The 72,089-nt window shown below is 36.7% G+C and overlaps 1 long non-coding RNA gene across 6 annotated transcripts; it reads left to right on the forward strand.

Annotated features, from left to right (window-relative positions):
- The first annotated feature begins 25,785 nt into the window (after window positions 1–25,785).
- On the forward strand, window positions 25,786–50,860 carry LOC116225882 (uncharacterized). 6 transcript variants are annotated; one of them, XR_016466183.1, is made up of 7 exons: window positions 25,786–25,881; window positions 35,378–35,503; window positions 38,899–39,036; window positions 39,976–40,066; window positions 41,894–41,984; window positions 45,796–45,922; window positions 50,732–50,860. It is a non-coding gene; the product is annotated as an uncharacterized LOC116225882 (long non-coding RNA). The 6 variants fall into 6 exon arrangements; XR_004166172.2 differs by lacking the exon at window positions 50,732–50,860 and having other exon boundaries at window positions 45,796–45,965; XR_016466186.1 differs by lacking the exon at window positions 50,732–50,860 and having other exon boundaries at window positions 45,809–45,965.
- Window positions 50,861–72,089: the final 21,229 nt, after the last annotated feature.

Genomic DNA, 72,089 nt, shown 5'->3' on the forward strand with positions numbered 1-72,089 from the left:
AAGTGTCTATATGTGTATATATATTTTTCAAATTTTTTACAAACTTAAAAGAAACTTAATAGTTATGTATATAATAAATCACAAAAAAGTTTAATTTCCATTTTTTTATTTCACTGTGCACAACTGATAAATATGCATTTTTAAAATAAAACTAAACAGATTCCTTTTAATTCTTTTCTGCTCAGCATTTGATGTGCACCCAATTTGGGTTGATAAACGAGCATTTTCACGTTCATATGGTTCTCAACCTTTCAATTTAGTCACTTGATGAATGGTAATTAATAGTATGGGGTGAATAGTGCGTCTAAACTGTTCTGATCACAGCACTAAGGATCTACCATGTGAGAACCACGCTCGATCACTAAAAATAATATTCTACTGTTTAAAAAAAAAAAAAAAAAAAAAAAAAAAAGCAACTATGTGTAAGTGAATAGGGTTAGGACACAAAATGATCTTTGCAAAAAAAACTTGAGAGGCCCCGGCTAGAATTGAACCCTTTGAAAAGGGTATGCAGATTAGAAAAGTCAATGTAAGAAGAAAACAAAGGAGGCATTTTTAGTTAAGAAAGATTGAAAGAGGAACAGAAAGCTCTTTCTTTATAGAAGAGCTTTTGTAAGGATAATATTGAACACTTTTATTAAGTTGTTTAGTGGTAAGACAACTGATCAGATTGACTATACAAAATAAATGCTAGGGTTGGATTTAGGAGAAATTTTTTTTCAGTAGGAATGATACTTAGGTCCCAGACCTCCTCCCAAACTCTGCAGTAATATTATGGTGTGCCCTTTATTGGACAAGAATGCTGAAAAGGAATGATAAATATCTGTCGGACTTGAGCAAGGAGTATTTGTCCTTGCCAATAGATAAGATGCATGCATGTATAAAGAAGTGATTCTACAAATTAAGCACGTAACAATATCCTATAAACTCAAGGCATTTGAACTTAAAACTGTCAACTTCTTTTCTCCTTCATTAATCTCAAAATATAACTGTTTCCTGCATGAAATTACACACTGTAGATTCAAGTAATGACTACTGTCTAGTTAAAGAGAGATGTAACATATTTCCTGCTCATCAGGCATAGACAGAAAACAAAGCAGATATATTCAAAAACTGAATCTATTCTTTATGATTGATCAAATTCAGTGTATGTTTTCAAACACTGAGGCTAATTCAGAATTTATTAAAACTTGAGTTCGCTTGTTCTCTAGAGTTTTGCAATATCACTGAAAACATGTTCTGCAAGGTTGGCTTGTATGTAAATCATCTAGCCACTGAATAAAACAGCAAAAAGTAGGTATAAAATTAGTACTATATTGGCCAATTTTGGTTTGTCAATCAGGTTAAAAATGAAATATGGTCTCAGTGCCAAAGAGGAACAGAGGAGCTCTGTAGAGATGTGTTTTGAGGTTTGTGTTGATGAATGTATTAACAGAAAATATTGTTGGAAAAAGAAATTAATTGCAGAAGCCACAGAGTTTGTAGGCAATGCAGAAATCATTAGAGTAGTGAAGAACTGAAAGTTTTGAGAAGTATCACATATGTTTTCAAAAGATTGTAATATTAGGCAAAAAAGAGGAGGAAAAAAAAAGCAAAAAACTGGCAGACTGGAAATGGCTAAATGTGAAGAAAAATAGCAGACAATGCCTTATCAATTTTCAACAGCAATGCACCAAGGAAATAAACTGTGAAATATACTAGTGAAAGAACTGAAAATAAGTCTTTCCAGTACTAACTCACAGAATAAACCTGTTTACCTACAGCCTTTGTGCTTTCATTGTTTGTTATTTCATCTGAAAATTAACAAAGAACTAAAAAATGGCTGGAGAAAGGTTTCAAAGACGACCAGAGGTATACAGCAACTTCTGTACCAGGAGAGAAAAATTTGGTTAGAACACTTCCACTTGGAAAAAAAGATATTTAAAAGGTGATGGATGTTAGAGGAAAAAAAACTGTCCTCTCATAGTTTCTCATTACGAAAGGACTAAGAGCACCCAATGAAATTATCACACTGTGTAATTAAATTAAGTAACTTATTGCTACAGAATGTTGCAGAGGCCAGAGTATAAATGTTCTCTGAAAGTAAATTTTGAAGCAAATTCAAGAGGAAACATCTATAAGAAACTGTTATGCATGCTTGTTCAGATGCAGTCTCCAGCTCTAGAAGTCCCTGAACTGTGGATTGCTGATATAGGCAAAATTGCACATTAGGGCAAGTGCCATTGTACAACTGACCTGTTTATGTTCTTTTTTTTTTTTTTTTTTTTGCCAAACCTCAGATTCTGAGCAAGGCATTCTTGTGTTTATAACAGGAATCTGATCTTTGATTCCTAAATACATGTAGTGATATATCATTTTTGAAAGGCTTTTGTTCAAAATAGTTTAGCAGACTGAAGCAAGTGGGTGTATGTGGTTATTAATGCATATTTTTAGTTTGGAAAGAGAAAAATTCCTAACAACCTTTGCCAGAGGTTCCATATCACCTTGCAAAAGAAATAGGACAGCCAGGAAACCTAACCAGGTAATGTGATTATATGGTCTATGCATTCCAGTTCTATAATCCAACTAAATTGTGAGGGGGTTGGCTTGAATTCAAAGAATGTGAAGGGAAAAACTTAAAATTGTGGAAAAGCATCACTTAACTGTTTTTCTTTTTTGACTTTTGTCCCAACAGAGAGTATTTATTTTTCTGAGACTTTGAAAAAGCTTTATTAAAAAAAAATACTTTTCCTAGCACTTCTATTGCTGGGCATGAAGCCAGAGCTTCCCCAAAACGTAGCTCATGTATGTGCCAAGGGCTCCCTTCTGGCAGATGAGCAGGGGCAGAGATTGTAATGTCAGAGCTAAAGGATGATAGCTGGGAGCACTTGAAATGGACTGCATTACATTTGAGGAAAGTAGCATATAGCAATCAATATCACACAGAATTAAACACAAACATTACCTTTTGTACGGTAATCTGCTTTTGGAAATGTAGTTCATTGCACAAATAACTTGTGTAAACAATTCTACTACATATATTGTTGCGTAAATTAGAATTCTTGAAAAGATTTCTTAGGGTCTCCTTAATTCTTTATTAAGAGCAAAACAAGAAAATACACCAGAATAAATAATGGCTGGTGGTTGGCTCTTTGCCTTTAAAAAGAATAATAATACAATTTTTAAATTTAGATGTTTGCTTTTGGGATGCGAACAATTTGGTTTCAAACTCACTTCTTTGGGTTCTGATGATTCTGACTTGAAGAAAACTGCCAGTTTGTGTGGAGAAGCAATTTGTGGGAATGAAGCTTTAGCCATCTCAGAATGGTTTTGCATTTTTGTTAATGGAGGAAGTTATCTGAAGTCACTGTACAATTTGTTTTCCTGAGCCATCTTCTGTGGATGCACTTTATGAAATTAAAACTGTTTAATTACCTGGACTAAATAGTTCTAATATAATGAATTTCAGTTTTTTTGGAGTAAATTAATGTAGTATATAATTTTACCAACGGAAGGATACTTTGGACTGTTAAGAAATGGCTTAGAGAGAAATAAAGAAGACAATAAAAGAATTTAAGTATTCTGCTCTGAATTAAAATGATGCTAAATCATCCATTAAAAATTACATTAAATCTTCATGTGCCTTCAGTTTTCAAACAAAGTTTCAGTTGTAATGTCTAAGCAGAGGTAGTCCAGGAATGTTCCCTTCCTGCTAGCTCTGGAGGTTCACTCTAGAAGACGATACTGTTGAGCATCGTACCTCATCTGGTTCTTGGGAGTCCTTCTGGGCTCACAGGGAAGAAGTGACCTGAAGTCTCTGAACTTGACGATAAAGGATCACAGCTGGGAGGACATTACAGTGAATAAACAAATGATGGGAATTAAGTGAGTATATTCAAGGAAGTCTCAGACTGGAGAATGGCAAGAGCTTTTTCCTGTTTGTCTTCAAGAATGTTACTTTGTCTTTTAATTCAGACTGTCTTCTCCTAACCCAGCTTCCTGAAATATTCAGTCTTTGCTTATGTTTTATTTTTCCACAAGAACTTGAGTTCTATTCCTTTTATTAAACACTGTTTTTCATTATGTTCTGTCTTTATTGCAGTCTCCATTTGCAGGCAAAGCACTTAAAATACCTGCTATTTGAACATAAAAATATCTTAAATCATGTAAAAATCAGTAAAACCAACTAGGCTAGAAGATTAATATTCATTGGGAAAATAAAAGAAAAATTGGAGAGCAAAAAAAAAGCTTAGTAAAACCAAACACCTAACATTTCATTAGGTATCACAGCTTAATAGAAAATCAATAAAGTCAGAGTGCAATCTGCAACTTAGTATATAACACATATATATATCAAGTCTATGTCTACAGGGAACATAATTTTTTTAGTACTCTGGATATATGATCCTAAGGCAGATAAACACAGGATAAGAGTGAAGCTGCATGTACTGGCTGCAGCTGAGGGATGCATTTTGGCCACACAAGAACACATTAAGAAAACTTTCTTTGTATTGAAAAGTAGTTCGGGGCAAAAAGATGAAATTGCTCAAGCTTTAAAATCTTCAGAGTAGATGAAAAGAGAAGCGAAAACTGCTATCTCTACATCATCAGTTGTTAATGTTATTAGCAAGCATTAATGGACATGGTGGTATAGCACTACATATGAAAGGTTTAATCATTGTTCAAAGGACATACTCATATAAATAAGTATTATGACTTTTCTCCAAAGGTGTCTCAAACAAACCAGAGATTTGCCATAATCTGGGTGTTTGGGTTTTTTAGCTTTTATCTCTGCTAATCTACCCTGAGCAGAGTGCTTATGATTTTTATCAATTTATGGTTTGGTTTTTTTTCCTCTATTAACATATGATGATTCATCAGCTAGATATTGTTGAGTTAAATTACAGACAATTGCTAACAGCTGGAGGGACTGAATGATCAGGTGCATTGTCTCTTCCCACATTACAGGCAAGGGTCAGGGTAAGTTGTTATATAGTGGGTTTCAGATTCAAGCTTTTGACTTACAAATGAAACAGACGGGAGAGGGATGTCAAGATTAATGTTGCATAAAGTTCAGGTAGACTCCCTCAAGCAAATAGCATCTTCATCCATGTATCAAATAGCAAGGTGTCTGTTTTCTATAGTTTTTAAGCCCATGCTGAAGGTTTCTATATATTCCCCTGGAGTGGGATCTCCATGCAGTTATGCACTGTATGCTTTCTGGTAATATTGCTTTATGGAGACATCAATTGGCCACTGTTTTCCTATGGAGAATAAACCTCCAGAGGAAAAATACCACAGCTGCAGTCCAGCCAATTTGCCTGTTCAGGTGTCACAGTATTCCCATCATGGGCAGGTGCCTCTGAGAAGAGAGCAATCTTCTTCACAAGTCATGTGTGGAGGTAGAGACAGACTGTAATGGAAGAAAAAATGAGTGGCTAAAGGAGAAGTCAAGTCCAAACGCGATGATAATTTGGTACCAAATTTTCAGGGGAGTTATTTTAAAATCCAAAATATGCCACAGCCAGCCACATGAAGAAACATGTAGAAAAAGGAACATATGCTTACATTCTTCATTAAATTACTCTGATTATAATTGTATTAGTTTATTAGGAACAGAAGTGGTACAATTTCAGAGTTTACTTCCATAAGTTCCATTTTAAAATTCTTATTTCAGTTACTGTCTGTGGTATGGAAGTAAAACTGCAGGAATTTACAAGTGCTATAAATTCTCTCAGCATGTGGTGCTGAGCCCTCAGTAGCTCACCCTTTCATCTGGTATCATGCTAGAAAGTGCAGAAGTGTTTCCAGGAGACAGCTTAACCCTGAAGCAGTCCTCGCCTCCCTCATGGAATTTAGACATAACTCCTTAATTGTTAGATAATATAAATACGGCAGAGCAGAGACTTTTCCTGTCAGACTGGCATACAGCAGAATTACAGTAGTAGAGTATTCAGCATTAGGGAAATAGCATTTTGGCTTGGAAAGGTGGTTCGATGAGTAGGAGTGTATGCATGGGTGTGGAAGTTGAAGACTGTTCTGCTGAAATTAACTTCAGTAGCAGTGGTTTGTTTGAGTTCTTGGTAAATCATGTGATCCAGGACCCTTACAGCTAGAAGTAATTTCCATGATTTACTTATGGAAATCAGTGCAAACAGTTTAAGGTTTGCAAAACGGGTTATAACCAAACAAAACTGTAGAGCACTAAGGGGGTATCCTATGTGTGCTGTACTCAGCAGGTTACCCAAGTAACAGGAGACAATTAAAATTCACTTTCTGTTGGTCAAACAGCTGCTGAGAGCACTTCTCTGAGCATTTCTCCAAGTTGCAGTGCTCAACTACTGTATTCAGGTCTTATAATCCAATGTGTGAAGACTGATGACCACTGAGATCTGATCTGATACATTTCAATTCATTCTCATGTAATCCTAGACACTTTTTTAGAAAAACAAATATTCTTTCTTTCCTGAAAGAAATTCAGCTTCTTTTTAGTGCTCAATTGCTTATCTCCCTCTCAGAGGTACCCTTACTTGAAACACAGTTCTCTTTGCAGTGAGACACATGGTTAAGAATTCTATGGCAACCCTGCTGTCACCACTTTACCTCTTTGTTTTCTTTTGAGCATTTTGATCCCATTGGCTTCTAAATGCATGTAAACATGTAGCACTGTAACAACGTGTGATTGAAAGGCCAAAGAGAAAAAAGAACTGATTTACATGGGGAATATTGGCATATTTGTAAAATTTGCCCCAAAGCATAATTTCTTAAATTGTTTAGAAATTCAAGTAGCATTCAATAAAATGAGAAAAAAATAGAATAATAATAACTGAAAAGATCAAAGCATACTCTCTATATTGTTTTACAGAATATGTTTTACCTTTACCTTTCATTTTCTAATCAGATTTTTCCTTCCTAACTTGTAAGAACAAAAATGGGATTACACAGTCAAATACTCTAAGAAAACATTAGTTTCTTGTAGAACTAAACATTACAGGTTGACTCCTGTAAAGTACAACAACATTTCTGTTTGGTCCAAGCTGAATCCTTTTTTATTTTTTATTTTTGAGTTACTAAACCCAAATCCTATAATTTAACATATGTAAGTAAAGCTCCTCTTTCTTCTCTGCTTGAGGTACATTGATTAATGAAAGCTTTCCTTAGCTGTCTTGCTGCCAGTTTAGAATGGGTCTGAAATCAATTAAGCAAATAGTCTTCACTTAAATTAATGTCAACAAGATCTTTAATCCATATATCATCATCTTTAATTCATATATTTTCTTCTAGACATTCTAGGAATTTTACAAATAAGTGACTTTTACAGGGAAAAATTGAGTTTTAATTATAAAATTGTTTTTTATCCTCTACTATTTCTTTAATTACTAGATTTTTATTAAAGATATGAATCAATAGCATGTTTTTAAAAGCAAACACAGCAATCTTACAATTGTCAAAAATTGATGGAAACAATTCCACAGTATATGACACACACTTTAATGTAAAGTAATTATTGTCTAGGCTATGTTCGATTTTAAATGGTAAACTAGTTACAATTTGTTTAATGATAGCAAATAACTAATAGCCTGTACTCTGTCCTTCTAACATTCATATTTCCTCTGATTTGGGTAAAAGCCTGTTTAATACTGAAGTATTTGTTCACGAATTCCAAGAAATACGCATAATTTTTTTTGTACCAAGTAATCAGACGTTTTCTAAAGTGAAGATGTCATTATTCTTGTTCAACAGAAAGCTAAACAACAGAAAGCTTTTCTTAGAGTAGCCTAGTACAGAGAGACATGACATGGGAAGACTAAGTTACTTTTGGCCAGAGATGCCACATGGGCAAAAAAAAAAAAAGCTGTACATCTTTCTGCAGCTGGCTGGTGAGAGAAAACTTTATGCTCTGGTGAAAGAGAACTTGGGGCAGAAACTCTGCAGACTGAATCTGTTGAAACGTCTGTTACAAGAGAGAGATTCCCATGTTCACCTGACTTCTATCTGCTGGAGTCCTTTCAGATCTGCTTTATACCCCAAGGGTGTTTGCTGCAGGAAATTTTTATCAGGCTTTCAGGCCAACAAAGCAGAATAACGCGCATCTTCCACAAACATAATAGTCTGAAGGGAAAAGGTTCACACAAAGTACATATTCCCTTAAGCAAGGGGAAAGTGAGACAGCTGCAAAAGTAGTGCCTTTTGCAGCTGATATGTGTGATAACCTTTGTGAGATCATTTAAAATCTTCCTTTTAAAACAGGAGTAAATTTCACAAGTATCCCAAAACATACTGAGAATTCTCTTGTTGTGAATTACTAAAAACTGTGGTAATGATAGTCACAGATTTAATAGGAGGGGAGGGACAGGGAAATAAGATATAAAGGGAACTATGGCTTTCCCCTAATGCTGCCTGATTTGGCACACCCTGCCAATGGCCTGACACCATACAGCTGTGCAGCCTGCGATGCCTCCCTGAGTGAACATCACATATAGCAATCTAATGATGTTCAGAGATGGCATTAGATTCTACACTCACACTGATTTTATTATAGTATTATAAGAAAGTTTCAAAGCTCAATTAAGATGCGAGGGGAAAAATCTATATAATGCAATTAATATGCGTAGCATTAAAGCCTAATAGGAAGTTATACTTATCTGCATTTTATGCAGAAACAATATAATTGCAAAGTGACTGATCATTTCTAGCTTCCACTGAGACTGAGCAAAATATGAGTCTATTAAAAGATTGAACTGGCTTGGCAGCAAAAGTGTGCTGTCAAGACCTTTCACACTTCTATTTGGGATTCACAGCTGTACATCTCAGTAACAAGTATCTTCATTTTGTTATCCACAGTCAGAGAAATACCAAATACGTGAAAGGCATTTGTGACCTGATAATCCTCAGGCATTCTGCTAAGTGACATCCACTTTCTTGGGGGCATCTGCCTATAGTCCATCATAATAATTTTTGTCAGCTTCAGTTGGCTTGTGGAATATTTCTTCCCTCAGAGACACCAGATCTATTTAAATTAAATTGTCAGGAATAAATTGGGAAAGGAAGGCTACAGGAGATCATTTCTTCACCCCTTTAAAAGTTTTTAAAGCAAACTAGACTGTTCTAAAAAGCAGATGACAGCCCACAGACAACTCTCTTCCTGTAAAATAGAGACAGCTAAGTGATGCTACATGTGCACTTTCTGTAAATCATGTGGCATCTGATCCTGCACTTAAACGCAGAGTTATCTTTCATCCCCATTCCTTATACACAAATTCATTTGTGAACATAGGCATTGCGAAAATTCTGGGACACTTCCCAGAAGGAAAAGTCACATTCTAGCGTGGCATACTCTAACATAATCCCAAATTCACCTGTACACAGCCTGGATAGATCTGGTATGAACCAAGAAAAGCCAAAAGCCAAATCTTATTCACCAATACACATCTCCTCTCCCTTTCTCCTTTCCTCAACTAAGCTATTAAGCTTGAATTACAGCTTATCCAACAACAGTGAGAATCAAAGCATTAATTCTGCCCATTTTTGGCATACTGCCTCTTTGCAGTCACCAAAACCACCTCTTTTTCTTCACCTAGAAAGCAGCACAGAGAATCCCAATGGCTACAGTATACTTAGAAAAAAACCAAACCAGTAGCAGGCTGTGCACAAATCTGAAGCAAGTTTTTGCCAGTTAGGTACAGCACACAAATTCTCCAGGGTTTCTCTTGCTTGTCATTCGGGTATTTCAGTGACGTTTTATTGCTGCTTCTCCCAAAAAACAGAAGGACAGTCCATGCTCCAAAGTTGGCAGTTCAGAAAGCTTTGCTGTCACACTCGTTTAGGCTATTGTGTTCCAGCTCCCCTTCCAGCAGGCCACAGATGTTCTCTGTGTATTTATTCCTGCCTGAGTATCACCCACTGTTCCTATTTCCAATCTATTAAAAATCCTTGAAGGAGATGACTTGGAAGCCATCTGCAGTATATTATGACAGTAATTAAGAGAGTGCCAAGTGCAGCACTAAGCACTGGAATCTAAGTCATAGCTTGACCCTTTCCTAGCTGTATGTGTTCAAATGGCATTCAAAGGGACTAACACATTAAATATGTGTACTCTTGAGTGTATCACAGATGTTGAACCATTCTTCAACAAGCAAAGACATTTACTGATCTGTTTCCTATGACAGCGTTGCCACCAATACCATATCCTGCACTGTCACACTATAAATTAAGAACTACTGCATCTGATTGAGATCGTCAATGGCTAATTTGTTGAAAAAAAATATGTTAGGTACAGAATTCATGAGAGCATTTTCCTTCTGGACCATGAAGCTCCTTGTCTCACTATTTGGCATCTCTTATAGTTTGGTGAAGCATCTCATTCGTCCTGCACACAGTAAGGCACTCTGAGACTCGGAGTAAGGAGGAACAAAAAGTAAAACTATTCCGAGTCTCACAGTAGCTTTGATTTTCTATGTAATTTTGGTATTTTATACAACTTACAGCCAAGAGTGTAGAAACGCAGGCTTTCTCACACTATCTGATATCCCGGTCAAAGTTAAGGAACCTTATTATGTGAATGTGGTAAGGGTAAAGTTAAAGAATTCAACGAGTTTCTTGGTACAGGAGTTCAGGGGATTAGCATTCACTCTGTCCCAGATTTTGCATTCCCACAGATCCCAGTTTCATTCCACAGTGTACTCACCAGTTAATTTTAACTACCTCAAACTGAGAAAACCCATCTAGTCTGTGAGTTCACAACCTCAGCTGCAACTATGCCATAACGTTTCCTTCTTCATTGTATTTCCAAAGTTAAAGTAGATTTGTTGTTTAATCACTAAAATTCCTTCCTCAGGCCATGGCTATCTCCCTCCCAGGGTACTGCAGTTCTGTCTCATTTGGCTAACACACACCTTACTTCTCCACTGAGTTTTACAGACACAAGGTCATCCCTGTCACTTCTGCTCCGTCCATCACTTAACATTCACTGTGCTGTCTCCTCTTCACCATTCAGACAAAAAATTAGCTTTTAAAGCTCACAGTTTGAAAAATCATAGCTTCTCATTCCTACCAGGAATCCAGTGAGAGACAGGGACTTACCTGTGAGGATCATCTCATCACTATTTGTAATAAAAGTTTGCACAAAACTACAATGTAAACAACAGTTGCTCATGAATTTTTAAGGGAGCCATGATAGAGAAAAAAACTGAAAGAAACAGAAAGCAAGTTAATAGGGCCTAAAAAAAGTACAGCTCTGTAATTCCAAGACCACCAGCTTGTTTAAAATCTGGTTATAACACACAGCACAAACAACTCCCATAGCTTCTATTTACAAGGTATCTGAAACTTCCTTGATTACCTGTCTCTCTTGTTTTTATTGAGGGTTTGGAAGGTAAAATGAATGATTTCAGTAATAAAAATGATAAAAACAGATTAAGCTAGGGGATGACAGGAAAATCTCTCTTTCTGGTGTTTAGCAATCACAGGTGCATGACCTCAGATGGGCCTTCCCAACACAATCGTGTTCCTTCAGCCAATTGCAAATCTTCATGAAAGAAACTTCCTGCTTGTTCCTGATTCCACTTGCCTTGATGAATCACAAACAGCTCACACTGACACATCTTCTATCTGAGCAGCTCACCCAAATGCCATTTGTTACACTTCCATGGTTGCAGTTAGGAGTCTGAGAGATTGCAGTCCACAGAGGCAGGAACAGGTGCTTCCACACTTAGTGGCAATAAGAAAGGGAGCTGTAAAGCAAGTGAGACAGAATGTAGCCTCCTATGGTAAAAATAATCATTATTGCTTTCATCACAAAGAAAAGAGGAATGTAGGCTAGCAGAGGTAGAATTTAGGGGGTTACCAAAACTATGACAGGAATGTATGTAAGAGATAAGAATTTGAAAAATAAAATAAAAAATAAGAGAAAGAAAGAAAAGAGAAGTCTGTGCTGTCACCTAAAAAAAAATTCTTCATCAGAAACAAAATATTAAATCAACTTCACATCTCCTAGAGGGATAAATACTTAAAAACCAAAACTAGAAGGGAGATAAGATTGCAGGAAACTCATTCAGCTACTTCATTTAAGTCTTTTCTGTGACATTAAGTGCACAACCTTGCCTTGTCCTCTCCCAAATTCCAAATTTACTGTCCTTTCCCTAAGCAAGCATAGAAGTGAAAGGCAACTGGAGGTGAAAATAATCCCTTTTCTACTGCAGTATCTTTTCTACTGCAAGTAATATCTTTGTATCCTGCCATTACTTCACCCAGTCTTTCTAATTCTCACACATAAGCAGTAATATGCACAACGCCAAAGTGCCATCTGTGAGCATGGCTATGTCACCGGCTGCCAATTGTTTCATGTAAGACAAATTGAGACTGCCACATGTTCTTAAATGAAAAAACTTAAATGAGAAAATAACATTTTTTATACTCATCGCTGTTGTCTTTATCTGCTGACATACAACTGTTCCTATTTTCTTAGCTTTCGCTAACCAGAGCTTATATCTGTAATTCTGGAGATGGTTTCCCTCAAATGTTTTATGCTGTTTTGTGCTATTTTTCTATCAACAGCCTCTTTTCTTTCACAATCCTTTTTACAAATATGGAACAATCTTAGGATTTTAGAGGCAACAATTCCATGCCTATCATGCACATTTTAGCTTGTAGAGTAATTTGGGGGAGCTGCAAGTAGTACTTATTTTGAAGAATAACTGTTCTTTCTTTGCTAGCAAAAGATATCTAGCATATTGGTTTGTTTTTATGGTTACACAAAGCAAATATAAAATTTAAAATTGCTATTCTAAATGGCTCATATAGAAGTATCCTGCTTTTACAATGCATGAAATCATTAACACCTTATTTATATCAAACTTTTTATTGCATTGTTTATGGGTAGCAAAGTAACAAAATGGAGAAATTCTTTTTTTTTTTTTTTTTCCCCTAGCAGAAAGGTTATCCTTTCAAAGATAACAAAAATATATTTGGAATAAATAATATCCCTAGTAAAAAGACAGAGTGCATTTTGAATCTTAAGCAATTTCTTCAAATTTTAGCAAATTAGGTACCAGCAGGTAATCCTGTCATTGTCCATATTAGCTGGGGGCATTCTACTGACGTATTCCTTTTCCTTGTAATATATTCTCATCCTCTGTGCCTCCATGAATTTTATGCCTTTGTCTTTTGTCATCCAAACCCAGATGGTCATCTCAGTTTTCAAAAAGAAATTGATTATTCTGTGTGGTGGTGTTATTATTTCCACTTCATTTCCCTTTTTCTTCTGTTCATGTCAAAAGAAAAAAAAATAGAAGAGGAAACTATTATTTATTTTCATATGTTTCTGAGCAGATTGTTATAATTTAAAACCAATTATAATTTAACTCTTCTCACTCTGCTTCTCTCAGTTAAACCAAACATATTTTGTACAACAAATAAGAAATGTAACATGCTAAAATAGCCAAGGATCCTTGCAAGATCTATGTTATTTTCAGAGAGGAAATACATATCTTTCTTATCATCAGCTTCAGCATGAAGAACACAAGCTTTATCTGTATTTTCTGTATTTGTAGGCATTTCATTTTGGCGGGGAAAAGCTAGACAGTGTTTATTGTGTTTCAGTTTTTTTTCTTTTGATAGGATTACCAATTTAAAATTTATTACTAACATACCTGTAAATACATTAGGTGGCTAGTGATCTAGCTATCATGTTGGTGGGATACAATCCAGAACTCTCTTCTGTCTAAATCAAGAAATTGTGGTTCAAGTAATGCTTGGAAAGATTAACTGTTCTCCATTTTGCATATTAGCAAGAATTTGTAAAACAAAACCAAGAATCAAAGACAAACTAAGAAGCAAACTGGTGACCTCACTCCATCCTAGAAAGATTTTAAAACTTCCAGAATTGCCAACAACAGAAGTAACTTCTGTTTGCACACTCACTTCGCTTCAAAGTGTTCACATCACCTCTTGAAAGGCAAATATTTGGCTAAAAGACAAATCTTATGCTCACCACTGATGGTGTAGCAGCATGGTATACCCTATAAATCAAAGGTTAGTAGACAGGTATTCAGGAACTGTTGAGTCACAGCCTGAGCCACTGATTGAGCAGCTGGGGAAAGGATCAGGTCAGTCCTGGGAGCACAGGTGAAGGCAATTTGACCGGGTGATCAGAAGGAGTGGAGTCTGGCTTCTTGGTGGAGTTTTCCCCTGCAAACCTGGAATCTTCTGATACTGGTAAGCAATCTTCCCTTCCTTTATAACACATTTTTATCATGCTAGTCCTTCTGTCATTACACCTCTGGTGAAACACCTTTTCCCATCACATAGATCTGTCCAATTGCTACAACAGGCTTTTGGCTGATGATTCTCTGTCTTCTGTCCCATAACACAAGAGGTATAAAAGCTATGCAAGATAGTTTGTGCTCTTCAAAATATTTTCCAGGCTTAAAAGAGATTCCAAATATGCACTCTTGATCCTTTGAAATCTGAAAACAGACCTTAAAAAGACCTTAATTACTTTTTGAAATAGTCATGGCTGTTCAGTAAGTCTCTTGGGTCATGGCACTTGATCTCAAAGCACTTGTTGTACTTTCATTCTAGCAAAAGGAAAGTGTAAGAATACTCAGCAATATTCCTGGAGTGGGGGGAAGGAAGGGAGAGAGGGAGAGATCTTGTGTTTCAATATCTGTGTAACTGGTGTCAACAGGAGGAACATGGATTTTACAACTGTAAAGTGATTTGGGAGGACAGTGCCATCTGATAGAGTCAGGATTCATTTAACCAAGTAGGACAAAAACATCCTTGCTAACAAGCTAGACAAACTAGTGAGAAGAACTTTAAACTAGGAATGCTGCAGAAGGGAGACAAGAATCCACTGCCAGGTGTGATAATAGTGAAGCTGTCTGGCAAGCAACCATTCTTTATATGCCTCAAGACTGGCAATCGGTTGTGAAATTCATAGTAGCTATTTTCTCTAAAGTGACCAAAAAAAAAAAAAAAACACCTAAGCTGTCTAATTTCTACTAAATTCTGATTACATTACTTCAGGTTAGCCTGCTATAAAACATCATGCCTGCAACTCAGTCTTGGAAACACTCAGAATTACTTCATGATCATGAGGTAATTCTCAAAGAAGTCTGTTGGATTTAAGATATATCTACTGCACCCCCCCAAAAATGCTCTTTTGCAATCTGTAGTTCTTTTTACTTCGGCTGTAAGACAGTATCCTATTTAAGTGATGACTTTGTTGGCAGAAAAATAACTTTCTGCAGAAAGACTGCCAAGAAGCCCAAACCAAATTGTTTCTGCAACTCTACAAAAGCGCTGCACATGCAGTCCTGGGGTTTCCATGGGAGCACTGTGCATATGGCTATAACCTAGGCAGAATGGCAAAGCACTTCTTAAGTGCTGTATCTGAAGACCTAGGACTGCTGGAGTGTCACAGAAAGATAATTGAAAGTGGTGATGCAAAGGGATGCTGCAGTCCACTAGTGAACTCAATATGTGCAACAAACACTGAAGTTATTTAATGCAGCAGCAAGTTATTTAGGTTACTCTCAGGGACAGCTAACTTTCAAAGATAAACCTAATGCTGCCAGTGAGTCTCAGAAATACTTCTGCAGGACACACAGTAGAAGTCTAAATTTCTCAGCTGAAATTTAACAGGGAGTTATGTTCATAAATTCACAGTTTTGCTATAATAATATTGAGTGTAAATCTCAAATTTACACACAAATTGCCTGTTTGGACCTAAGAAAATTTTCAGTGAACAGACACAGATACTTTCATGTGTATAGTTTTTGTAAGTATTTCTTCTAGTTAGTCAAAAATCTGAGATTTTTTCATGTTAGATATCAACAATCCCACCAAATCACTCAAAGACTGCCTGGATGCTGGCCTGGTTCTGAGATGTTGCAATTCTTGTTATTGAAGTCAAATCAAGAAAGAAAAGGGAAAGTAGTGTGACAAGATGTTTGTGGAAGAGTAGACTTTTCAGCCTCAGCAAGAGTCATATGAATGGACAGCTTACCCCCTGTCTCACCTACAAGGACACTTCTGAAGACTTAGTATGGCTTTGCAGGCTCCACAGATATCTAAGTTAGTTCTTCGTATTTAAACCAAGGCTGGACAAGGAATACACACAGTCATTTTTTTCTGGTTATTTGGTCACTTGCAATGATGTGAGTGTTTCCAGTAACTAAATGTTTACGCAATATTTCTATTTCACAGTAAACTGTGATTTGGCTTTTCCAGTTTGTTATTTTTTTATCTCTCCTAAAAGGCCTTTAATTAAACTATAGTTGTTTGTGCCTTTTTTGTTTGTTTGTTTGCTTTTCAATCTATGTAAAGACCTTCAGTTTCGTAATATCTCAAAAATTAATTAAAATAGTTAATTACATAAACCTCCCACTAATTATGTTTCCAGTAGATTGAGAATTTTGGATTTTGGAAATTTTAAAGCCTCTACATAGCTGTACAGCTATGCTTGAGAAGTAAATAAGGCAGCATATCCTAATTCCTAAAATTGAGACTAATCTTTAAGGCAGAAAAAATCTTCAGTAAGAAAATGTTAATTAATTACTCTGTTCCTAAGAATAAATTTAATACTGAGACTCAGAAAGTACCTAGGATACTTGTTAGCAAACCAGTATATGTCATCAGGGAAACCTTTCTAGCAGGGAAACCATGGCAAGACTGTTAGGAGCACTGTCAGTGTTAGGAAGAATATTGTTACAAGTTAAAATTTGAATGTTAGACCATTTGGGCTCCACCTGTTTCCCTTTTCTTTTTCCATCTGTGCATAAACACGTATGAATCTGATCCACCTAGTGCCATCCAGAAAACATGTATTCTCATAGTGTCACTTCTCTGCTTACAAAGGCTCAGTGATAAATTCACTACTTTTGCAAACAGTAACTTATGCAATGTAAATAAAGACAAAGCACCTGAATTGGGCTGAAGTTTTGCTGTCCCTTTCAGTTTCAGCTGAAGACTGCAGATGAGGAAAAATTAGGGTGGCTTGCTTGTCTACTTAGTGCCAAAGTGTAATCCTCATGAAAAACAAAGTGAAGGTGTTTGTATGAAGAAGAAAACAATGGAGGCAACATAAACGTTTATGTACAGTTCCAAAACGTCCATTTTACATTGCTGACATCTTCACAGTGACTAGAATGATCCAGAAGGGCATAACCACAAAAGTACTCTCAGCATCCAACATGGGGCACAAATTGTTGAGATGATGTAATATCTCACCAGAGCATGTTAAAAGAATCACTGATAAAAGGAACTGTTGTCCCAGTTGTTCAACTGGGTTGAAAAAATGTAAAAACTCATTGTTGAGGTAAAGAATAGGACAGAGAGGAAGGGAAAATTAATAGTAATAAAAAAAAAAAAAAAGAGAATCAATGATGTAGAACGCAATTGCTCACCACCTGCTGACAAATACCTAGCAAGTGCCAGAGTAGAGGTAGCTCCTCAGACAAGTCCCCCGGTTGTATTATTCAGCATGGTGCCACATAGTAGAGGATATCCCTTTGGCCAGTTGGGGTCAATTGTTCTGGTTCTTTTCCTTCCCAACTCCCTGTGCACTTCAGCCCCTTGCTGGCAGGGGGGCTGATACATCTATGTGTTATCAACATTATTTTCATTCTAACTCCCAAACAAGGCATTATGCCATTTGCTAGAAAGAAAGTTAATTCTATCCTAGCCAAAGTCATGATGGTGGCCAAAAGGTTAAGTTTTTGTTTAACACAAGGTTTTCTTTTGTTACGTATAATTTTAAAATAACTTTAATATAGTTGCATTTTAACATGCTGTGTTACAGGCAAAAGGTATGCAGCTTTGGGAAATTTTGCTTTTGTATTCCAGTACATGTCATGCTTCATAGGATGATGATCTTCTCTGTGGGAAACAGACTGTGTGTAGTAGGACAGACTGATATTGTTTTCCTGCAGATTTTCAGTGGGAAATTTAGTGGGGGAAAAATAAAAAAAAATAATAAAAAAAAAGAACAGAATTTAAGAAGTATTGTTTTGTGGCAAGGGCACCAGAATATTGCCTGAGGGAACTAGAGTTGTTGGACAAGTTACTACAGCTAAACACTTTGCATGTGCACTTTATTTTTCAGATGCTTGACTTGCAGTATTTGGCTAATCTACCCCCTGACAGTGTTTGAAGTCTAGCTCATGTCACCTTGTCATTTCTGTAAGATTACCTCCCATTTTAAGCAACATGTGTGTCATCCATGGGGATTAGTAGGATCACAGCAGAGATCAATTCCCTGTTGATAGGTGTTACATGAAAATCCAGATTTACAGTTGCAGCCCTGAGCATGCCTAATTGCTCTGTGAGATAGCAGATGTACAATCCAGCCATATGCAGAAATCTTGTCAGCCATAGGAGGTTTGAATTCCTTGAGTTTTGTTTGTGAAACCTGATTTGTTGTTGTTGTTGCTATTTTAGTTGTTAAACTATATAAACAGCTATAATCTGCAGTTGATAGAAGCTAAAAATATTTTACATTTGATTTACACTGTGGTACAGAAGCCAATCTGAAATGGGAGTGGCTGTGTTAAACCATTAAAGTATATTAGTCTCCAAATAGGGCAGAAGTGCAAAATGCCTTGGATGTGGTTCCTGTTGTGTTTTACTTGACACAAGCCAAAATCACAACAAACACTGTTCTGTGTTTAATGATTGACTTTCAGTACTTCAGAAGTCCCCAGAACTATTTCATTTATTGTGATAAAAGTAGCCCTGCTGCCCAGATTTGGACCAATAATTTTTCAACAATAGATGATAAATATAGCTCTACTTCTCCTCCCATATCAATCCTTATCCAAGATTATAAAAACTTTACCTAAAAATGGGAAGCCCAAACTGTCTAAATCAAAATTTAAGTGTTATTTGTAAAGTTATGTATTTAATTCTTTTTTTTTCAGAAAGAAGGAATGATTTTTCCATGAGTACCACAGCCTCAACAAATGCCATTGAAGCAATCTCAAATAAAACCTACAGTACACAAAATTACAGCACAAATATTTTAACTTGTCAAGAGTTTCTTTTCAATTGAAAAGAAAGGTTTATACTAGATAGGGACAAGCAAAATTAATAATGAACAATGTTACAGTCTTGCAAATTACATTATCCATCATAAGTAAATTATTTCTGATGATTATTTTTCTTAACAATTTTCTTGGGCTGCTAAAATTACAAAGATAGGGTGTAACTACATATGTCAATAATGCTGTCACTTTATCACAAAGATGAGATCTAAATTGTTTAAAAATCCTTTGACTTCTATTTACTCACCAATGATAAACAGGCTTCAACACCAGCATCTGGAATTCACCATTCCCTTGTGGTCTTTTTAGTCAGATAAATTGATTAACCTTGATGGAACCCTGCAAGCATTGTCTGCACATGAAATAATAAATTAATGAGTTTAATTTATTCAATTAATTTTGGTTATTGCTTCAGCAGTGTCCTTAGATGCAGCTTTGACTTTTTTGTCTTTTATTACTGACACCTTGTGAAATGTATATAGTGAGCATGTAAAAAAGCAAACCATGAAGTGCTACCTCACCTTACCTCCTTAAAAATCTCTTTAGGTTCAACAGGAGCTCTGTGTCACATCCATTTCATGTTTATATTTTCAAGTGTGTCAAAGTAAAAAACATACATTGTATTTTTTTCTTTTATGGTTGAGTAATTGTACTTCCACTGTGCCCTTTTTGCTTTCATACTGATTTGCTTACATTGCAAAATTATGAACAGAGCACATCAAAGGAAGTCAGGAAAATTTACTTTCAGTAGCTTTCCTGAAGTCATATTGGATTTCTCCTGTTTCAATTTCAAGTTTAGGTAGAATGAAATCATTTCATTTACATGTGTTTTGACAAATGCCATCCTGTATGTTGTCCCAAAGCATGTGAAAAAATCGACTCAGGAGACTCAAATATATTATTGACACAAATTATTCTTCAGAATAAAGTCAAACTGTGAGAAATGTATGTTTTAGTAACAACACTGCCAGGGAAAGGAAACAGGAAAAGAAACTACTAACTGAAAAGTAACAAGCACAATGTTTGTTTCAGAGTGCAACGTAACTTCTAGTTTGCACTTTTATAGATCCCACAATTTTTGGTAAGTGCTTGCCTGGAAGGAAGTTTTTCATAAGTTGTTAAGTGCTATTTTTTTCCACAATTTCAGCTGCAACAGTGAAGGTTTAGTACTTAGTAGGTTTTGTTTGTTTGTTTGTTTTTTTAAATAAAAGAATATTTGAATGTTGTCACATAAGCAACATACTTATTAATGTGACTTTACAGATGTGCTGAGGGACACGTGAATAGCTGTAATAACTATAATAGGACAATGCTTGATACACTATTTTCAGTAAACTACAGCTGAGTTTCTACACACACATATGACTGTATGAATGTAATTTTCTGTTCAAATGAGTAAACGCTTCACTGTGGACTTGCACATGCCTCTTCCATGCTTAACCTACTATTGCTTTTCAAACTGCAACCACCATTGTCACATCTTTTTCAGTGCACCAAATCATAAGTTTCATAAAGTCTTATTTTACTTTGTTAAACTCAGCAAAAAGGAAGAGGCAGCATTTTTAGACTCTGCCATTTCTTACTGAACAGAATATTGGCAGATTGTTTTTCTTTACAGTTCTCAAAGAATGGTAAATTGAGTATGGGGGTTATCCCGAGAACCAACAAATGAAGAGTTATGGAAGAGAAAAACTAAGATATATTTCTGACTTTATTGCAATGACTGGAGATTATGCCTCCACTCACTGGAACTTGTCCAGCATCTGTATTCTCTTCTTGTCTGTCACACCCCCTGGAATGAGTGGAAAAAGAGACATTCATTAAATAAAAACAGTGCTTTGTAAAGTAGTCTTATTAAAAAAGTTAAATAAAAAGAGTATTAGCAGAGACTGGGAGAATGGCCCAAAACAGTATAGTCAGTGTAGGGACAGCATTCCTTTAAGGTCTAGAAGGGGATATGGGAGCTCAGCTTTGAGATTTGCCAGACAAAGCAAGACTGAAAATCTGAATCTGATTACTGACAGAACTGACTGGAACCTGACCAAAAATCTCAGTTTAGATTTGAGAATTTTTCCTAATAAAGTGAATTAGTTTTTGCTGATAAGGAAATAAACATTCAAAAAATTAAAGTAAAATATGAATTTCCAGTGGAATGTATTTTAAAACTTCACATTTGTTATCTGATTTAAACAAAGTCACCCATGTTTGCAAAGAGTTGTGAGTGAAAAGTTCTACAGGAGCTATAATCAAGGAGGGAAGAAGGTGCAATTTTGCAATGACTTAATAATAGCTTTTTTTCCTTTTTGGAATACACAGCTGTGGTGAAATTTTTCATTTTGAGACTCAAAATAAAAAAGAAATACATTGAAGCATGTGGTAGTTTCGTCGAGAATTGTATTGGTTTTTGTTGTGAATAGAGATGGAAATAATCTGCTGAATAACAGAACAAGGCAGCAGACAGGATCTGTTTTAGTTAAATTTTCTGACACCCCCATCTGTGGACAGGTCTGTGATTCAAAATTTCTTAAAGCTTGCATGAATCTTCATATTGATCTGCATCTTTTGTTGAGATTTTACATTTCCTTTATACATTGTTTACACTGATTATAACTCATTATATATTCAGTAAAGTGTAGGTGAATACTGAATGGGAGAATTATCAAACCGTCTGATTGCTTCCATCTGCATTCTGTCAAATTTGCTTGGTAAGAAGAGTTTGCTGCCACTTGACTGTGCAAATCTTTATTGAAAAATTAAAAATCACTTACAGAATGTAAGTAATAACAAATTAAGCATAATCTCAGACAACGCAAAAAAACCTTTTTTCACCTTCTCGTCTGAAAATCAATTTTATTTTGAAAAAAAACATTGACTATGACTTTTAACATCAAGATGGTCTATCAACACAAATTTGAAATATTAAAAATAGTAAACTTTTTTCACATTGTTAGGGCCTTGCTTTCTATATCTGAACTTACTGAGCAAGCCTACTCAAATTTAGTCAATTTTATTGGCAGCAAGCCAATTATCTTGAAAGACACAAACTTTTAATTTGCATGTGACTTTCCTTATCTTTCCAGCTTAAACCTATGCCAGAGCCTGAGTTTTGCTCTCTGAAACTGAGGAATATTCAGCAGCATAATCTGTTTATCACAACTTGTATATAATACAAACAGGGAGATCATAGACCAAGAGGGAAGGCATGCTGCTGAGTGTCAGATAAGAAAAAATCAGTTGTTTCAGAGCAGCAGCTCATTCCCTTAGGAGATTACTTCATCAGCAGAAGGTAGTTATCTCCCTAGTCACTATGGGATGCAGAAGTAAATATGCTAGTTTAGCTTCTGACTTTGTTCATTACTAAGTATCATTCTTTAACCAGCGAGATGATTACTTCTTTTCATCCCCAGTATGGTCACAGTTATCATCGTGCAAATATTGGTGTGTTTTCAGTTTGTCTACAACAGCAGTTCTATGTTAGGCTACCTGTAAATGCCATTCACATAAATAAATTTTAAACAATGAAGTGCTAGAATAAAAATTCCTTTAAGGTGAAATTTTAAATATTTGTTAAGAGCTTATTACAATTGGAAAGGGGAAAAAAAAGGAGAAAAGACGCAGGGTGATTAGCCATAGTATATTCTCTTGGTAGTATAGAATACTTAATTATCTAATTAGTTATATTTTCCATATAATTCCAATTTAAATGGATGGCCCTTGCTCAGGATATTTCTGCAAAATCTTGATTGGTAGGAGTTGCTTCTTTTTACTAGTAACCTGACCTTTATAATTTTCTTGATACAGAGATACTATACAATACAGTGCAGTAGTATTTTGTGTATTTCATCAGTCATTCTCTTTCACTAATTGGCCAAATATATTGAAGAAAACTGAGTACTGAAACACTATTCCAATCTCATCTGTGTGGGTTCAGGAACCAGACAATTTAATCTGATTCAGTTTTTTATGGGAAAATCTTCCATGAGAAATATCTTGACTTTTAATTTCTCCATCCTTACTTTTCTGAGAAGTAGAAGACCATAAAATGAAGCAAAGGGCATTTCTATAGTGAGCTTGGGCTTTCAAGTTCAATAACACAGAACTTCACAACTTCTTTGTGCAGGTTGTTCCAGTGCTCTGCTACCCTCAGTTCTTCCAAATGTTCGTATGAAACTTCCTATGCTCCAGTTTTTGTCCATTACCCTTAGTTCTGTCACTGTGCACCACTGAAAAGAACCTGGCCCCATCCACTTGCCTCCCCCTCCCTCCACTCCTGCACTCTCCCTTAGACATATATATATACATAAATATATAAGTGTTGATAAGATCCCCTCTCAGCCTTCTCCAAGTTGAACAGTCCCAGGTCTCTCAGCCATTCCTCATACAGGAGATGCTCTAGGTCCCTCATCATCTTGGTGGCCCTCTGCTGGACTCCCTCCAGAAGTTCCTCATCATTCTTGAACAAGAGAACCCAGAGTATATGAAACATAGGCTGTGGAATAATGATAGGAAACTATCCATAGACATAAGTAAACATAGAGAGTTATCTTTAAAGTTTGCCATTAACAACAGAAGGCAATGTTCCTGAAGAGCTGAGGACTTAGAGCAGCTGCCTTCAGGCCACTAGTTACCATTAAAAGGACTGGGGATGTACTTTATGTTATGAATAACCAGAGGAAAAGGAGAATTAAGACTCCAAGCCCAGGAGAACTATCCCGATTAAAAATTTTAAGTTCCCATGGAAATGAGCCAATAGATATGGGCTGAGGATTTCCACAGGTGAAAAGACACAGGCTATTGAACTTTGTACGCTGGTAAAAAGCCACCCTCTGCTTTCCCCTTAGCAATTTTCTATAAACAGCAATATGCCTTTGTAGCTTTGCTGCTGTTTTTATTCTCTTGAAAGTAAACACAACAAACTAAGTGAATGCCTGCTGAGTGCTGTGAAGATAAACTGACCCACTTCAAAGCTCAGCACTTTTCTTTCTCAGCAACACTTGTGCAACAAGAAACTCTCCTTTTAGCTATTTACATCAAACAGTATACAAAATACAGTAGTCACATATGACAGCTATTTGTGTTTCCTGCTTTTTTCGTCGTAACCACAAAAGAATAAAAATATTTTAAAATAAGAGCCCAAGAAAGCTGGAGCCCAATGAATTATATATGTTAGCCAACTAATGTTTATTTATTTAACTCAGCAATGAAATATGCTCATGTGGAGTTAATGGTGAATAAAAGCTCAAGAATTTAACATTTCAACACTATTCTGTTCCATTCTGGTTGAAGTTTTTTTTGTGTTTGATTTTTTTTCTCTGCCTCTGTTACCATGGTGAATTTTGTGAAGAAAAACCAAGGGTTTTGAAAGACTTGTGAAGCAGCCTGTTATTACGTATTTTTATACCTGAAATCTCAATCTTCAAAATCCAAAACAATGTATCTTGAAAAAGGATTCTGCAAATGTTGTCAGGGTGCATTTTAATAGGAAATATTAATAAATGACACACTGAGAAAATGTTGATGGAGCAGCCTGGAAAACCACAAAGATGAGTTTGTATGATAATTGCATCCTGTTATAGCTATAGTACTGCTTGTACAAGGAAAAACTGTTTCCATTAAATACTCTCCAGCTTCACTGTTTCTGGGGTATACTATTCTTATAAGTGTAAACTATCTTATTCTCTTTGCGACTTCTTTCTACCTGTGGCAGTAGGTAGTAAGTCAAATGCCATTTAAATACCTTTTTAAGAATCTGCCTCTGTCAGTAACCTGGGGAAAGACAGTGTATAAATTGTGGGAAAAAGATGAAATATAACATCCTGGAAGCCCCAGACACAAGGAAAATTTATACAAATGCTCTTTCACAGTTAATGATTATCTTTCATGATTTGCTACAGAACAATACAGTGTTAATCCATGTGGCATTACACACATGTAGTTTTAGAAATAAACTTCAATTTGTTATGTCTTTTGACCCTTCCTCTGCCCTGCAGTCATGTTCAATATTCTGCATTCACCTTCATTACTATCCTCAACAGTAATAGCTAAAAAAAAATTTCATGTGTTTTGGTTGTAGTATTGGGCAGACCAGAGTAACCAGTCTTTCAAATCTGGTAAAGTAACTCAGAGATTAAAGGTGTCACAGATCAGTGTTTAAAACCTGACTTGCAGCTATTTATCAGTCTTTTATGAAGGCTACAATTTTAACCAAGTGATTTTGAAATTCTACAAATAAAGTGACAATAAGAACGCAGAGTTTTTTCTTTTTGTGAGAGAACTTGTGGTTTGTTTTTCAAGGCCCAAATGCCTCCAAGAAGTTATCAGAGCATCTCAATAACGGTACATATTTGTAGGTGTCTCATTAAGCTGCTATATATTTTCCGAGCACAAATGAGGAATCAGTGTTTTTGCAGTGTGAAGTCAGTAAAACAAACAGTGAATTATTATCACAGACCGTGTTTTGTCAGGAAGATGGGCTACACAGTTCATGCTAAGGCAAATTACACTACCCAGGGAATGTAGGAAAGGGCTCTACCTGCAACATCTCCAGAATGAGTAGGAACAACATGCTCCCATTATATTCCCAAAGCAGTCAAAACCAATTTGGTCCTACACTCATGCTATTCCACAGCTGGAAGATGTGGAACAGCAAGCTCACTGGTACCATCTTTCTTGTGAAATAGAGCATTGCTCCTGGACTACATCTCCTAGGGGACTCTGAGATCATTGGGACTGGCCCTGGTATGCATGCAGAACTTTTACCCTTTCTGACGTCAGTATGGGGATCATGATGCATCAGTTGCACCAAGGAATTAGAAGTTTGACTTTTGGACTGGGAGAAACACATGACCTTCACTCAGTGGTGAGTCCCTACCTCCCCCATTCATCTGGGCAAGGCAACCATAGCAGATCCCAGGTCTTAGAGACTTCTGATGGAGTAGGTCATAGTGCCTGATAGAGAAAGGGCTGTCCCTCAGCATAACTGCTTCTATCTGTGCAAATCTCTCCTCAGGTCTAGTGCACATTACCACGCATTCCTCACTGACCAGCTTCAGCATCACTAGCAATATCACTCAAGGATATAACGAAGCATGCACTAATGTAAGAAATATGATTCCTTGTGGTTATAGAACTCAGTATCTTTGTCAGCCAAGTCACATGGCTTGAGCCTGTGGACACTGCCCATATGCACATGAAAGAAATCATCTCTTCCAAATGCAGTTAGCAACTTGAGAATGGCTACAGAAGAAGCATCTGGCCTCCAAATCCACGGGGACACTTTCAGTCACTGAGCTGAGTGACTTCTTTTGATTTCTCTGCTATGTATTACTTTACCTTGTTCCATTAGAAACAGTGTATCCATTACTTCACCCTATAAATTAATGTACTGTGGATGTAATTGAGGCTTATGTAAATTTTTATGACATACTAATGGCTTGAATATAACTGAAATTGAATACTATCTTAGTCAGGAAACTGAGTGCAGATAATGGTCTTACCAGAGACAGAATGGAGAGAGGCATGATTGACTTTCACAAGTACTAACCCAGGCTGATCTGCTCAAAATATAATGCTTAGAAGTTTGGACATTTATTTTTATATATATATATATATATATATATCTACTGTCTCTGGTCTGGACTGGTGGTGGAAGGAAAGACATCAATATATTCATTTTCTTCAGTGTTATGAACTTACTCTCTTACTCTGTCAATGCTCAGATTGTTTGGCATCTTAATATCTGGAAATTATGTATTTTAGAAAAACAGTAAAGAATTTCAGAGAATTAGCTGCTACTAGAGCAGGTGATAATACAATACCCTTGGGAAGGACAATACAGTACCCTTGGGAAGGCTGATGTGTAGCAGCCTTTTGCCTTTGGCCTGATCTCTGCTTTATAGATAAGAAACCCAATTGATCACCATATTAACTTTTTACTATTTTGTAGCTAGTCTCAGAAATTCTTATTCCCATGCTTCATGTTGCTTCTGAACTGAGCAAAGAACAAAAGCAATCACTTTTAAAGGAGCTGCAGTCATTTCACTCCCACAATGTTTTACCTTCTCTGATTTTTCTTTCTCTTTTCATCTCCCATTAAAACCCCATTTTTGTCGGGTTTTAAATTCATCGGGTTTCAGCTAAGTAAAGCTATATCTTTCACTGCATCCATCAGAAGAGAGGGAGAAGATGGAAAGTGTTTAGATTTTTGAAAGCAATAACACTGTTCTTGAAAAAAAATTCTGTTTAAGAATGCTCAGTGGAAAGATTTTCTCTCTAACTTCAGCAAATCTTGACTAAAGCCCCAGATGGGCAAAAATATGTGGTGTGTATTTCATTATTTTCTAAACCAATTCTTGCTAGAATAAAAAACTTCCCTGCATCTCCTTAGGATGACATTGAGAGAATGAAAAATGTTTTCTTTCTCTTCAAAGACTGAGTTTATACTGTCCATACAATTTTGTAGCAGCCTGCCATCACTGAAGATACTTGATGAAGCTGACATTGATCCCCCCCCCAAAAAAGATAGACTTGATAGCTGTAAAAGTACTCAGGAAATACATAAGTAAAACAAAGATAAAGCAGAGCAAGTAAGAACTATCACTGAAGGACCAATTTTGCAAAGTAGCTAAAGTTCCCCTTCTGCTAGGAGCATTGAAGAAAGCCATGCATGTTCACAGCACAGAAAAAGGAAGAGATGGTCTTAAGCATCCCGGAGACTTCTGGATTGATAACCAAATATTTGTGACCATAATGGGACCACTGCCCACACAGAAATCCTAAGTGCACCAGAACAGAGCATTCTCAGCTGGTCATAAAACTTATCAAGAGGGCCTTTTCTCTATATATAGTTACAGTTAAGCAATTTTCCCTTTAATAATTAAAAAGGGAGGAAAATACGGTCATATAATTTGCCTTAAAATGTGTGTAGCATGAGGAAATCCAGATTTTTAGAAAGGAAAATCTCTACTACCAGTATGGTTAAGTCAAATATTTTATAATAGACCAACATGGAGTTAGATAAGAAGTTTGGATATCTTAACCCTTTTTTTTTTTTTTTAATAGTTTTGTTAATATCTTCTATCACTTTTCTAGGAAGAACTGTTTTTTTATGGCTGGTTGCCTTCTGGGGCAATTCTTACATACATTTATTTTTTAAAATGTTGGCTTTTGTTCGAGGATTCTCCTAGTAAAGAAAGAATTGTTCTGTCCCTAATCCACCAAGAGAAATTAATTTAATACTTCAATAATCAAACAGGATTCCATTCAGTGAAAATGTTTACTCTCATTTCTACCTTAAGCAATAAGCCTTTCTCACACCCCTACATGACAAATCTGCACAATACCAAAACAAGACTGAGAATTTCCCAGCTTTCTTGATTAAAAATAAGTTTTAGTACTGACACAAGGCATGTGAAACCTCAAAACTTCTGTATACCCTAGGAGTTTCTGAGCATAAATACAAAGGCTGTTCAATTTCTTTTAAACTTGAAAACCAGAGCTCAAACTGAAGGAACTTTCCCTTTGAGCAGTTCTGTGCACTGTATCTGTAAATGCAAAGCACAGAAGTAATGATATCTTACTATTTCAAATTTTTAAGGTTATTAAGGTTTTCCTTTGGGATGAAGTGCTCCCACATGGTGGAGTTTTGTCATTAATCTAGGTGGAAGAACTGGTACTCCTGTGCTATCCTATGCCTTAGGCAAATGCTTCATTGCTTCTGTTCCTAACAAATCCCACTGAACCCTGAACAGGGCTGTAGGCTATAAACCTCTCAACAGATAGAGCTGGCTGTTTTCTCAGAAATTAGCTGGTCTACTTGAATCAATTCAGGAGCTTTTCTTTGCCTGACTGGTGTGAAGTTGCTACTGATTAGCAGTTAACCTGAATGCCCTGAGGAAAATAAGTGCTGGAAAGTTCTTTCAGAGTCGCACTCAGTAATGCTGGTGTACTTAGAGTTTTAGTAAGCGTACCTGAGCTTGTTTAGCATGTATACCTACGCACTTCAGCTGTCTCTGGTTGTCTTTCTGCTCTTATTGGCAACTAATAAACTCTTTTTAAGGCTAATTTTGCAGTTTTTATGCCTTGAATAAAATACATTCATGCAGACTTGGGGGAAAAGAAAAAGAACAGACCATGTGATGACGTTCCAAGAACCAAGGGCTACAAAGTCTCACCAGGAAAGATTTGCCACCTAGGATCCTAACAACTCTAGTCTCTCTTTTGGTTTGGAAATCTAAAGGTAGTATGTGTTTAGAGAAGATGAAAGAAGTGTAGGATATTTTCTTGACCCATATGGACAGAGAAACCATTTGTCAGACCCTTGCTGAGAAAGTGATCTAAATGCTGGGTGAGCAGAGATAAACAAATATAGCTCAGCTGCTGGTAATTATTTTGCCCCTGCTGCTTACAGTTTTCAAATATCTCAAATAATAATCAAGAATCTCATCTGAAAGCACACAGGGGTTTCTGAGCCTCATGAAGTTAGTTATTCTCATTGCCTTGTAGGTTCTGGATAAAAGAACAGCTGTGAGTTTACCGGAGGAAAGAAAAGTATCAATGTAAATTACAGGTTGTGTGTAAATGCATGTCGTAAATCTCCTTCATTAACAGTAATTCAGATCTTCTGGCCGTGAACTTAGTGGAACACAAAAAAAAAGGAAGGAATTAGAAACCCCTAATGTTGCATTTAATAACAGCTTCTTTCCAGTCCAGAAAGGTTTCTGCCATGTATTTATGATGGATTTGTTTCCAGCAATTAACCATCTTGTTAGATTTGCAGAGGAATGTCGGACCAATTCCAGCCTATGATCACAGGTTTGCTGGTGATGGGAGGGGGAGTTTCTTCAAGGAATTGTTTAGTATTATGTCTAAAATCAGATGTAGAATGAAAGTACACTGGTAACTCATACTTTGAAATTATTTTGGCACAAAAAATCTGAATTTGCAGATCCTCACTTGATGCAGTGTAGGACTTTAGTTCTCTGTTGTCACTGCTATGCTTTCCATGATATTACAGTGTTATGCGTATTCAAACAGTAAAACAGTCCTTCAGGTGTAATAGGATGTTACATTGCAAGGCATTTATGTTGGCTCTTTGTTCTAATCATGTTATTGGAACAAAATAATTGCTTTTCAGTTTGGAGTTTTCAGAAAACGTTTAACACAAACATACTAAAAAAGTAGGTAATGATTTTTTTTTAATGCTTTGTTTGTTTGTTTGTTTGTTTATTTCGGGGCTATCTGAATGCTCACTGCTGCTATGAGAACTGTACTTGGAAAAGAAAGGTTGAACTAATAAATCAGAAAGTTTAGTAAGGAATTGTGAAGACTGATGTAAAATATAAACAAAATACAAAATATAAAACAGAAGTACAGTGATGGGTTGGTCAACAAAAGAACGTGTAGATATCTTTCAGGATCCATAGAGATTTAAACATACTTTTTTAAACCAATGTGTTACCACTTTGCTGAAGTAGTGCCTGATGGTTTATCCACAGTAATAGAGACAGTGACTGCTCCTCTATGGTAGCACTGCTCTTGTGTAACCTGGCTGCGTCTCCCATTTGGATAGGGTCATGGTTGTCTTTAAAAGAGTAGTGGGATGAGTGCCAGAATATGAATACCAGAACACTTCCCCAGATAGAGAACTGCACTTTGTGCAGATAGGTCTGTCATCAGTAATTTGGGATGGAAAGATGCTTCCTTATTTTTTTCCTTCCAACTGATATAAAAGAAAGAAGTGAGGAAGCTTGAGAATTTCAAGTAATTTGCATTACAAAGCCAAGAAGTGGAGGTAAGGCAACATTCATTCATTGTTTCCCTATTTAAAAAAAGTTTTGGAAAAAAATGTCATGGAAAAACACAGTCACACCCTTGAATTAACACTTTAATGTGCTTGGAAGAAGCTGGACATTATAGCTTCAAAAAGGAGACTATTTAGTAAATGCCACCTAGAGCACTGGGTCTCGCAGTAGGACAAATTAGAAGTCAAAGAGGCTGTTACATTCAATTAGCTATATAAATTGAGTTAATTCTGATAGTGTAAGGTAAATAGATGATGTAGTCTGAATGCATGAAATTCTGCGTTGTTCCTGTGTTTTGAAGCCTGAGGTGCTCACAAGTCAGCTGCTCATGGGCTCCCTGGGGAAAGAGCTTTCTTTGAGGTTCACAGGTGAAAGGACAGAGATAGATGGCCCACAGCCCTTTCTTGAAGTTGCAGTGTTGTTTGGAAGTGATTGAACACTGTGCCTCCTGCTGGGTGGTGAGCCAGCAACTAGTGTTCAGGGTCACCACAGTCGCAGCCTTGAAAATAAGCAGAGTAACAGAGTCCTGACAAACTTAGTGTTAAGACTAAGGATACAAGATTCTGTGAATAACGCAAAGGTATTGCCCAGGCCAGTTTCACTGCTGATGTTTGCCTGTATTTCTGAAAAATCATTTCCTTAAACATGACTTACTCTCTAGTCTCCATTAACAAACAAATATGGTCAAATAAGCCATGCTTTTGCCACAGTGGGAATGACACATGCAGGATACATCTGTATGCCTGGATAAAGCTGTGATTACTGCTTGTATAAGCAGAAATCATGAAACATGTATTTTCAGTTAGCACAAGTGATATTAGCAGCAAAGCTAGATCTAGCTTGCTGCAGAAACCAAGATGTTTTCCTGATTCCCATGGAGAATTTACTTTCTGGTCATGTTTTTGCATAAAATAAAACCAGTGCTGTTGTACCTTCACTGCTATTCTTTATTCATATGCCTAGTATCACTTACTGATAATACCATTTAGGTACAACCACAGTTCGTCTAAGTCAAGCAGAAAATACACTCTGAACTTTAACTGCAGCTACAAGTGAGCTAACCATGTCTCTGCACCACCATTTTCACTTGCAGATAGTAACATCATAGCTGTCTTGGAAGTGTTTGAATTCATAGTTCATATGAAACCCAAGTGAAACCAGATTGTGCTCTGCCCTTGTTCTGTTCTTAGGCCTATTTTGTTGTTTGTTTGTTTTGCTTGTTTGCAGGTGCGGGATGATTCAAAGCTTTTAACAAAAAGACTAGATGAGCAACTCTCCAATTTCAGGATGATTCATCCTTTTCTCTAGCAGTAGATTAAAAGTTGCTCCGCGTAACTCAATAGATTCATTTGTGGGGGTTTTGTTTGCAAAACTGGAAATTCAATACATAAATGTTGCTAATCAGAGACTGTTAAATGGTGCATTTGAAAAATTTAAGTGCTAATACATAACTTAGGAAAGGTTGATTTCAAGAATTTTGTCACACAATATTAGCAATGAGTGTGACCTCAATGAACAGTTCATTGAGGCCTTCTCCAGTAAAATCACTCTAAGTCATGGCTTTTCTTTACCTCACATAAGAATACTAGCTTAGATTTGTGAAAGATGTTTACTGGCCATATTTCTCTTAAAGGTATGAAAAACCTTAATAAAAATCAATGTCTAGCCACTTATGCTGGTGGATACTATATTCAAAATTCCACAGAGAAACTATCCAGATATGCTATGTATCACGGGGGAAGAAGGCAAACTGCAGCACAATCAATTTCAGAAAATACATCTGGAGTATTTTGAGGGACTATACTTCTGATTACTTCTGCCATTTTTTCTGTTATTATTGTGAGTTTGTGGCATTTTCATTGTTTCTATCACACCTACAGTTTTATGAAAAACTCTAGGGGGGAAAAAAAAAAAAATGAGATATTGGCTGACATACCACCTAGGTAGGAAAAAAATTGATGGCATTAGATTGTTTAGTCGATTGCATAAGTGAGCAAAGTGAAATAATAGACTGGTAATGTCAGAGGTTGTGTGGAGCAGAGGAGAAAAAACATTTCAGACAAAATTATGATTATTAAGTTGATGGTTTACAATTGACGTGTTTTTCAGCTTCAAAAGAATATTCCTATTTCAATATAACATCAAGAAGAATAGGAAGGAAGAAATATAGTTATTAAAGAGCCAAGAATTGGCTCTCAATCTTGTATTTCAAAGTAAGCAGATACACTTATTGTTGTCCTGAATGAACAAAAAGTACAATAGTGTATTATTTAAATTTGATATCTTTATTTTAGTATCCGCATAAATATTTTATTATTCCTTTCATTTTCTTCTTGGTTTCTTCTCTTGCTTTTTTTTCCCCATCTTGTTCTATACATACTTATTTTTTGTTTAGGTCAAGGTACTCTTTTGGTATCAGGGACACATTAGAGGAGTGGTATTGATTTCAGTTTCATCACCAAATGTTAAACTACTGTCAAACTACTGTCACCCAAATAGAATGGAAGTAATTCAATATGCTGCAGTTGAAATCTGTTCTAAAATGGTATCTTTTTGCACAACCATACTTTACTGCCAGAGAAAACAGGTAAATCTTCTTTCTATATTTCCCCTTATTTAGATCTTAGCATAATTCAAATAAAATACATGCAAACAAGTTTATGACCTTCCCAATCTTTTTTTTTTTTTTTATGTCTTCCACAATGTCATGCCAAATGCCATTAAAAGAGCTTTTTTTTTTTTTTTTTTTTTTTTTTTTTTTTTTTTTGTTAAAACAAGAGCAAAAGGTACTTTATTCCAGCAAAAAGGTCAAAGCACCAGGTAATTTACCAGGCGACCATATTATGAAGGCTAAATAATCAATCATTAGTGAAACGTAAGAATGCTCCTGTTGTTTTATTTCCTCATTTAGGGATATGCTCAGCATTAAATAACCAGTCTGCTAATGATTATGAACCCTGTAGTTGCAGATTGTAAGCATAATTAAAGAACAGAAATTTAATGTATCTCTTCATGGAAGCAGAAAATTCCTTCCTTTAAAAAAAGATCATTCTTGTGCCTCTGAAATGATACAAACTATTTCTTAGGTTCTCATTTATGTCTGAGACACCCTTCCAAAAAGAATAAAAATGATTCTGGATGATTCCAAAATCTGAATGTAAGCATAGAAAATAATACGAGTTTGAAAGTTACTTTGTGAGTTGCCAAAGAACTTTTGTAGTTTGTATCTATCCTTTTTCATATGAAGTAGACTAGAAACTGTATCCTGAGTTATCTGATTCAATCTCCAAGTTTGGCCAAGTTTTAAAAGACCATACTTCATCTCAGAGCTTACCTGGCTTCTTGCCCAGTTATCCCTTGCAGCATTGACCTGACACACTTCTTTCATACCATAACAACTTCTCTAGGCAAAGCTGAAACAACACATCTCTTTTGTCTAGATTGGTCTATAGGCCCGTTACATTAAATGAATAGGAATTTTTGAGTATATCGGATTTGAAATGAATTGGAAAAAGACTGGTGGAGCTGAGGGTTGAAAGGAGAGCTCTAAACTAGTTCAGCAACTGGTTAATGGGAACATCAGGATCCAGCAATTGGGGCCAGATCTGCCAAATGCCATAAAGGATGGTGTTAGCTTAAAAAATAAATTAAAATGAGAGCTTTTAAGAATAGCAGAGGCAGAAAAACAATATGACGTCTTCAAAGGAACCACATCAATATCTGACAGAACCAGTACCCAGGGAATGGAGCTCACTCCCTGGTACTACTGGAGGACTGTTCTAAAGGCTTATTTAATTACAACTTTAAAATTCTCATCTACACTTATTTACATCTGCTTAAAATATTTGGTCAAATGTAGAAGTATCTGATCTAATATTTTTTGTTTCCTCCCTCGTGTTTATTTCTCCAAGTTATTTGCAGGGAGTAATCTTTACTTTTGAGGGACTAAGCCCCTGCCTCTGTTTATTTTCTTCTTTACATAATCAAGATCACCTCACAGCTCTTCTGCATGTTGAGAGCTCACTCTGTCCTTTAATGCCTGCAAGCAATCACAATCAGTTGCAGTAAACGAGGTTTGCACTAGTAGAAGGTATTTTAATATCTCCCTTATTTCTGCTGAGGTATCCCAGCTGAAATATTCTAGGATAACATTTGCCTTTCTCACAGCTGTACAGCATTGAGGGCTCATAACCATCATTAGATGGGCTAGCGCATGAGGATCCTTTCTCTCCAGAGGTCACTAAAATGCTGAGAAACAGGCTGAGTAGAGCACTGTGGCAGCCCTCTGATTTTATGATAGGTATGTGTAGCCTGGGAGAGGAGAAAATTTTATTAAGACAATTTCTATGGAAATATAAACATTAATATAAACACTATGGAATACAGGGCTTCAAACCACGTGCCCCACTTTTTTCTCCTATAATTGTTTCTAGATGCTACCTTATTGCTAGTTGTTACTGTAGGTAATGTACATTATTCCTAGGTTTTTGTTTGTTTGTCTGTTTGTTTTAAAGTATTGCTTAGCTATCTTTTCTGCTAACTTTCTTCCAACAGTGTTTCAAAGCATACCAGAACACTTTGCTTGGAAATTCTGAATAATGTGCAGATAGAATCCAATGAAAGTACCTCTAACTGTATGGAGTGGAGCAGAGCCAAAGAACTTTGATTTTAAAAGTTCTAGTAAGTAGCACCATACTATGTTTACTTGTTTTGATTAACTGAAGTCAGAAAATTTGTAACATTCCTTTATTATACGCCTTCATGGTGCCAGTGACAAAATACATCTTTGTAAGACTAGAATTGTAGTTTCTAGAATCCCTTAATTTCAAAGGGAGCCCTCAAAAAGCTGGAAGGAATGAGAACTTCCTTTTCTTGTACCTTGATTGAAATAGATGGAAAAAGAGTATGAAGTAGAGGGTGAAAGCTACAAGGGAGAACTTTGCCCACTGTCCCAACAGGGGCTTGGATATTTGAAAATTTTGCTTCCTTCACATTAAAGTTAGAAGTATGGGCTTTTTGCAGGTGGTCACTCAAATGGTCCAAACATTCACCACATAGTCATACTTCATGCTCTGACAAAAGATTGAGAGATCCTTCCTGCTGTGTTCAGGTTCAGAATCCATGAATGGATTCTCAGAGATTCTACGTACAATTCACATGCAAAGCAGAATTAACTTGGTAAGCTTTATGCAAAAAACTATTGATTCAAACCTCTCATATAGGTAGCAACATTCAGAGATGTCTCTTTCTTTTTTTCTCCTATGTCCACCATTCCCCCTAATGGGATACTAATGGATTCAGGATACAGTGGTTGTCACAGCTGATAGAAAATATTCTGAAAGATTTAAACAGAAAAAAAAATAAAAATCCTCTTCTTAACTCTTCAAAGAGGGTAACACATCAAATAATGTGGAATATGATCACTGATTTTTTTTCCTCCTTACTTTCATGTGAAGATTCAGCAAGCTTCCCTTTCTCTTTTTTCTTCTTTTTCTCCTTCTCCTAGGCAAGTGGAGATGATTTAAGAAAAACTGATGGGCTGACAGAATCTTTAGATATATTATACTATTTGGATAACATTTTAGATACTTAACTCTAAAAGAATCAATAGCACATTTGAGTTTTAGGAATAGAAATCTGGACTATTTTGGCATTACACAGTGTTAGAATAGATGACATCAGGTTGAAAACGCTACCAGAGCACAGACCATCTACCATAGTAAGTAAGTAGTACTGCTGGGAAGCTGTCTAATGGATAGATCTCTTAAAAAAAAATAGCTCATTTTGAGAAACTATTAAAAAAAAAAATACCCTACATCATAGATAGTTACAAAATAAGTGACATAGGAGTTCAATAGCATGATAATATCAAAGATAATTAAATGAGATAATCAAGAATGAGAAACCACGATAACGTAACTATTGCAGATGTTTGATAGAAATGAATGGGGAAAGGTCACTGAATTAATACTTAATAAATCAAGCAATATTTTTTCTTTCCTCCAACTACATTAATTAATCAAAATCTCCCTAAAAATTATATTTCTGAACAATTACCTCATTTGACTACATTCTTGTTCCCTGCAGCCATACTATGCTATTAGAATTTCTTACGAAATTTGTTATTCAAAATTGAAGTGAGACTTTCTTTCTTTCTGCAATATGTTTTGTCTTTCTAATTTAGTAACTGTTTTAGAATTTTTCAGTTATAAAATGTTTATAATGGAGTTCTTCCTCATCAGATTTCACTGCTTATGTCCAGGGCTTAGGCTTTTGATCAGCTTTAGTGACAAAAACTTGATGAAAAGAGTGTGATTTAAATAAGCCGCTGTATAAATAAAAAGATGTACCTGTATCAGGGTCAATATCATTCCTTTTACTTTTAAATGCTCTACAAAGTGATAGGTTGTTGCCTTCTACTCTCCCTGAATATAAGAAGTGCTACTAAGATGACTTACCCATAATATTCAAAGTCCCATAAAATGCAAAGTGGCTGAGTGAGGAATCTGCTTAAAGGTATTCAGAAACCTTTTAACTACTTTAGCTGCTTTAAAAAGCTATGGATTTTATTGTCTTCATGGCAGTGCACCACCTACTTCTGGATGAATTTGATATTGAGAGCTATAAATGTGATAAAATCACATGAAAATTGATGAAACGTATGTAAGAATACTAAAATGTCATTGTGTTAGGAAAAGTTTGCCTCTGTCTTTGAGTAGCTCTCTCAAATAAGACAGAAAATGCTGACAAAATATTTTCCAAAGATCTTATAAGTTCTGTGTTTTTTAACCCATGCTTCAGTTCACTTTAATTGAAAATATGCAGTATCTTCACTACTTCTTCCTACGCAATTTTAGCCAAGAAACAAGAAAAACTACAAAGAATGGGTCATGGTTGTCAATAGAACAATGTTTCAGCCTCTCTTCAAAAGATTTTTTTTTAACATTAACAAAGGCAAATAATATTTAAAACAAATTATAATGATCTCCTCCAGTTTTTGAGATATGTTGGGGTTTTTGGTTGCATTTTTTTGTTTGTTTGTTTTTTGTTTTTTCCAAATCCCATTAGGATTGTAGCTGCATATCAACCTTGTTAGTATCCTTGTATCATAGTTGATATACCTCTTCTTGCTCACAGAAGAACAGTTGGACTATAGTGTGTGCTTTTGGCACATGGCTTCAAGCACGGGAGCTCCTCTTCAGAGCCTGTCATTGTGCAGCCTTACCATAATCATCTCACTGGCTGCATGCATTTAGGAATCTGCTGGTACAGGGCTCAGGAGTACATCAGACAGGGAGCAGAGGATCAGCACCACCTGTGTTACCCTTTTAACCAAAAGATCAGGCAATGCATCCTCATAAAGCAGGAAGAAGACTGATTGTATTAACGAATGCTGATGGACATGTAGAAAAAGAGCAGCATTTTCATCTCACTGAGGATAGGTAATTTTGTGACACATAACCACGGCTGATCCTTCTCCTCACACCCTTTCATATATACAAGCCAGATAAAAGCAGATGTAGATATTATGAATGCACTTAAAAAAAAAAAAAAAAAAAAATCAGCATCCCATCATGGTTTAATGTGTGTTTTTTATCCCCAGTGTAAATACAGAGCTATGTGGGTATGGAGGCAGGGAACAGCTTGCTGCTCTCTCCTCTTGGACTGGAAAACAACAGGAGTGATCATGGCAACACAGCAGAGCAGGAATAAACAAGATCTTACATGAAGGTCAGGGTGTTGAAAGCTCTGTACTGTGTTTCATTGTCAGTTGGCCCCTGTGCTGTTTGTGGGATAGAACTGATGCAATGATTTTTTGCAGCTCTAAGTTGCACTGGCTTCTAATCAAAAGTTTTTAGAGAAGGTTTGTATCTAGCTATGAAAATAAATTAACCTATCTGACTAGGAAAAGCTATCTTTGCTAGTAAGAAGGAGATGAGGGAGAGCTAAAATATACAGTCTTCTATACAGTATTGGCCACTGAAAATCCGTATAAAAAAGGTACTTTGAGGCTTCCAAAGTTACCGGTTTTATTAATCCAGCATTCTGAGGGACCACCTATTTTATTTCTACAGCACTAACAAAAGGCAAAAATGAGTCTGATGGCTGAAGTGGTGCTGGCTGAGTAGGGATGGGTGGGCACTGGCAGCACCAGGAGCCCACAGCTGGGGTGACAGCCCCTATCCCCACGCGATTAGAGCACCTGCCTGCTGGTAAGTGCTGCTGGTGTTTTTTCACCTAATGCTTTCCAAGGAAAAAGAAGTCACTTTTAAGCATTGATTTGTGTTCAGTTCATTGCTCGTGATTTCTGCAGGATCTCCATTAGCAATTCTGTTTATACAGTTTTGTTTATTAAATATTTGCACTGAGGAAAATTATCTTCTTTTATTCACAGTCTGGACTCAAGGCACAATAGACAGATGTCTTACTTTAAATTCAGGGCATGGAAACGATGCTTCTTTGTTTTATGAGCAAGAAAGCCCCGTAATTTTCAGATGACATGTTCATAACTTCTATTTCTGAAGTGTCTTTTTTTCAAAATAAAATAAACTCAGTATCCCTTTGAAACCCATTAGGAGGTTTCTTTATACACTGAGAAGTTACTTTAAACATCCTAAATTCAGTGTGGTTCTTATAAAAGTGTCTGTGGCACTGAAGTACTAAGAGTCTGCTGAGCCACAGCTGTAGGAAAATGGGGACACTGCTGTCAGCAGCCCTAGCAAACTTTAAAGTAGAATTCAATTATGTGTGGCTGATTCACCCACTCTGTTTTCCTCCAATGTTCCCCTACATTTGATTAACTTTTTTTTTTTTTTTTTTTTTTTTTTTTTTTTTTTTTGGTTGCACAACTCTATCTGGGAGAAACATTTAAAACTCTTACTTGAAATCAGTGTAACGCAGATATGTGGAGTATTGGACAACTAGCAAGGAGTTTTGCTAAACAGCAATGACTTGGAGCAACAGCTGAATAAATTTATTTGCTTGAAACTAGAATTTGACAGCAAAATGTGTTTTTGCTGGGAAAAATATGTTCATCAATAACTAGAAAAATAATCCATACCCCCATGATTTGTAGTGGAAAATGCTGCTGTAGTATATCAGCATAGATAATGCTTAAATGCTCACATTTCTTCTTTTCTTGTATTGATCAGATCTCTCAATCAGACTACATTTCTCATGAGACATCATACAGCACTCCAGCCAAGGATGGAGACCACACTTAATCCTATGGAAAGCAGTGCGGTAGGACAGTGCAGCCTAATGGATAGGTCTAGTTTAAAACTGCAAATTTTTTTTAATTTGTTTTGGGAAAAGGATCATACGTGTGTATATGAATCCCAGATCTACTGGGTATTGAAAACTCTTTACTCAGGATGCATAGATTTGATTACGCAATCCTGCTGGAACAGTTTTCTAATCAACATCAGTATTATTCACTTAATGAAAGTTAAAAAAGAAAGGAAGAAAGAAGACATGTTTCTATACAGCTTTATTATCAGCTACTAAAAGGAACAACCACCTTCTTATTTAAAAGCATGGTTGGTTGGGGATATATCAATCATCTGTAGAGCACTGGGATATAGGAGGGAGAATTTAGTTAAACTGAGTGCATAAAACCGTGCTGTGTTCCTTGATATCACCTCACAGACTGGTTTATTTCCAGAGCCACCTTCATTGTTTTGTAATCTGTATGCATAGTGAATAAACTCTACATCTAATGACTTGGACTCGATGATCCTTAGGGGACCCTTCCAACTCAGGATATTCTGTATCCTGATTCTTTGAAGTGGATCCATGACATTTACCTGCAAGGCAAATCTTGCTCTTCTCCACATTAAACTGACGGAGGGACACCTTAAAATCCCCAGAGTCCAGGCACCTGCAAAATGTGGGGAGTATATGGTCACTGCGTGCTTTGTCTTATTAGTGATCAGACTTGAGCTTCACCAGCTTATGGCCCAGGTAAGCATGTAGCCAGCAGCAGCAGCTTGGTGCCATGGTGGGCTTTTTCCAAATCTCCTACATCTGAAGGCTTCCACCAACTGAAAATCAGCCTTGAACCACAGAATGACTAGCTATAGGCACTTCCTAGGATGTGTCTCTGGGCTGTGAAAATCGGAGATATTTCATCCTGTATAATCAAATAACTGCTAGATCTGGAATTTTATTTCAGGTGTCCTACTACTTGATTATCTTCACCCTTCAGGCCGTTTGGGAGCACAGTGAAATGTTTCTGATTCCTACTTCTTTTGGAGAAATATATGTAAAATATCTTTTATCCTAATTAAAAACTGATTTGTTTTTTAATTTCTTGTGTTTCTTTGGACAATCACTTCCTTCCTAGGTCTTGTCAAGTCTTACTGAGCTAATTTCTACTGGGACTAATCAAAGCATTCCCTGAGCATTTGATGGTTTGGCCCCCTTGTCAGAAACATATGACTATTTTGATATTGCCAAAAAATATAGTGCTAAAGAGAACAGTTTCCTTTATTTATATTCATTTATGCTTGGATAAGTGTCTTTTTTGTGGCATAAATCATATGCGATGTCCCTTTTTTTAATGCAAGCAGTGAGAAAATATCCTCAGGCAACTTGTTTTCCAAAATAATCAGCTTAGGTATCTCCCACCTGGAAAAATACTGCTTCATTGCTGTGGCTTGAAACAGTGAATGGTGGAATATGACTGATGTGAGCCAGTCTACAAGAAAATGTTTTTGTTTCAGACATTATACCTGCTCTCAAATCTAATCTAAGTTTCAGTGGTTTAGTTACTCAAGGACAGACATCAGACATCTGCTCTGACCACTCTCCTTCACAGCCAACACCATTAATTTTCCAAATAAGTCAGCACATCTCTATTTATTCTTTAATTGATTGGTAATACTGAATTCTAATTGAGATTGTAAAATGAAACTTGCAGATTTGATTGTCTTCTTAGAGTTCAGAGCTCTTTAGTGATCAGAGCTATCAGTCTTGTAAATGGTATAAGCAAATGCAAAATGAAACAAAAAAGTAAAATAATTCACAGTGCTGCAAAATTAGCTCTCTCTGTGCTTGCTTCCCATTTAGACTATATACATGCAAGAGCAAAATCCACCTGGAAGAAGAAAAAACAAAGTCAAGGTGAAAACAAAATCTTTCCAACGTCATTCCTGTGATGGTAAGTCTTTCTGCTGAGAGCAACAGATTAGATACTGCCACAATACATCTCATAACCTACATCCTGAAAACAAGCTAGAATGGATTTCCAGAGTGAGAAATACGTAGATATAATTTGGGGAAAGCATTATGGAAATGTGTATTCAGCAAGATGCAAGGAGTATGAAGTGTTACCCTTCATTAGCCCTTGTGTTGATATAAGCACTTGTTTCAGAGTCCCTCTCCCTTTTGAGGACTACAGGGAAATAGATGAGTGGTTTTGTCTTCATTCAAACTATCGTTACCATGGTATCAATTAAAATATTAAGAAAATAAGGGACAAAAAATTTAATTCCTCTGTAACAACAGTTTTGACCCTTAATCAAGGTTCTTTAAGAATATAACCAGGCCTCACAATGTAATTCTGTTTTGAAACTTGTGTACCTAAACACCTTTACACCAGTCTGTGCAGCAGTCTCAGAAAAATGGAGGCACTGAAGACATAACATTCAGTTTGTTAAGGACAAGAACTCTTTTCTCTTAAATAAAGTTCTTTCATTCTTCTTGCCTCTGATGTACTCTATTTTCTATATTCCATTCTTTCTGTGCTCTTTGGCCCTGAGTCCAACCAGTCCTCTTCATTTTCATTGCAATTTTTCCTTTCTCTTTACGTAGTATTTCTTCCGTGTGAGATGTTTTGCATACATTTTTCTTCTTGCATTAACCTTAAGTCTAAACCTGCTCTTGACAAGTCACTAGAACCTATCAAGGGTCAACAAAAGGATTCCTTCTGATTTTTTCTGCTTTGTGAAGTACATTCAACAATATTGAGCAAAAAAGCATCATGTGAGATTCAGGACAGAGCTGTAATGCTGCATTCAAGGGCACAGACTGTATGAAGCACATTATAGAGAGTTTTATTGTAACACATTGATTATGTGTACTTAAATGTCTACACTCCACCTTCTAAGTTTAAATTCACAGGACAGTATAATGGTTTAATTTTATAAAAATCCATATTCTTTTTGATTATCATACTAAATTTTTCTGCATGGACTAGCACAATTTTCTGATGCAGAGTGCATCTGACTATTAAAATGCACACTTCCAAATGAACACAAGTGTGAAATACCTTTATTTGCCATGAAGCAGAAGCATGAGGTCATGCCTTGCGAGGATACTCATATTTCCTTCTCATATTTCCTTGAGGTCTCAATGGATTCCTGTTTAAGGGAAATCCATATATCTGACCACTGTGGGAAAGAGTCCTTCTGTGCACAACTACTTGAGGAAGGAAATGTTGTAGGAACAGGTGCAAGGAGCAGTGGATATCAGCTGAATCCATACTGACTTTTACCAGATGTATTCACTGAACTGTGCACTCATTAATAAGTGATATGAAAACAATACTATGCTTTGAAGTGACAGCCTTTGGTGATGGTGTACCTGACAGAGTGACTTAACAGGGAAGCCATTGTGAAAAGAGAACAGGGCTACCCCATGCTGGACACAGCAGAAAGTGTCAGTATTTTAAATAATTGCAAAAATATGAAACTCATTTTCCCGAAGTCAAAACTGTTTCACCATCATGGTAACTGGTAATTGATTTCCCTGTCTTTTTTGCTTGTGTTTTTTTCCCTGTTTTCTCCCCCTACCCCATTCCATCCTGCTGAGTAAACAAGCAGCTGGGTAGGAGCTTCACATCTCACCAAAGCCAATCCATTGCAAAGATTGACTCAGGTTAGTCAAAACTAAAGCTTGGTATTGAATGACTTAATGATAAAATTAGAAGATGAAATTCAGCATTAGTACTATTAATTAATGATTGTGGCAAAAAGAAGAAAAAACACGTATAATGCTGTTGGATCTGTTCTCTGCATTTGCAGTTGTTCAGCGTTAGAGCCAAAGGAATAACTAGGAAGTTAAATGTGATTTTTTTTCAGTTGTTCTCCAATAATTCACAATGAACTCTTTTGCAAATAAAGTTCTGTCACATCAGCCATTTGACTCTACCAAATTATTACAATATTCTGGAGTATAAATACATTTTACAGAGTGGAAGTTCCAGAAGAAACTTTTAAATTGGAAAAAGGACAATATTCACTGGGCTCTTCCATATGAGGATATTCTGTCCTATGAGACCTCTTTTCTATCTGAGCCAAGCTTGACATAGAAATCATCTCTCCTGAAATGCATCCATAATATATTTCTTATGATTCACAGTGCAAAGTTTGGTTAGAGCAAAACCACACTGCATAATGCGGAATAAAGTGCTTCAGGGAGCATGGCTGATAAGGTAGAAAGGAACCCAAACTACTACTGGATTGGCAATGAACTAGGAAAAATTGCCTATGAATATTTTCTTAAACCAATTTGAGTTTAAATATTTTATTTCATTTCACTGAAAAGATTTATTTTGCTTCATACTGGATCAGACCTACCATATGTTTCCTTGTTAAATACTGAATTAATAAATGTAATCTGTGTTTTAATTACATTTTAAATTAATTACTAAATATCTTGAAATACCAAAATCAAGATTTTCTTGAGAGGGGAAAGAACTGAAATCTCAGTAGAAAACATCTGACCAGTTTTTATATTTCAGTGTGTAATTTTGTGCAGTTTAGTATTCTGAGAATTTAAAGACTAAGCTAAATTATCTGTTTCTGATTGAAGGCTAAAGTTTGCTGCAAATCATCTCCATACTGAAAATTATCTCCATACTGAAAATCTTGCCCCTTTCCCTCATACACACTGATTTATCTGTGGTATTACTGTCCTGTCCGTTCTGCAAAAAGGTTTAGGTCAGATATACACACAGGAAGCAGTCATCTGAACTGGGAAGGGAATATGTCCTGGAAGCAGGTAAAAGAAAGCGATATGATATACTGAAGTACTTAATTAGATGAGATGGATTCATTCATCTGACTGCATAAAACTTCATTAAGTGCTATATTCCTTTTTGAAGACCAAACATAAATTCCTAATTCACTCTGGTATACTTGAATGTACACTTGTGGTCCAAATTCTAGACTACTAGTTACAGGCATCCAAATATAACCCTCCAGAGCTAGACACTCATTTAAGATACTGTTTCTCTTCTCAAAATTATAATTCATTGCTTGTTTTATTTACTATTTTATCTCACTTGAGAATTTAAGTCTTCCAAAATAAAAGAATATGAAAATTTCCAAAATCCTACAGTGAAGGAAGTTCAAGTAAAGCAGTATTGGTCTGTGAGAGAGAGTTGTCAAGGCTAGCCTTAGTGAGTTAGTGCAATGTCTGATGGCAGTTTAGGAAACAAAGACAGTAGAAGTAAATGACAGCTGTGAATGTATCAGATTGCAGACTCTGATCCTCTTAGTGTTTTCAAGAATTAAACACTGTCTATATCCAAAGCAGACTACAAAATGCAAAGGGACAGAGTTACTGTATCCTAATAATCATTGAATCACAAAACGGCTTGGGTTGGAAGAGCCCTTAAAGCCCATCCAATTCCAACCCCCTGCCATGGGCAGGCTGCTACCCACTAGATGAGGCTGCACAGGACCCCATCCAACCTGGTCTTGAATGCTCTCAGGGATGGGTCAGCTACAGCTTCTCTGAACAGCCTTTACTACTGCCTCATTATCCTCTGAGTAAGAAATCTCCTAATATCCAGTATAAATCTTCCCTTTTTTAGTTTAAAACCATTACCCTTTCTACTATCTCTGTCTACCCATGTAAAAAGTCTTTCTCTCTCCTGTTTATAAGCTCAATTTAAGCACTGGAGGGCTGCAGTGAGGCCTTTTGAGCCTTCTCCTCTCCAGGCTAAACAAGACCAACTCTATCAGCTTTTTTTCATAGGAGAGGTTGTCCAGCCCTGTGATCATCTTCACAGCCTCCTCTGGACTCATTCAAACAACTCTGCATGCTCCTCCAGGTCTGGACACACTACATCAATTCCAGTACAATGTCCAAGTAAGACCAAAAATATATGGAGAGACTTCTGTAAGACTCATGATTCTAAGTACTGTCTGAGTGCTGTCATCAGTAGCCTTAGAGTTGGTAGGAGAAACCTGCTTGGTTTGCGTTTCAAAGGACAGGACAGGACATGTCAAGAGTGCAGCCATGGCCCACGCAGCACTCCATGGATAGAGACATTGTGTCACAGAGTTAACTAGATCAACTTATGGCCCTGACGGGGGCAGTAGGTCCCCCCACCCCCCCAGCCCCACAAAATGGGAGGGAGGGAGGGAGGGAGGGAGGGAGGGAGGGAGGGAAGGAAGGAAGGAAGGAAGGAAGGAAGGAAGGAAGGAAGGAAGGAAGGAAGGAAGGAAGGAAGGAAGGAAGGGAGGGAGGGAGGGAGGGAGGGAGGGAGGGAGGGAGGGAGGGAGGGAGGGAGGGAGGGAGGAAAAAAACGGGCAACAATCTATGGAGGAAAACTTATTTTACTATGATATCGGAATGCAAGATAATACAATATAATACAATCTAATTGAAATTGAGATTAATAAATAAGATAGGAGAGAGAGTTCCTGAGACCGAGTTAAACCTGAAAAGCTTGGAATGGCTAGGAAAGCAACCTCCAGCACCCACTGCCAGGCAGTAAGAGACCGCCCCACCCGGAAGGGTCAGATCCCATGACTTCCATAATGTATAAGGATAGGTACCTGGAATTGGAGCATTAACACTTAAAGTCCCAGTACACTACAGGATGTTTTGATGCGGAATACTGAAAACCAAAAAACATAAAACCATGACACATTGCAAGGACTTGAGAGAAAGTACCATGTTCCAGATAGTAGGTACATGTGCTTTTGGCCACATCAGGGACATAAAAACAAGGTCTAAGAAAGGTATCAGAGATTAAAGCCCTGTTTGGGAATTCTATCTTTAATGGTAAATATGCATTCCCCCTCAAAACACACTTGAGCATAGCCATGAAGTTTTTGTGGTGAATAAAGAGATAAGGAAATATTCATACATTACACATGATTTTTTCCTTAGGTGTTTTGAAAACACTCAAAGTGATTTCCCAGAAATCATGTCTGACAGAGGAACTGGGTAACACACAGAGAGCTTCCTTTGTTTTCCTCTAGTTTGAAAATTTAATTTAAAATGCATCCTTCCAGTGCAGGGCAAGGAAAAATGTCAAGTGGATTTCAAATGTGCTTGTTAAAAATACAAATTAAAGTTGAATTAAATCACCTTCCACCAATAATGAAGCCATCAAGAAAAGTAACACTAACAAACAGAAGTAGGGTCCCATTATGTAAACGTGTTGCAGACCATCTTAATAGATGGAAATTCCCCTGTCTCAGTCTACATAATTAAAATGTACTGTATATAATTAAAATTAATGTAATTAAAACAGTCTCGGCACTAAGTTCAATTATGTCACTCAAATGTTGCTTCTAGACACACCAAAATCAGCATGTCAGTAATAAGAAGATAAATCTCTATATTCTTTTAGATTAAGAAACAGATGGGATTAAAAAAGGAAAAAGAGCTAAAAAAATATTAGCAACACTGAAATAATTATTTTATTCAACAAATAGAATGGAGCTTTTTCTCTTAAACTGTTATTCTTATAGGTAACCTCACAGGGATCTCTGTTTTAATGCACGTATAGATATAACCAGTAGATTAAACATCAGAGAAGCCAAACTCAACTATTTCATTCTCTGATGTAATTCTGTATCACTTATAAAGAAGATAGAACGCAATTCCAACCATTAGTTTTGTGAGAAGGAAAGCTCACAAGACCTAAGGCTTTTCCATTCACAGGTGAACATCAGTACCATCAGCTTTACACCACTGCTTATCTCAGCACCCACCCATATCACTGATGTACCTGTTTGGTCTGTAGGCTGGGCAAAAAGCCCATGTAGCCTATAGCTATGGGTGCACAAGTGTTGTTGGAGAGAGAAATGAAGACCTGAGACCTTCTGTCCAGTTCTGGTCGTATTGGCCACCAGATCGAAGGATGCCAGCTGATACTGCAGCTGCACAAGCATCTTGTAGTTGGGAAAAAAAGGCTGAGAAAACAGTTGAGATGGTAAAGAGAAAGTTTATACTTGTAGAAGTTTTCCACGAGGGAAAAAAAGTCCTGCAATCTGTTGTTTTACAACATAAGCTATGGGCTAATAGGAAATGTAAAGTTATGTTGACAATTGCAGATGTTTCATGTTTACCGTTTCAATCAAATATTCCTGAAGTGGTTATTATATACCAGCATTTTAAATGTGCTTTTTGATGTTGTCTAAAAAGCTTCTGAGATTAGAATGTGATGCTGTAAGAATAACAAAGTTTTTGCACAAATAATGCTGATTCTGAAGGTCACAATACATGTCCTGATCCTGAAATCTTCTCTCAAACAGGATTAATGTTAGGTAACTAAGCTCTCAACAACCACAAAAGTCTGTATCCTGTTAGCCCTCTCGAACACCACTAGTTTCCCCAGGTCCCATACTTAAATTACAGTGGTAATCCTTAGTGTTTCTACAGTGCCTCTTAAGGTATTTCGTTGGCAAGTGCATGGCAATAATATTGCTTTCCATCCATCTTTGAGGCTGCAGTGTAATACCTTCTATCTACAAGATAACTGGAAATGGATTAATGGGATAAAGTTGAACCTTATCAACACTAAAACAATATTTCAGCTTAGTTTTGCTGACCTCTTGTCGTGATAAGATGAATGTATTCTTGAGTATGAAATGAAACAATTTCACAGGAGAGCTCATCATTTCACAGCTATTTTGCCTCATTTTTTATATCTGGAAATTAAATTGTTAATATAGCCTAGTAGGGCCTCTAGTAACAATATATTTAGTAGAGGCGAAAAGATCTAAGTTTCACAGAATGGTTTGTATGTGGAATGTCTGGTCTTCTTTTAGCTCTAATTATTTATACATTTGCCTGTATTATTTGGGGGGAGGGGAGAGTGTAATAGGGTCAAGAAAGTAAAGAAACAATGGGCTTCAAGATACTTATGTAAGTCAAATATTTTTGCATGACAAAACCTGATGAATTTGACTCCATAATCTTAAAGAATGGAGTCAGGCAGTCTCAGATGCATTATCAGTTATTTTGGGGAGGGTAAGTGAGATACCTGATGGTACAGACTTATCTCTAAACAGAATTGTGGGGTGGGAGCTGAGAAGCCATCAACCATTGTAATGTCCAGCCAGCTGAAAGAGCCCTGAAGGTGAAAAATAGAGGAGGAAAAGTGCATGTGGGTCTAACAGAGATAAAACCTCTTAAATCAGTTTTTCCAGTAAGCAGGCGAGGTTCCCCAGAAAACTCTTCTCAGTAGTTAATTTCCTCTCTTTTCCAAATAGAGTAAGATTTTGAGAACTTCTTGCATGACATTCTTATAAATAGGGTATGGAAGTAAGGTACAGATAAAACTATTACAAAATAACATACAGATGGCAAAAATGCTTGTAAAAATCTTAGATGATAGAGAATATCACTGGTTCATGATTGGAACAATACAGAATGTGTGGTTTTGCAGAGTTCTTCACTTGGTCTAGTATTAATTAATTAATATATTTATTTGAGCTCTAAATGGTGGGAGAGAGATTATTTTCACTGAAGCAGCAGGTGATATCAGCCTGGAATATACTGCCACTACATTAGATAGCAGCATTAGAATTCAATACCATCTTGACAAATAGGCAAACCAGACTGGAAAAGGAAGAATAATATAGTTCAGCAGGGAGGAGCACGCATATATAGCCAAGAATAATCAATTGCATGACATGGGATCAGGAATGATTGCCTATACAGCAGTTCTGCAGAAAAGATATGCACTTTGTAATGGATTACAAGGGGAACATGAGCCAAACAAATGTCTATACAAGAACAAGCACACGTAAGTACATCCTGCCTAATGCATGATTTATTTTTCACACATTTTTTGTGTGTGTATGAACTGCATTTTAACATCTATGAATGCATATGAAAAAAAAATACCCCTTTCTAATCACAACAGTTAAAAATAGCACATGAATGTAAAAGGCACAGATTATTTTCTGGCTTATGTGGCATCAATGAATTTGTTCACAAAATCTCCTTACAAAAAATTTATTATAGATAGTATGCTGAAAATTAGAAAATATTCCCCTGTTGAATTCCAAATCTGATTAAATTTGCATAGCTGTATATTCTAAAAATTAATTTTCCTGATACATTTTAAATAGAATTCATTATGATGCTAAGAAATAAAAACAATTATTGACATTGTCCCTTCCCAGCCATTTTAAGCAGCAACTTCTCAAAGTATTATTGCACTTCAATTAGAAATATGAACGATGGAGATTAATTAAAAATGTGTAAAGTGCAGATTTGTTTAAAAGAGCCATGCATAACACTAATTAGAATTTTTGTTATTAGTTCTTGGTAATAGGAAATATGTGAAAATAAATGTATTTTCCTATTAATACAGATTGATTGAAAAGCATACGAACATCTCCTCTCATTTTCATCTACCCTTTGTGTAAGAAACAAAAAAGAGATAAATACCTACTTTCTTCTATGGGAATGAAAAACAGTGTCTTTATTATACAATGTATTAATCAAAGTAAAAGTAATTTTACTTCCTAAAAGTAGTTACTGAGCTAAGAGTTTCAAATGCTAAACCCAAACTCCCCTAAAGGACAGGTGGTTTATGGGCATTCAGTTCTCTTCAGCAAAACACTGTCACTAATAGGGGCTGAAATATGTTGATGTTAAGCAAAATATATTTCTTCCACAACCCTTATTGTTTATCATTATAATCTACAGATACGAATTATATGAACTGCACAGAACAGAAGGCCAGGGAGTGAACCCAGAGAAGCATCAGACAATTATCATTATGTTTGATGTGTATTTATTTAATTGATGTGGTAAAGACAATACTTTGGAGCAATAAATCACACCCTAAGTTGTTATTTATGAATATCTGTGAACAGAAGGAACTAAAGGGGAAAACAGTTCCCAATATACTAACGAATCTGTTGGCAAGATGCAGTCATTAAAGCAACCTTTGCATGAGGTGTATCCATTATAATATAGTAATAATGGCTCAAAGTATTTGCTCATGGTGTGGCTTTTTTTTTCAGATAAAATTATGCTCGTACTTGTTGAGAATGAAAGGGAAAGAAATAAAGCACAAAAATATCCTTTGCCCAGAAAGTCTTAAATTCTCAGAGTTACCTTGCAAGTCAAGTCAATACAGTCATCTTATAGAATGAAGGGTAAGATTTTGTCTCCTTCCATACAAAAGACAGGTCTGACCATACTAGACTGACAACAAACACATCAGAAGCACTGGAGTAAAAAACTCCATAGAAATGACCACTCTTCTACAGAGTTAAGCACAGAGACTCCAGGTGCACTGGTACCCTCACATGAACAAATACGTCCAGTACAAGAATCTCTGAGCTCAGGTCTCAGCATATATCCTGGTTTATGGGCATCTCCCAGCATAGGTTTTTATATTACCTGTGCTTGAACCTGCAGAACTTGCAACAGTATAGTTTAAACCTCATGCCAAAGAGAAGATGAACACACCTGATGTAATAATCTGTGTGTGAAAGAGACTTCAAATGAATCTTGGCAACCTGACCCTGCTGTCTCAGGATATCCAGCTCACAAAACAGAGACTTACAAATGCAAACTGGTGATGCAACAGACCCAGCTGTGTGCCTGTACCCAGGAAAAAAAATTTCACAGCAGTTCCCACCAAGAAGTGGAAAGAGCAACATCTTTTTTTAAGAAGTAGAATCACAGAATCATGACAGCCTATGTTGGAAGGGAGACAAATCATCTGATCCAACCATTCATGGAAAAGGATGCCAAAACAAGATTATCCAAGTTGCTTGTTTGCATCTTGAAAACCTAAATTGGTGGGGACTTTCAGAAGATTTCTCCCCTTCTTTCAGCTGCTCATTTCTGGTTGGGCAGGCTTTGCTAGTTGACTACATTCTGGCACAGTTTCTGGGAACTCAGTGTCTGGAGGAGGAAGCAACAGAGTAGCTTTCTCCTCTTCCCTACACACTGGGAATGCTGAGGTTGGGCTACAGAGGTAGCTTTATCCAGGTTCAGATACTGCAGCTGCAGGATATGTTTCGGTGTTCCAAAGAAAGATCATGACTTCTTCCCACAATTTATAAAAATTGTGAGTCATTCATCTCCACCTCCATCCAACATGCCAGATGCATTTCTTAGCAGAAAACAAAGGAGAGCAAATCCTTTCCCACATAGCTACTTAGCTATATCTGTATGAAACCTACTTATTTATTATCTCTGTGAATTCTCTGTAAATATCTGTTTCAATTTTTAAAGTTCCTTGCTTTTATTTTCTCTAGAAACTAATTTATGTGAATAGTTATGAGCATTTTGCTCAAAAGAAATGGGAATCTGAAAGGCTTGATTATCACCCTCAAAATAAAATAGGCAAAGCACCACAGACCAGTCACTATTTATCAAACACAAGCTCTTTCATAAACTACTTTGACTTTCAGTCCCACAAGGGTTATTGAAAGTTTTCTCTGGAATGTTACTTTTATGATTTCATGACTCCATATCTGCAGGTCAATATGCAATTGCATATATAAAAAAAAGTTAGAAAATATCTAAGGGGTTTCCCTTTGAAACTCTGCCATTATTACAGCAGGTTTTCCAAGGACATTATTTCGTAGGTAAATGTGTATGTTAGTTAGTAAGGGCTATGTTCCAATAATACTTTCCAATTCATTAACTTCCTTTTCCTAGTGTCAAGATAATTACCTTCTAGTTGTGTCACTAGAGTGGCGCCTAAGGCAGAAAGGAGGGCAGAGTCACCCGAAAAAATCACTGAATTTAATTTTGCTATCATGAGAATAAAGACCACATGCCCATTTAATCAAAATGTCCAGAGAAAAGAAGATAATGTATAGGCTGAAGTATATTTCTTCCACTGATTGAGTGGTTGAGGAAGCATTTATTAATATTGCTTTAACACAATATTTTTCTAATTCAAGAAAAATACCATCAAAACTTTTTCTCATTAAATAAAAGTCATATTTGTTCTATTTGTGAGAAGCTAAATACTTCTGAAATGTTTTTATCAGTATAAACTCCTATCATGAAATATTGTATCTCATTCACTTAGAATGTTTAACAACCATCCTGCCATCCTGCAAAGTACTTTTTTTTTTTTTTTTTGAGATACAGGGAGGCAAAAACTCACATCAGGTTATAATTTTGTTGCTGCTAATGATGGACCAAGAAACTTCCTGTCTTTAAGTTACCAGAACCCTAATAGAGCCACTTTCTTTTCCCCAGCCATTTACTGGATATAAGACACATATTCTCAGATCTGTTTATACCACTAAAAAGACTTTAATGACAAAGCAATGGTTGTTACCTCTCTAAATGAAACTCAGACACAAAGATTATATCGCAGTGGAGATGGAGTAGGAAGATCTTGGGTGAAATTTCACTTCTACAGAAATAACTGCTGTTTTTGCTACTGGTTTCACTGCGGTGCAGACTACAAATCTCTTACTGATATTTCTATTAAGTGACCTTTCATTGCCTGAACTCTTAACACAGATATTCAGGAAAATAAGTGATGCTTAGATAAACCATATATTTTACAAAGAACTTTAACATCAGGGGAACCTGAACATCATTTAGTATTTCGTAAGGGGTAAACTGTGCTGTATTGGATGCTTCATCAAATGTGATCTTTAATAATCTAGAGGTAACTTCAACAATTTCTGTGAACCTCATTCAGTCATGTGGGTTACGTTCCTTAACACCAATCTGTCACTACTTAAGTTGTCTTTAAAGGGATATTATCTAACCTCTCTGGAACAATCCCCTCAGTGATTGTGTTCATGTATTGCCCTCCAGAAGACAGCAGAGGTCAATTCCCTATCAACTCATTAAAAGTGTATTTAATTTAGTCTCTTTCCTCTGTACAACTAGCAAAGGCCTGATTAGTCAGCTATATAGGAAGAGTAAATACTCTGCTTCACTTAATTAAAAGTTAAATTCCTCTTGAGGGATCATTACAATAGTAAGCTGCTACATGCTTTTGTTAAAAAGGTGTTTCTTTGAGGACACACCTTGAGGTAGACTGTTGGGAACTTAGTATGAATAAGAACAGAAATTTGTTCAGATATTCAATTAGAATAATATAATGTGTTCATTTTCTAGAAAGAGGTGGATATAGAAAACCCAAGGGTAGTTGGAAGAACTTGGAGAATTACACTACTATATTTGGTGTAGTCTACTTCTGGTACAATTTTTAAAATGCATCATAGAAGTTTAGTGTTTCAAAGAAGACACAGAAAGAATTGCTTTGCATAGAACATATTTCTTTGTAGAAATGCTGTCAGTCCTCTGACAGATCAAATTAAAAGGGTCAAACTGACCAGAGATGTAGAAGCTAGAAACAACTCTTAAGAAAATGCTGAAAGAAAGAAAATGCTGAAAGAAATGCTGAAAGAAAGAAAATGCTGAAATTTCCCACCTCCTGATAAAATTTTGAGCAGTGTCACTAACACAAAACAAATCAGCTGTAGCTAACAAGCTACATTTTCACATGCAGTGTGATAAGTACATACGACTGGTCTGGAGCTCTGCCCACCATTTCCACAAGAAGAGCACTCAGCTAATTTTTACCGTAGCTTCTACATACAAGCCACAGAGTATTGCTGGATGCATGTGTCTGCTCTTTCTTCTCAGTTACTAAATCTTTGCACTGCACAGGAGGATAGAGCAGCATGAAGACATCTCTGATCTTTTTGTTGACCTCCTCATACTGCATGTTGCAGGACAGAAGAAAGTATGTCTGTTCAGATTTTCTTCCTATTGATCAGGTTGATAGCCATAGCAGCCAGCCAAAACAGTCACATTATCCTTCATCAGACAACATGCAACACAGTAGGTCTACCCTAAGCATTGTGTTCTTATTACCTGATAAAAAAAAAAGGAGTTGAAATTTAGAGACAGCTTCAGGGGGATTACAGTGTGGTTTTTCATCTTTCATAATCAAGGATTAGAACAGCTCATTCTGAGGTCTTACACTGTGGATCTGAAGGCAGGCATTCAAGTGGGAATGAGCATTTATATGTTGCACCAAGGATTCATCTCTTCTAAATATTATATTCTCATGGTCCAGAAATGCAAAAGTTATCTTCTCTGTGACATAATTGTTAACACGGAGACTCTTATTTATTTTCTCAGCTACAATGCATGTAAAGCAAATAGACCATAGCAATACCATTACACACATTCCTGCACTCACTTTAGAAACAATCAATATCAATTATCAAATTCTCAACAGGAGAGAAAGGCTGTGAAATTGCCCATGAAACAAATTTACAAAGCCATCCCAATATCTTCTATGCTCTTTTCTACAAAAAAAAAAACTTCATGAATGATTATTTCAAATGTAGTTTTATTTATTACCATATCACAACTTATTCATGATAGTAGTGATGATGGCTATACCCATGTTTTCATGCAAATAAAGAAAACGAGTTGGATTCTTGTTTCAGTGAAGATACTTGTTGTGCAATTGAATCTACTCATCAGATGTTGGTTTTCCAACATTACAATGCCAGGGGTCTCCACTCATTTTAGTGCAAACACATGCTGAAATGATCTTTTTTTAAAGACTTTAACACATTACAGTCTTTCCTGTTTATTAATTTCCAAGGCAATTATGAATATCACACCTAGGCATCATTTAGTACTGTGCACTCTGTGTCTGTCCATAGAAAGCATAAAGACATCCATCATTTTACAAGGCACTTCCAACTTAAAAGTGTTATGACTGTACTTTTGAACATTCAATATATTTATTCACTGTTTGGTTCTTTAAATGTCTCATCCTTAATCCTTTATCTCTAATTTAGACAACTAATTGCTTCAGACAAATTACATTATTCCCTTTTGCATTTCCCTATATGCTAAATACTGATAAGTAGCCTCCATTTATCAATGATATTCAGCTTTACATTAATTATATTTTCATTGTGCAGTGGAACTATTTAGTGATGTACAAATGAACCAAATGCTGAATACAAACCAAATACAAAGAATTAACAGAAACCAAGTAAAATATTTAATCCTGAGTGAAGATGAAAATAATACATTCAAATTAATTCAGACATTCTTGAATACCATCATTTTTACTGCTGCCTATGCCTTCAACAATCACTGTCTTTGAACTACAGCAACTGGGATTAAAGATTAGGATATATGGAGCCTACCTGAATCTCTCTGAATAGCTGCAATTATCTTATGATTTGTAATGCTGTGCTCCTGCTGTTGAATGTTAACACCACACACTGCCTTTTTTTATGAAAACTACAAATATACTAATGCTTTTTAGAACATTATTTTAGCTGTTTGTTTTTTTGTTGTTGTTTTGTTTTGTGTGCCAAATTGCAGAGACTCCAAATACAGAATAAAATTAAGGATAAAATATGTTCTAATCTAACTGTAATTAGGATAGAAATTAAAGGAAATGGGTTAGTATAGAAGAAAATAAGGATCATAAAGCTATTACTCCAGGCATATTTGGAATCTTAAGCCTTGAAACTTAACAAGCAATTTGAAAGCAAGCCAAAGAGTCTGCGCTAGATGCTAATAGATAGACACCTGTGTCCTTCCAGTACTCTGGAAGGTCTCATTAGCCATGTGGGGCCATGAATCTTGGCTCTTTTTCCTCATATGTAAATTTAGCACAATGAAGACCTATGATATAGTGGGCATTTCATGCTAATGAACTCTCCATTCCACATGGTACTCTCTTTCTATTAAAAAAATAACAATTTGTAAAAAAGTCTTTTTTTTTTTCCAACATAAAATATTACTCCAGTAGTACTTAGAGCAATTCCCAATGCAAATCTAAGAATAAAGAAGCAGGCAGGGCTGTTTTCCTGGACTGCTAAATTCTATGTCTATTAAAAAGTTACCTATATGACTGTAGACTTCTTGAATGAGAACAATAGGAACTAGATCAAAAGCTTATTTCATTTTGACTACATCAGAGTCAGCAAGGTTGCTGCAAGAAAAGATTAAAAATGTTTCTGATAAATGATTTCACAGACCTCTAGTGGAGTGAAATTGAGATACTCAGACTTAATGTGTTGTTTAGAACGGCAACAAATTCCCATAGTTTATCTCTAGTGTCTTGTAAAAACTAAATACTGCTGACAAGTTTTATTCTCTAGCAGTTCCAGGAGTGTTTTCTGCTTTTTGTATACAAAGATTCCTGGTAAAAGTAAGAGCCAGAGTTTGTCTCAGAAATACAAAATCTTACTATAAGGCAACTTTTGAAAGATATCTAGTATACTTATGTATTATTTGCAGATCAGAAAATCAGTTTTTGTACGATTTCAGGAAGGTAACTACTGGAGCTACACGTATCCTGCTCAAACATGCTGTTTTCCTCTGTCTCATTTTCCACTGCCAGCTTCTCTGTCTTGCACTAAAGTTCTTGCACCTCTGGATTGAGCTGAAGACCTCAGATATCAAGTCTGGTGACTGGATTATACTGGAACCCATGTCTTTCAGAGTACTGAATGTCACCCTGAATTTTCAGGCTTTTTATCTCATATCAACAGCAGAACACGAGGGTATCACAAGCATATCCTTTTTGTAGATTTGTCTGTAATAAGGGTCCTTAAAACAAAACTAAACGGATGAAGCTGATGATGTCTGTCAGATCTAGAAATTACTCTTGCCTGCAGGTCTCAGACAAAAGTTAAGAAATGATGACCTAAGAAGAAGGCTGAAATAAATGGCTGAAGAAAAGGAGTGCAATCAGACACATCTATATTTTACACATTATTCGATCATTCTTTATATAGAACAATATATATTACTACATACCCATTGGTGATTTTTTATACACTTAAAAGAAAAACTAATAGCGAGAAAACTGATGACAATACAGGTAGAACCAAGTAACATTTACCAGCGTATGGAAAGATCTGCAGAAAGAAGTGAAAGTGTGCATGTCTTCTAGACAAAACTTTCCAAATACAATTACCATTTAGGAACAGTACTAACCACAAATCCTTTCTGAATCATAGAATCCTAGAATCACAGTATGGCCTGGGTTGAAAAGGACCATAAAATCTTCTAGTTTCAACCCCCCTGCTATGTGCAGGGTCGCCAGCCACCAGACCGGGCTGCCCAGAGCCACATCCAGCCTGGCCATGAATGCCTCCAGGGATGAGACATCCACAATCTCCTTGGGCAACCTGTTCCAGTGCTCCACCACTCTCTGAGTGAAAAACTTCCTCCTAATATCTAACCTAAACCTCCTCTGTCTCAGTTTTAAATCATTTCCCCTTGTTCTATCACAATCCACACTTGTAAACATCTGTTCCCCTCCTGTTTATACGCCCTCTTAAAGTTTTGAAAGGCCACAATGAGGTCCCCCTGGAGCCTTCTCCAAGCTAAATAAGCTTGGAGGTCCCCCCAACCTTTCTTCATAGGAGAGGTGCTCCAGCCCTCTGATCATCTTAGTGGTTCTCCTCTGGACTCAATCCAAGGGCTCTACATCCTTCTTACACTGGGGACTCCAGGACTGGACACAGAACTTCAGATGAGGCCTGACAAGAGTCGAGTAGAGGGGGAAAATCACCTCCCTTCTCTCTGCTGGCCACCCCTCTTTTAATGTAGCGCAGGATATATTTGGACTTCTGGGCTGCAAGCGCACACTCCTGGATCATGTATGCTGAGAGATTAGATGAAAGACTGCAGTACTGGAGTAAGCAGAATCGTGCACTACTGAGAAAGCATAGTCTTGTAATAAGGGAATTCACAGAAATAATTAGGGATTAGGAGTAGTTGCCTCATGAGATTTGTAAAAGCACTGCACTTTAATGTCAGTTGGGCAATGAGCCTTCTCCTACAGTCTTAGTAGGTACTACAGTAGCACAATTCTGGAGTGAATTTCCTGCGTTCCATACACAAAATTTGTATTAGAGCAATTGGAACAACTTGTTGAGATAGATCAGGCAGAATTGATGTGGATTTTTTTTTTTTTTTCTCATTATTCCACAGTTTTACAGAAAGCTACTGCTCCAGAAATTTGAGAGGCTGACTACTGAGTACTGTCTGTTAGGAATGTTGCAACAGAAAACACATGAGATTTGTGCTTCATTGTGCTCTAATTTTCTGTGTGTCTTTCTTAATGTTTCAACATGAAATCTCTTACAAGTCACCTGGGACATGCTTGGGAATGCTGCAGCCAGGCTGCTCACAGAGGGGGCATGAAGACAAGAGAGAAAAAAATATGTAGAGTCAGAAGGGTTTAGTGATGCAATCAGCTTTCTGAAATATCTGACCACCATCAGAATAGATGGAAAGTTTCAAGAAAGCTTTCCCACTTAAAACAGCTTGAGTAAGAAGACCTGGCTAGGAAACAAAATGAAAAAAAAAGGGATTTATCTTGAGCACTGGATCTCTACTGGGAAAAGAAAAAGAACAGATGACTCAACTGAAATGCATTAACGCCCCCACAGAGCAGACCTAAATTTACAGCGATGTTACAGTAATAAGCACTACAGGATACTCTAATGCAGGTGTATAGAACAGTAAAAAAATAATTTATCTTTAATATCTGCTTTTATCCTGCTACTTTATTTCAACCTTTCTACCTCATTTAGAAAAAGCAGCAAAATTATGACAGCACCTTCCAGAAAAAGTGGTATTCAGGAAGGGGTGACCCTTTCTCCTGCTTTACTCCAATCACATTGACCCTGGTTTTTCCAAGTCTTTGGTAAATCTCGTTTCTCCTACCAGATATTAGAAACATAGTATTACTTGTAAAGTTTATATTAAATATGCATAAGATGTGTTTTTAAAGGAGAAAATCTGAATTCTGAGTATAATAGCACCAAAGGAAAAGCATCTCATCACCATGCTATGACTGCAGCCCTCTGAGGATATTTGGTTTCAGCCAGAAGACTGCCTGCTTACATTCCTTTGTACCAGTTGCAAACCCAATGTTCAAGTGCAGTTAGCATTCTACAGATTCCTATCTCTAACCTTAATTTTCAAGGCAGTCTCTATAGAGCCTCTGTGTAAGTCTATGTACAGTCTACAATTTTAAGTTTAACAAAGAAAACAGATTTTAGTTATGGGAGAAAAAAAAAATAGGCCTGTTTTTGAGTTATGAGAGAGCTGGTAATCTCTTAATCACAGACAAGAGTGATAAAACACTGATAATGCTGAATGAAACTTAAAAGAAATCTGAGAGCTAAAGTAGCAGTTATCAAGTTCATATTTGTCATTTGATTATATAAGGAAGAAGAAAAAAAAGATTAAAGCATGTTAGGGCCCAAAGCTGTGGGCTAGTTTGTTTTCAAGTACCTTTTTACTTTATTTCAATAAATATATAATATTAAGTAGAGTCAAAATGATTTAAGTTTTAAAATACAGGGCTGATTAAAATGGATAAATAAAATATCACCACTTAACAATGCTTCTTTCTCATGAATCTTTATTTATTTATGAAATAAATAAAAAATAAAACTTTTTTAAGTCTTTCAGATCTGCATTGTTTTGTGAGAAGCATGACACATGTCAGATAACATCAGATGTTTGCATTCACTGTGCTGAAAACATTACTCCTTAATGTTGGACATTAGCATGTCTGGCCTTGGAGAGGCTGAGATTACTCCAGAAACCCAGTGAACAGGATCAAAGACAACCAGCCCTGCTCCTCCTCTGCTTTTTTCCTTGGACAGGGAGAGCTCTCAGCACACTGCCCCTGGATCACATGCTGAACACAGAAAGGGACACCAGTCCATCCCCCGCCTCTGGTTCCACCTGCTTCTTTAATGTGTTCCCACAGAGCTGAGACAGCATCCTGTTATTTTGCTTTTTTTAAAAAGAAACAAACGAAGAGCACTGAATCTCCTAATTACATTTAAACATCATTTTTCTATGTATCATTGTTTTGCATTTTTTGTCATTTTGTTGTGGACTTTTTTAAGTCTGAGACTTTGGGGGTTGAGGCTTTGGTATTTTTTTCCATTGCATTACTGGATTTTTGTAATTGCTTCAGAAAGTGTAAATGTTCAAATAACTCTGCTGTTCTTCTGCTTATGAGACTCAGGATTCAGTGGTGTACCAGAGAACTGTGCCCTGTTCTGGGCCCTCCAGTGCAAAAGTGATGTGAGCATACTGAAGGGATTCCAGCAGAGGGCCACCAAAATGTCCAAGAGCCTGGAGCACCTGTCATGTGAGGAGAGACTGAAAGCTGGGACTTTTCAGCCTTGGAAAGAAGAGGCTCAGGGGCATTTCATCAATGTTTGTCAATATCTGAAGGCAGAGTGCAAAGCTCTCTGCAGTGGTGGTACCCAGTGCCAAGACAAGAGGCAATAGGCACAAACTGAAACACAGAAACTTTCATCTAAGCATCAGGAAGCATTTCTGTGCTCTGTGGTTGACAGTACTGACAGAAGTTGCCCCGAGGTGGTGGAGTCTTCTTGGATATCTTCCAAAGTCACCTGGATGTGGACCTGGGCACTCTACTTTCATGTCCCTGCTGGAGCTCAGGTTAGACCAGATCACTTCCAACTTCAACCATTCTGTGGTTCTGTGATTCTGTGGCATACATGAACATTTCACACTTGATCGTGAATTACTCACTCCTTTGGCTCAGATGGACCTCTGAATTTATTCCTCAATGTCTCTAAGATTTGTTTGGACCAAACACAGCACAAATAAGATAGTTGCAGAAGTCTCCATGAGGAGTGTGTAAAACCTGAATATCCCTGAGAAAATGAACTCAGCCCTTTAATTTGCCAGCACAACAGATACTCAGCTGAAAGACTGAAAGGACAATATTCCCTGTTATTCTTCAAACCTACCAATTCATCCATACTCATGAAGATGATCTAAGGAACAAACAGGTGCTAATTCATTCCATTCACCCTCCAGGTTTTGTTTCAGTATGTCACAACCTCCAGTAAAGCAGTAATAGGTTGTTTTTAGCAAGTGCACTGTTTTCCTCTAAAAAGTATATAGCTCTAAGGCAGGGGAGCTGGAACTCACTGTGCACGTTAATTAGTTGTCTCTTTAGTCCAAAGACTCTCTGGGCCCTACAGCCACATCCACACAAAACAACAGGTACTTCATACTGCAGTTTTACATGTTATCTGCTTGCTGCTCTCACTTCTGTGGAAAACTCAGAAAAAGCATCATTATTTTAGGATGACAAGACGAGAAAGAAGAGGTGCCAAATTGTGGAACAAAAATTTAAAAAAAAAAAAAAAAAAAAAAAAAAGACCAAAAATTTGACAATAAAAAACAGTCTTTTAAAGCAACCCCTCAGGGTAACAGTACCTAAAGAAATACATACTGAGTCTTCACCCTTTACTGATATATGTGTTTGTTTCAAACTACTGTAAAAGCCATTTCCCAGAGCCAGAGCTAACAACACATTTGGACATGTTCCATTGATTAATTTATTTTTCATGAAGGACTATTAGATATCTTTGACTTGGAGTCGTTGCTGCTTTAATATTTTCCAGGATGGAAGCACAACCAATATTCATTATGCCCTTTGCAGAAACAAACAAACAAACAAACAAACAAAAAACATAGTTGTGAAGTTATTGAGTCCTGAACTCAAATACATATATTTGCCCATCCATCAAACTTAGAAAGAAATCCACTCTTGATGTAATGGGTAAAATACTTGAGTAAAAGTATGTATGTAAATAAAATAACTACAAATGTACACATTAATATGGAAAAAGAAATGTGTCTGTACATAACTGCAGTGATGTTATCTTTAAAATGGATTGGTACCTGCTCTCTCTGACTAGAGACTTGAATTTTCCTGGTTCATCTATGTCTAGAATTGGTGTTCTTTGCAGCTGTCATTAATTCTTGCCCTTAATAAAATCTGTAAAGTCTTCCCAGTGACTCAGTAATTCTGTGTGCTAGCAGTAATGGGGCTTAACTCTAGGATGCATGTAAGGAAATTCTAACAGGTTTTTCCTATTTTGATACACTTAATCCTTATAGTAGCTTAACAATTGCAGAATCACTGCTGTAATAAATAGGTCTCAAGAGAGGATGAGGTGAATTACTGATTTTTTGTTTAATTTTTTTTTTTTTTCTTTTTGGTCTGGAATACTCAAAGAAGAAAAACATTCCATAGTCATTGGTCATGTATATAATTTGACAGCTATCCTGAAAGTATCTATTTCAAGTGTTCCCCCTTTCCCCTTCCAAAAATAAAATTATTCTGAACAGTCAGACTGAATGGGTATCAGTCCCAGTCGCAGAAAAACATCCCATCTGCAATACAAGAATTCAAACACTTTTGCAGATGCAGTATGGTATATACAGACTTTCTGCTAGGAGATTTTGGTGTCATTATTCAATTTACGGTTGACTGGCACTTACACAGCAGAATTTTTCGCTGATGTTTAGCAGTAACATTTATAAGTTTAAAACTTATAATCAAATAGTCTGACCTAAAGTTCTCATTGGCTTGCCACAATCTCAGAATGGCTTTATTCATATTTGTGTTTAGGGATATCTGTTCACATCTGGGTGTAGTGGAAATGCTGTCATGGCTTGAAGCAGTGATTGAACACCTGGTGTGAAGGCAGGGCCGAACTAGCCGGTCTCAGGTGGAGCAGCCCCAGACTTTGCTACTATGTTGTCATTGCTGTGCTTTCTGTTGTGTTACAGTGTTACACTGTGCGTGCTTTGAAGAGTAAGCTCAAAGTTACGTGCTTATTTGGCTGCAATCACTTGGAAGGCTCAGGTTATAAGTTTCTGTAGAAAACGGTGAGTTATCATTCATGTTATGCTTTTGCTTTCATAGGTTGTTTCAGGTCTAAAGCTCTACCTGTGTATCTGGAGTATTCCTTGGGTCACAGGAAAAAGGAGCAATTTCTCCTTTCCTAGAATTTCTACTGAAAGAGCACTGAGATCTCTAAGAAAACTGTAAGGAGCCTGGGATCTCTTAAATCTGTAGCTGGTTCTTATATCATGAAAGGAAAATCTTTTCAACTATTTCTTCCTTTGCTGTGTCAATACACTTCTGATGTTTCTGCAGTACTTTTAGTTTTCCCTTCAAAGGTTTCATACAGGCAATTAGGGAGATGTGAATTTCTGCTACCTCATAGCTTCTGATGCACTTTTGTGATGTGAAAAAAAGCTGAGACTGAAAGTTGACTTGTGCAGTCCCAGTCCCTCAAGGATATTTTTAATCCTCATTCCTCTTTTGCAGATATACATCTAAGCCATACAAATGAAAGCTTACATATGGCTGGACACTTAGCCAATGCTGGATGGATAGAATGTACAGTAAGCTCTAAAATGAAATTTAGCTTCATGTTTTTCTATAGAGGACCTTCTTTTTTTTTATATTCAGAGTCTTTCATACAATTGCTATCAGCTTATTTACATGCTCTGCTTGAAGGAGATGTGCCATAGAGTTTGCTAATGAATAAATCAGTGACAGCATACAAATGTCTTCATCTCCAGATTCTACAGCATCTTTTGTTCATAAGTGCTACAACACTTCTTCCTCTCCACATCATACACAAGGCACCATCTGCTGTGACACAAGTGAGAGATGAGCTTCCCATGTGTTGTTTTCATCAATAGTGTGGCAGTCAGAATAGTTACTTTTTAATCAAAACCATTTTTGAGACTTTAAAAAGCAACGAGGGCCTCTGAGACATTTTCTGTCACTCCACAGATGAAAACTGCCTCCTTCTCATCAGTATACTCTTCTGGCACTATGGGAAGTTGAGCATGTTTTATTTTTTCCCATTGAATCTGCCTTTCAACATTAGTGCTGATGCATTCTATCAAGCATTTTTGTAAAGTTGACTTTCTGAAATGTAAGGCAGCAAGGATGGCTTTGAATTTCTACATTAGGCTTTTTTTCCCCCCTGAAGTTCCTATCTACTTAGGCAGTCCTATTAGTCTCTATCCATATCCTTTTTTTTTTTTTTCTTTCTTTCTGCAGTGTAGCTTAACCAGTGTTTAATTCTGAAGTAAGACTTTTAAAATAAATTAATGTTCTTTATGGGAGACATATAAAACAGTAAAGCTGTAACAGGATTAGAAGGAGGCTGAGTTTTTCAACATTATTAAGGTCCCTCCAGTTAAAGAAGCATTTTCACATGAGACTTTATCACCAGAGCTGGGCACATGGGGTGTCAGAGTGTTCACAGACCTCTGACAAAGACTTGGACAACTGCAGAGTGACGAGGGAGCCAAGCTTGGTATAACATCACTTATCTTGCCTTTTGGGAGTAAGCTTTGGTGTCAGGTGTTGGAATCTCTTCACAGCCGGTATCTGGAGGGCCTAAGAGTCTGTAAGGCAGTCAGAACCATTTTAACAGATAAACAATTTATGTGATCATAGTATAATGGTCAACATCTATCTCTTGGCTCTGAACATTTCCTCACTTGAAAAACCACTGCACAAAAATCATTGTTAAGCCTAGGAAAGAGAAGACTTGTTATTAATGTGTATAAGTGCTTGAAGGGAATGCTTCATGTGTATAAATACTTCTGGAACAATCTATGTAGCTTCAAAGAGAAGTAATGCCTCCTATTAATTTCAGTGGAGAACACAGCGGACACAAAGAGCTAAATAATGCTGTTTGATAGAGCATGTTCTCAGCTACAAAATACTATTTTTCTAAATTGTCACCCTCACTGTCTATGGATTTTTACCAGGGATGAACAGGAACCTGTATGCCATGCTTTTAAAAGATTGTATAGCCAACCAGAACAGTTTGTCTTTTGCTAAAACACACCACTTGCCACCTCACTATGTTCACATCCACCATTTTATCTTCATAAATGGTCAGCAAGAATTGATGAATATTGATGGTGCCATTATTTCTGCACGGAAGAGTTCAGAGGTGCCCCTTTGCCTCATATGCATTTCCAAGTCAGATGCCGTTTGTCAGACTGCTCCTCTGCTGCCATCAGTCTCACAGCTGCAAAATGTAATGGAATATTGGTGGAAAGGTTCAACCTCTACTGTTGTACCTCCAACACCTGCCTCTGATGTGTGCCAAAGTAATAAAATAGGAGGCATTACTTTCAGAGCAACCCTCACAGTTTACTGGATATTGCAGTTTTGGTAGCCCACGTGGGTTTTTAAACAATGGCATTAGCAAGGTGCTATTTCATTGCAATAGTAGTATCAGTTGTAAATTTACAGTAATAAGGAACCAGAAGTATTTTAGTTTTATTGTTACAATTCAGAAAATAATTCTGTGTGTTACTTATTTAAATATTTCCTGGCAGTATCTGTGTATTAACAATGCCCCACTCTGAATGCAGATTCTTTACATCTGGGATCCTGATTCCCATTCTGGAAGTTTTTAGGCAGGGAATTGTTAAGAAATCTATCACTTTGTCTTGGTTACGTGGCGAAATTAGTGAGTGCTGTGAGTCAGGGAGGGTGACAATTGAGTTATTTCATTCAACTTCTTACCTGCCCATCACAAAAGTTAACATTATGCTTGGGAAGACAGTAAGCTACCCCTTCTACTAAGAAATGCGAAGGGAAAGCAGATGCATTTCCATTGTGCCAATGTTAGTCTTCTGCTCTCAACCAGTTTCTAAATACACTTCTTGCTCTGTTGTGTTTTTTTTTATCCCTGCTGGCTGTAGAGGGAATCTGGCCCCACAAGTATTTCTCTGAGAGCTTGTACAATTAACTCCAAACTCAACATCTGTCTCAGAGACAGTGGTGAGGTGTGAGAGTGAGAGAGGTATCATGCCTCTTGAAGTAGAAGATAATCTCCTCAGACTCTCTTCACAGCCACAATGAGGAGAGAGAGTGTGAAGACCACAGCACATGTTTGCCATACGTGTTTTGAAACTTCCTTTGCAGGGCACTCTCCATTAGTAGTGCAGAAGCCTGGGGACACCTGAAGCCAGATGAGATTGATGGCTGGGAATGTTTTGTGGATAGAAGTGCAATGTTAAACCCAACTTTCATAAGTCACTTTCCATTCACTAATTTAAAGAAATTTACAAAAGGCAATTAGCGCAAGTACTGTTTTAGAGACTGTGACAACAAGCAATGCAAGGACTACTCATTCAGAAATACTGTCAGAGACCTGAGTAAAAGTAATAAAAAATCCTTGTTTCTAGTTGGGATTCATTGCCATAACTAGGAACTTCTACTAACAAAGAAAATTCATCAGTGCTTTGCAATGTTTGTTCCTTTACAGGAAATAACACTTAATGCATAATTAGTGCTGGATATATGCCGTATGTAAATATGGAACATTCTCATGTCTGATTCCTAAGTACATTTTACACTACGTTCCTGGTGTCAGAGAGTCTGAATCAACAAAGATTCAGAATAGTCATGGTCTTATGGACATGCGGAACAAAGTCTTGAAATACTAGCAATAAATAGAAATCTGCAGAATGGAATCTTTTAAAGTCAACTAAATTCAAATTAGGTTATAGAAACACAACATGAACTCAAAACCAGGACTTTAATTTTATGTATGTGTATGCAGAACCATATATTAAGACACAGTTGTTGCTGCAGCAAGTAGTTTACAAAAAAGCCAGAATTGTCCTTTCAGTACCAGACATGCAGATGACAGAGTAATGCCTTACTTTATACCCATGGAACCTTTGCTTATGAATTCAGCAGAGTCTGGAGTCGTTAATTTACAGAATCTGAAGACCTAAATGGGCAACAAGGAGAAAGCAGTGTAGCAATAAAACCTCTCTTTCCATCAGTTGCTTGTCAGTGTTATGCTGCTGTAACAATGACCAATGACAGCTCTGAAACTCTCACACCGCTCTAATAATGCTCTACAATAAATCACAGTACAAGAACCAAAGAGCTGTAGAGAAGGTCCAGCCTGATAGTGCCAATGTTGCATATTAAATTTGAAAATAGCACATAGCTCCCTACTCCTTCTCCTCAGTGTCCTGAAATAAAGTTACCAGGGGGTGTTAATAGGGCGAGTTCTTTCCCCATACAAGGAGACAGGGCAGCTTGTAGCTGTTTGGACAGCTAGGGGCCTTCATTCAGTGACAGCTCCCATCACAAGAGCATCCTCTGGATTAAAGGATCTCCAAAATTAGGTTGGAAAAATTAGAAAATGTTGTTATGGACATGAATCACAGAATGACTTGGTTTGGAATGGGCCTCAAGGGTAATCTAGTTCCAACCCCCTGCCATGGGCAGGGTTGCCACCCTCTAAATGAGGCTGCCCAGGGCTCCATCCAACCTGGCATTGAATGCCTCTGGGTTTGGGGCATCTACAATGAACTGTGGACGGATCCTCACTGTAATCTTTGTCCTGCCTGCTGGGGAGATTGAAGGTACATCTGGAGAAAGGAAGCATGGATTTAACTATGGAAATTCATGGTTTTAGAAGTGGATTTACTAACTGGCAATGGTTACTAACTGGCAAGCATCTTACTTCTATTCTGCTGGGAATAGGGGTGCTTCTAATATCTTTCTACATTAAGATATCTATAAGTGCCACTAGCTGTGCAATGTCCTTGTCACTGAATATAACTGAAATCTTTTCTTCAGATCAGTGCAGATTTGAAGTAATTGGCTTCAGCTCCACAGAGACATCTTCACGTTCACTGTCATCCAATATGACCAACATGTTGCATGAGGTCTAAACAGTCAGCCACATGTTCTCTGAATTAATTAATATTTAATGTCACTTTATGAGTGGTGTACTACTGTGTGACAGGAACAGTGAAAGAACGGGATATCATAAAACCTTGGGAGACATCTACACTATTTTATATACCTCTCAGGTTTTTGTTATTCTGAGGTAAATCATCTGTGTCACACTGCTCATAGCCACCAATCCTTAAGAAAGGATAGTTAATTCCCTCTACTTTTTGCTACTTTTTCATTAAGATAAAAGAAAATCTTCACCATGCTGACCATGACAGATCCTAGACAATCCTGTGTATTTCTGTGCTCATCTTTTTTCACGGAAGGCACAGCTGTCACAGATCAGAAGCACACTAGCTCCATCTGCTGAATCTATGTCAGCAGAGCTTTACCCAAATACCAGTGTTAGAACGTTTGTTTATATCAGCCAGTTTATATCAAGAGATGAGTACTGAAAGCAGATAAGTAAACAACGAAAGCACCTTTGTCAAGGCTGAAACAAAAACGTGTATTTTAACAATGTCTCAATCTGGTTTGTAAAAATGTGCTGTCCTTCATATTAAGAGTAAAAAGTAGCATTATATAAAAGTGAACTACCAGTCTTCATAAATATTTCCTGTTTTCATGGACCTCCATAGATTTGTGCCCCTAGCATTAGTGAAAATTGTCTTACCTGATTCAGAAGATTTTCATTATAGAGTAACCCTTCAAGTTCTGTTAGCTGTAAAGATAAGAGGATTGTGTCAGGGCAGATGAGAAATGCTAAATTAAACATCTAATTAGAAAGATTGTCTTTCTATGTAATATAGATTTTATTTCAAAATTAATATTTTCTTGTTCATGAAAAATTGGTTAATTAATCATCAAGGAAAAATAACTGACAATATATCACTTTCTTGCTTCACTAGAGAAAATAACCTGATGTACCTATTAGATATGAATTTTGCATAGAAATAACCAAAGCCTGTATTAAAATACAGCTTCTAGCAAGAAAATATGGATAGTTAAATTGATTAGAAAATAAGTAAAACTACAAAATAATCAAAACAGACATGAGAAAATTCCTTTTTAATAGAAGTAAATCTGGTACATATTTGCTAACTCATCTGACACTGAAGCAAGATCAACAGGTGGAACTCCAGAGAATGTGTAGGTATTTTTCTTTCTAGTAAGTCCTAGAAGTTTACAGATATGTTTCTCTGCTATTGAACTTTCAGAGGCCAGACTGAAAAAGGAATAGTTTATATGCCAAAGTAAGATTTCTAAGGGCCTCTAAATTGTAGCATGAATCAACCAGAAGATATCTTGATCTGGTAAAATAAAATATTACTAACAAATGATTCATTTTTACATGTGTTTATTAGTGAAACCAACTTTGTGTCAGGCTTTCTGAGCTGTTTATCTTTAACAGAAGATCCCAAGATCTATTTCATCTGTGAGACAGTAGGCAGTTGCCTGAACCAGGAGGTTACTGGAAGGTCCCTCCAGTCACTTCAGTCCTTGTCTTTACTGTGTGTGCCTTCCACTTTGATTCTGGTAGTCTGCTGCCTCAAGAGCATCAAGGAAGCTCAGAGGTAGCCTAGAGCTACAGAAAAAAGTGTGACATCCACACAAAGTCAAAATAAACACAGACAAAATATGAAAGACAGATGTTTGTACAGCTTCTGAGCAATATACTCTCTAAACAATATCTCTTGAGGCTCCCAAAGCACATCCCTAACTAAGGGTCATGAAGGGGTTTGTTCCATCCAATGGTGCATCTATGAATTCACGGAGGCTTGTATTAAACAGATCCTGCATGTAGAAGGTCATCTTACTTACTGTTGCTGTATTTAATTCAGGCCTCTGATTATCAGCATTTCTGCTAAGCATCTCTTCTGTTAGCTCTGAGGGTTTTGTCCCTCAAGGAGTGATGAGAAGTCTATACGTGATATGCTCAATCAAGTCCAAATTATTAGTTTCTGAGAGAAGCAAAAATATAGATATATATGATACAGATATTGGGGGGGGGGGGGAAGAAATAATGTGTTGAAGTGTGCTGTAGTGAAATGTTTGTTGTCCTAGTAAGGTAACATGTAGGATAAACTTTTTACAGATCCTGACTTCACCACCTCTGGGAACACATGTATACTTGTCACATCCCAGCTGTTAATCTGGTGGAAAATCTAGGGCATTCAATTACACAGTTACTTAGCATATTTTACACAGCCATTGTGCTAATTCTGAGACAAAGGTGGCAGCAACCGAGGCTGTAGTAAAGCTTCTCAGTAACCTCTGGGTGTTTCCTTTCATGAATATCTTCTCTTTAAAGTAGAGCCCAATTCTGCACAGCATGAGAGACAGCCTCTCCTGAAAACCAAATACAGAACCTTCAAGGCTGCAGTAGAGGGAAGGGGACATTAAGAGAAGGAAGTGAAAAGAACTGAGGGGAAAAAAAAAAAAAAAAGTATTGATCATATGTCAGGAAAAAATAAATACAGCATAGTAGGTGTTTTAAATACTCTTTACAACTACTGGCTTCTAAGGTCCACATAGGATGTTCAAATTCTGTCCTGGGTTCCACAGGTGCAAAGCTAACAATCATACTGCAGGACTAATAGACTGATTTCACCAGAGGAACAGTTTCAGTGCTTCAAGGTGTTTAAAGAACACAATGAACTTTTAATTAGCTATAGACTGCAGGGATTACATTATCACATTCATCCCACAGCACTCAGGGGTTGGGAAAGCAATTTTGTTCTGTACCACATATGAAAAGAAACGTGGGTTTAGCAGCTCTCAGCAGTCCAGCCCTTTTCTTGGGAAATGACCTCTCTTCACCAGGTTGTATGTACCTACTGAGAAAAGTCAGTACTTAGGCTCAACAATATCCCAGCTGGAAAGTAACTAGCTACAGCTGAATGTATTTAAGTGTAAAGCTTTGAAAGCTTTTAAAACAAAAGCCTAAGGTACAAGCTTTAAGAAAGGAGAGGATTTAGAGTATTAGGTGTGATCTGTTAAGGTAGAGGAATGGTTTACTATGTTTTTATCTCTGTGAAGGTTTTGTTTGCAAATCTGTTAAAGTTATGTGTAGGTTGCTGTTATGAGTTTATTTTCTTTGGTTAAGAAGAACAAGCTGTTAGGTGAAAAATATGTATTCAAGTAGAGTTATTTAGCTGTTTATTCTGCATTTTACCTTGACTTTTTCTTATGTTTCTCTGTTAGTGGGGAAATATTGTTGGTAGGTGGGCAGTTGGACTAGATAATCTTGGAGGTTTCTTCCAACTTCCAACTTTGGTGATTCTATGACTATATGTCTTTATGTTATAGGCCTTACTACACACCTGTGTAGCCTTTACATTCTTGAAGGTTTTCATGTAATCAGTAGAACTGCAGTGATCGCGTCTTAAGTTCTAAGACAGGCAAGAACTAACTGGTGTGTCTCTGTCTCCCCAGATTGATGGTAGATTAGACTATTCGAATAATAATAAA

This window comes from Phasianus colchicus, chromosome 4 (assembly GCF_987193195.1).
Source record: "Phasianus colchicus chromosome 4, bPhaCol1.hap1.1, whole genome shotgun sequence".
In the NCBI taxonomy this organism is placed as follows: domain Eukaryota; kingdom Metazoa; phylum Chordata; class Aves; order Galliformes; family Phasianidae; genus Phasianus; species Phasianus colchicus.